The sequence below is a fragment of the Macaca mulatta genome, chromosome 1 (assembly GCF_049350105.2).
Source record: "Macaca mulatta isolate MMU2019108-1 chromosome 1, T2T-MMU8v2.0, whole genome shotgun sequence".
Lineage (NCBI taxonomy): Eukaryota > Metazoa > Chordata > Mammalia > Primates > Cercopithecidae > Macaca > Macaca mulatta.
In genome coordinates this window covers 208,819,162-208,890,539 of record NC_133406.1, presented here as the reverse complement: position 1 = coordinate 208,890,539, position 71,378 = coordinate 208,819,162, and the positions used below count along the sequence as shown (strand labels likewise).

The window sequence follows — 71,378 nt, the reverse complement described above, 5'->3', positions numbered from 1 at the left end:
GCCTCCAGAGTAGCTGGGATTACAGGCAGCCACCACCACACTCGGCAAATTTTGTATTTTTAGTGGAGATGGAGTTTCACTATGTTCGCCAGGCTGGGCTTGAACTCCTGACCTCAGATGATCTGCCCGCCTCGGCCTTCCACAGTGCTGGGATTACAGGCGTGAGCTGCCACACCTGCCCTCCTACTCGTTCTTTAAGGCCCAAATCAATATTCTCCCCTCCAAGATCTGCCATAAGCATTATTTCCTTTTCTTCCTTTATTTATACTACATATTTAGTTGCATAGGGATTTTCCCAAGTTTTTTAAAATTAAAAATTGAAAAAAATTAAAATAATGTAGAACTATGTAAAGTGATTATAAAGCTTTTTATTTTCTTCCCCGTTCTCAAAGGTAACAACTGGGAACACTTTGGTGGGTTTCCCTCCAAATCTTTTTTCTGTTACGCTGGAAATTAATATATTAAGATAGAATATGAAAATAATATTTTTAAAATAATTATGTTTATCGTAGATTTTATGTGCCCAAAATTGGCTATTTTGAGGTCAGGGGAAACTAAAATAAATCCAATATGTGAAATAAATGAAAAAACTTCAAATCTGTTCCATAGCACCTTAATAACTCTGTTAGAGAGTCCTTACCACACTGTGCACCTTATGTACACATCTGTATCCCAGTTGACTTGTATGATAGGCAGCAACTACTGTTAATTTTTATATCCCAAATACCTAATTTGCACATAGTAACTGCTCAATAAATTTATTTTATTTTTACATTAAAAAATTATTTTTTTGACTGGGTACAGTGGCTCACGCCTGTAATCCCAGCACTTTGGGGGACCGAGGCAGGTAGATCACTATGTCAGGAGATCGAGACCAGCTTGACCAACATAGTGAAACCCTGTCTCTACTAAAAATACAAAAATTAGCCTGGTGTAGTGGCATGCACCTGTAGTCCCACCTACTCAGGAGGCTGAGGCAGGAGAATCACTTGAACCTGGGAAGAGAGGGTTGCAGTAAGCCAAGATGGCGCCACCGAACTCCAGCCTGGGCAACAAAAAAATGTTTTGAGGCGGAGTCTCGCTCTGTCACCCAGTGGCATGATCATAGCTCACTGCAACCTTGAACTCTTGCCTCAAGACTACGGAGGCATGACACCATGCTGGGCTACAAGTGATTCTCCTGGCCTCAAGTGATCCTCCCACCTCAATCTCCCAAAGTTCACAGGATCTCATGCTATTGCCCAGGCTCCAGTACAGTGGAACAATCATGGTTCAGCAACCTCCACCTCCTGGGCTCAATCAATCCTCCCACCTCAGCCTCCCTCAATCCCTCTTAATATGTTTTATGACTTTTTAATTTAATTTAATTTAATTTTATTTTATTTTTTTGAGATGGAGTCTTGCTCTGTCGCCCAGGCTGGAGTATAGTGGTCCCATCTCAGCTCACTGCAAACTCTGCCTCCCAGGTTCAAGTGATTCTTCTGCCTCAGCCTCCCGAGTAGCTGGGACTACAGGTGCACACCACGACGCCCGGCTAATTTTTGTATGTTTAGTAGAGATGGGGTTTGACCATGTTGGCCAGGCTGGTCTCGAACTCCTGACCTCAGGTGATCCACCCCGCCCCCAGCCTCCCAAAGTGCTGGGATTACAGGCATGAGCCACCACACCTGGCACAATTAATTTATTTTTAATAATAAACTCAAGTTTATTTCAGTAATTTTGCAATTCACCATTAAATGATTGATCTATCATTCAGGGTCTTAGCAAGAAATTGAACTAAACTCAGAAAATTCAAGAAACTTTAATGAAGGGAATATTCAAGAGATATGGGTAGAGTTATGGGAGCCAAAATGGGAGGTTGAGGCAGCCACAGGCTAGCAATAGCAGGAAGCCACCACGACTGCACTTGCTTAAAAAGGCAAGGGGAGGAAATGCAGTTTCCTTGAACCCAATGGCAAGCCAAGCCATGGAAGAGGGGCCACAGACAGGAGCTATTATGTTGGACAGAAGTAATCATTGCCAGAAAAAATTTAAAATGTGGCTGGGTGTGGTGGCTCATATCTGTAATCCTAGCCTTTGGGAGGCCAAGGAGGGCGGATCACCTGAAGTCAAGAGTTTGAGACCAGCCTGGCCTACATGGCGAAACCCTGTCTCTACTAAAAATATAAAAATTAGCTGGGCGAGGTGGTGCGCACCTGTAGTCCCAGCTACTCAGGAGGCTGAGGCAGAAGAATCACTTGAACCCGGAAGTGGAGGTTGCAGTGAGCTGAGATTGCACCACTGCACTTCAGCCTGGGCAACAGAGCAAGACTCCATCTCAAAAACAAAACAAAACAAAACAAAACAAAAGCATCCACTGTAGCTACAGACCCTGCCACAGTGAGATGGTCATAAGGCTGAGCTGGTCCTCAGAGCTGCCTTCTTCCGCTCTCTAGTCCATGTTCCCCTCACCCTTTGCCAACATGTTGGCCAGAGGAAATTCTTTACTCAGTGGAATGAACCAAACCTTCATTTCCACAGGATTCAAGCCATAAGTGGTCCTGTCTTTATTGCTTTGCTATAGTTTTACATTGATAGTTATTCGGTATGGGAGTACTAAGACCCTAGTGAATCCACTGGGAATAAACACAAGTATTCTTGCCCCTGTTGGTAGCAGCAACCTAATTTCCATGCAGGATTAATCACCCTAGCCAATAGTATAAACTCCTTATCTGCCACTGGTTCAGTAGTATGAAGAGTCCAAAATGACCACTGGAAAGTCTCAGCTTCCAAATTAATAGAACCAATGTAATGTCTGTGTTCCCTGGAGGAAGCATTCCTCCCTTGGGAAATAGGACTTGCAAATCTACTGAACCCAGAGTTACAGGAACAAAAAGAAAAAAAAAATAATCTGAGTTATTAAGTAGAAATGTGAGAAAGATCAGTCCCACTCCCACCCTGAATACAGACGGCACTGTATACTGGTGACTTGCTTAACGCATATGCCACATCCTTTGACATCACCTCAAAACTTGTTTTTCTTTTTTGTTTTCTTTTTGTGGAAACAGGGTCTCACTATGTTGCCCAGGCTGTTCTCAAATTCCCAGCCTCCAGCTATCTTCCTGCCTTTGCCTCCCTAAGTGTTGGGATTACAGGTGTGAGCCATCATGCCCAACTGACATCACCTCAACTTTCAGGTTGCTGTCTTCTTGATGGCATTCCCAGGAATCAGCTGGCTGTGACTTCCTAAGCCATTCCTACACTCTCCAGAGTTCTTAAGGTGTGACATCTGAATTGGAAATTTTCGCTGGTGATTTTACCACCTCTCTATGAAAGTGTTCAAGGGATATTCTGGTTATTTGAGAACACTATATTCTCATCACCAAAAACAAAACCAAGAAAACCACAATCACCCTTATTTTGTAATTTTCTTTTTACGTTATACAGGGCAGACCCCTACCTCAGATACTTGGGTTTTGCCATGCAATTGATGCCTAATTATCGCTCATATCCCTGCTCTCATGGCTTCACCCCACACAGAGGACAGTATGTCCACTAGGCCTATTTCAGCATTTTTCACAGAGATGTTTTAAATTTGCTCAATTGCAAATGACAATGTGGTAAGTATTTCTGTGGCATTCATAAACCGTGATATGCTCTGTAACACATCAACAAAGTGTCAAGTAGGTTTTGTGTTGGTCAAGAAAAAAAGATAATAAGGCCAGGTGCAGTGGCTATCGCCTGCGCATTTTGGGAGGCCAAGGTGGGCAGATCACTTGAGGCCAGGAGTTCGAGACCAGCCTAGCCAACACGGAGAAACCCCATCTCTACTAAAAATACAAAAAATTAGCCAGGTGTGGTGGCACATGCCTGTAGACCCAGTGAGGCGTGAGAATCACTTGAACCCGGGAGGCGGAGGTTGCAGAGAGCCAAGTTCACGCCACTGCACTCCAGTCTGGGTGATAGTGACTCTGCCCTGCCCTGCTTCCCTCGACAAAAAAGAAAAGAAAAGAAAAGAAAAAAGGACAATGGCCCCTAATGCTTCCCATTTCATAATTTGATCTGATATCTATGATTAAACTGAGTAGCAGTGTGTGATGAAAGAAAGAGTCTGACTTCATGTTCAAAATTCTGGGAGAAACACCCTCATTATAGTAATCAACCTCATGCATTTAAATAAGTGTTTCGTAGAGCAAATCTCCACAATTATTTGGGAGCTATGAGCTTGGACTTTGAAATCAGACAGCCCTGGATTTCAAGCTTTAGTTCACCACATACGTGACGTGCGCAGGTTATTTAACCTTTCTGAGCCTCAGTTTCTTCTTCTCTATAAAGTGGGTGTAACTATTGTCCTTTCTCCCAGACTTAAAGGCTTACAAAGAGACTGGCATATACTAAATTATTTTAAAAATATTAGCAATTGTGGTTTCTAATAGTTATTACTCACTAGGCATTATAAGTATTGGGTTCTAAGATGAATGAAAGATTTCAGAAGTCTCTGCTTATAAAACGGAAATTTATCAAGAGGAAAAGACTCCAACTTCAGTTTCCTTTAGGCCATTTTTTAGAAGGTTGGATCATTTCCCTTCCCCCATTAAAAAAAAAAAAAAAAACCTGATAAACTTTCAGAAAGAAAACACAATTGTTTAATTTAAATTTTATCATAGATATTTAAAATAAAAATAGTTTTAGAATAAATTTTTCACTTAGGTCAACATGATACAAAGAAATTCTGTTTTAATGAGTTGTAGGTTTATCTTGTAGGACACTGAAACCACTGTATAATCATTGAAGTCAATATAAGTAAACCAAATTTTACAGAACTAGGGGCCAGAATTTGCCAGTTTTAGGGGTTTATGATTAAATGTTTGTCTTTAAATCCCTAAGTAAGTCACACCTATGATATAATGCTTAAAACATTTGGGCTCTCAGCTGGGCACGGTAGCTCACACCTGAAATCCCAGCACTCTGGGAGGCCAAGGCAGGCGGATCACTTGAGATCAGGAGCTCGAGACCAGCCTGGCCAACGTGATGAAACCCTATCTCTACTAAAAATACAAAAATTAGCCGGACATGGTGGTGCACACCTGTAGTCCTAGCTACTCAGTAGGCTGAGGCAGGAGAATTGCTTGAACCTGGGAGGCAGAGGTTGCAGTGAGCCAAGATCATGCTACTGCACTCCAGCTTAAACAACAGAGCGGGACTCCATCTCAAAAAAAAAAAAAAAAAAAAAAAAAAAAAAAAAAAAATTGGGCTCTTGAGTTAGACTACCTGAATTCAAATCTGCAGTAACTTTGCAAGTGACTTAACCTCCTTGTGCTTTTATTTTCTCAGCTGGAAAAAGGGGAATAACAGTATCAGCTTCAGAGGACTGTTGTGAGAATTAAATAACTAAACACATATAGATGTTGGCTATCATTATTTCTTATTCCTGCAATTCCAAGTTCCCAGTAAGTAAATGTAATGTGAAGAGAAGTAGGATCAGCCTATCCTGTCAAAAGAAGTATCTCAATCTGGACACAGTGGCTCCCACCTGTAATCCCAGCACTTCAAGAGGCTGAGGTGGGAGGATCGCTTGAGCCCACGAGTTTGAGACCAGCCTGGGCAATTTGGCAAAACCCGGTCTCTACAAAAAATACAAAACTTAGCTGGGCATGGTGGCAGGTGCCTATAGTTGTAGCTATTCAGAGGGGCTGAGCTGGGAGGATCACTTGAGCCCAGGAGGTCAAGGCTGCCGTGAACCAAGATTGCACTACTGCACTCCAGCCTGGGGGACAGAGTGAGACCCCATCTCAAAAAAAAAGAAAAAAAAAGTATTTTAGGGCCGGGCGCGGTGGCTCAAGCCTGTAATCCCAGCACTTTGGGAGGTCGAGACGGGCGGATCACGAGGTCAGGAGATTGAGACCATCCTGGATAACACGGTGAAACCCCGTCTCTACTAAAAAATACAAAAAACTAGCCGGGCAAGGTGGCAGGCGCCTGTAGTCCCAGATACTCGGGAGGCTGAGGCAGGAGAATGGTGTAAACCCGGGAGGCGGAGCTTGCAGTGAGCTGAGATCCAGCCACTGCACTCCAGCCTGGGCAACAGAGCGAGACTCCGTCTCAAAAAAAAAAAAAGGTATTTTAGAGTAAAAAGTGCCCTAGTGAGCTTGGCACAGATAGTAAACTGCTATCCCAAGAAATGCAGACCAATCATGTTGATAAGGTATCCATTTTATACACATCCCCCCTAGAGCTTAGGGACAAGCCTAGTGAGTCAGCTTATTGGGTCACACAATCAACTGACTGGTCCCAAGCTTTGAAAAATTTGATTTTCCAAAAGTTAATTTAAAAAAACTTAAAGAAAGGCCAGGCTCGGTGGCTCACGCCTGTAACCCCAGCACCTTGGAGGCCGAGGCAGGCGGATCACAAGGTCAGGAGATTGAGACCATCCTGGCTAACACGGTGAAACCCCGTCTCTACTAAAAATACAAAAATTAGCCGGGCATGGTAGCAGGTGCCTGTAGTCCCAGCTCCTCAGGAGGCTGAGCCAGGAGAATGGCGTGAATCTGGGAGGCAGAGCTTGCAGTGAGCTGAGATTGCACCACTGCACTCCAGCCTGGGCAACAGAGCGAGACTCCGTCTCAAAAAAAAAAAAAAAAGTTAAAGTAGGCCTCAAGTCTCTTTACTACACTCTATTCCTGGGCTGTGGCCTCACTGATGATAGCATGTAAGTAGTCTCAGGCAGTTTTCCAGGTAGTCCTGTTCCGATACTCAGAGACTAAAAACATCTTGATTTTTCCCTCGTTTGTTCCTTTTCACCTAGGTAGGAAGTGAGCACGGTGGCTCACACCTGAAATCCCAGCACTCTGGGAGGCCAAGGCAGGTGGATCATTTGAGGTCAGGAGTTTGAGACCAGTCTGGCCAACATGGTGAAACCCCATCTCTACTAAAAATACAAAAATTAGCCAGACATGGTGGTGCACACCTGTAGTCCTAGCTACTCGGTAGGACCAATATGCTCTCCTTTTTTTTTTTTTTTTTTTGAGACGGAGTCTCGCTCTGTCGCCCAGGCTGGAGCGCAAGTGGCCGGATCTCAGCTCACTGCAAGCTCTGCCTCCCGGGTTTACGCCATTCTCCTGCCTCAGCCTCCCGAGTAGCTGGGACTACAGGAGCCCGCCACCTCGCCTGGCTATTTTTTTTTTTTTTTTTTTTTTTTTAAGTAGAGATGGGGTTTCACCATGTTAGCCAGGATGGTCTCGATCTCCTGACCTCGTGATCCGCCCGTCTCAGCCTCCCAAAGTGCTGGGATTACAGGCTTGAGCCAACACGCCCGGCCTCTCGTTTTTATCAACACTGAGGGTAGTATCAGGTTCAAAGTTTCAGCTCAGCAGTTGATTGTTAAGACTAACTTGAGATTAGGGAGAAAGGCAGGTGAGAGTTGGGCAGGCCCAACCATGAACCATGTCATTCCGCTGCTGAGAAACCTTTGAATGCCTTTCCTATGCAAACTTAAGAGGCTTATAAGAATAAAATAGGCCAGGCACAGTGGATGGCCAGGTGCAGTGGCTCACGCCTGTAATCCCAGCATTTTGGGAGGCTGAGGCAGGCAGATCACCTGAGATCAGGAGTCCGAGACCAGCCTGGCCAACATGGCAAAACCCCGTCTCTACTAAAATACAAAACAGCTGGGCGTGGTGGTGGGTGCCTGTAATCTCAGCTATTTGGGAGGCTGAGGCAGGAGAATCACTTGAACCCAGGAGGTGGAGGTTGCAGGGAGCCGAGATCACGCCATTGCACTCCAGCCTGGATGACAAGAGCCAAACTCTGTCTCAAAAAATAAAAAATAATAAAATAAACTTAGACTGATCTCTTTTTTAACAGGATATAAACCTCTAAGATCCAGCCAGGCTGAACTACAGGTAGGTTCTCAAACAACCAAGTTCTCTCTCCCCTCTACACCCTCTCATGTGCCCGGGTTGCACTTCTCCAGTCCTTTACCTGACTAACACCTGAGGTCCATTAAGTTCAGCCTAGATGACACCTCCTCCAGGAAGCATTCCTTAACCTGAGACTGGGTTAGGTGATCCTCCTCTGTACTCCTATAACACCTTGTATTTAATCTTATTCTTATAATTTTACCCACACTGATCTGCAATTGCCAACTTACTTATCTGTGTTCCCCCCTCCCCGTCATCAGCATCCTGAGGATAGGAACCCACATCTTACTCACCATCATATCCTTAGCCTCTAGCATACTTCTGGCACATAGTAAATGCTCAATAAGTAAATACTTGTTGCATATTTACTGTAGTAGTCTCCTAATTGGTCCTCATGCTTTCGTTTTTCTCCCAATTTCTAGACAACAGCCAGAGAAAGCTCAGCACAGCTTACATGGCCATGCAGCATTCTGACCCTACCTACCACACCCACCTCAATTCTACTTGCTTATGCTCACTGACTTCTCCAGCCATATGGCCTTTCTTTTTTTCTTAGAATTCACTCAACCAGTACCTGCCTCAGGGCAGCTGCACTTGCTGCACCTTTTGTCCAGAGAGCTCTTCCCCTAGTACGTGCCATGGCTGGCTTCTTCTCCCCCATCAGGAACCCCTGAGAGAGACCTTCCCAGACCATCCTGCTTAAAGTAGCAACCCCATCCCTTCTCAGTCACGCTACCACAGTATCTTATCGTTTTTTGTTTTTTGTTTGTTTTTTTTTTTGAAATGGAGTCTTGTTCTGTCTCCCAAGCTGGAGTGCAGTGGCTCGATCTCAGCTCACTGCAACCTCGCCTCCCGGGTTCAAGCAATTCTCCTGTCTCAGCCTCCTGAGGAGCCGGGATTATAGGCACACACCACCGCGCCCGGCTAAATTTTGTATTTGTAGTAGAGATGGGGTTTCACCATGTTGGCCAGGCTGGTCTCGAACTCCTGACCTTGGGTGATCTGCCTGCCTCGGTCTCCCAAAGTGCTGGGATTATAGGTATGGGCCACTCTGCCCGGCCATTTTATCATCTTTCTAGAAATTATTTCTACCCTGTGTACTTGGTGTTTATCTGTCTCCCCTATGCAGAAAGCAGCACAAAAGCAGGAACCCTGTCTATCTTATTTACTGCTTACCCCACACCCAGTACAATGGCTGGCAACTATTAGGTAGATATATAATAAATATTCATTGGATGAATGAATGCATGCATGCCTCATGAATGGAACAAATGCTGCCCTTGAAATAGTCACATTGGGCGCTGTGTCTATCCTTGCTCTGACAGTGCCATATTGCTCAAAGGTATTTTGGGACCTCATCTTTTAGAACTGACTTCAGGATCACTTCAAAAGTTACACAAGCTCTTAGACAAGATGGCATGAAGAAAAAAAGTTACAGAAAAAAATCAGATTCACAGCTGGGAATGGTGGCTCACATCTGTAATCCCAGTACTTTGGGAGGCTGAGGCAGAGGGTCGCTTGAGCCCAGGAGTTAAAGATTAGCCTGGTCACGGCAGTGAAACCCCATCTCTACAAAAGAAACAAATTTAAATTAACTGGGCATGATGGTACGTGCCTGTTGTCCCAGCTACTGGGGAGGCTGAAGCAGGAGGATTGCTTGAGCTCAGGAGTTTGGGGCTGTGAGCCATGATTGTGCCACTGTACTCCAGCCCGGGCAACAGAGTGAGACCTTGTCTCAAAAATAAAAAATAAATAAAATGTGTCACCTGTGTCAATATTCTGAAGAATACATTTTAGGCTCTATAGGGAATTTGCAAAGAGAAATTCAGGCACCTCTCATTCCGATGTGTAAGTTCTCCAGTGTTATGTTACTTCTAAAAGATCATCTTGTTTTACAGTGAAACTTTTTTATTTTTTTTCTGAGACAGTCTCACTCTGTTGCCCAGGCTGGAGTGTAGTGGTGTGATCTTGGCTCACTGCAACTGCCACCTCCTGGGCTTAATTGATTCCCCTGCCCTGGCCTCCCTAGTTGCTGGGATTACAGGTGCACGCCACCATGCCCAACTAATTTTTGTATTTTTAGTAGAGACGGGCTTTCACCATGTTGTTCAGGCTGGTCTCGAACTCTTGACCTTGGGTGATCTGCCTGCCTTGGCTTCCCAAAGTGCTGGGATTACAGGCGTGAGCCACCATGCCTGGCCCACAGTGAAACTTTATACACTAAGAACAGTGTTTTCACTTTTGGACTGCTTTCTCATTTTAGTGATTTTTGAAACAGTTCCATTGTGAATAATTCAATGTGTAGGAAAAAAAACAACACAATGGTATTTAGGTTAGAAGGCATGTCAGGGTCTAAATAATTGCTTCCTTCTCTCCTACAAGAATCACTCCAGCCTGACAACTTTGCTATTCCTCAAGCATCTCACAGATTCTCACCAGTTTGTGCCCCTCTTTCTGTTCTTTCCTCTGACAGAATAGACCTTCTATCCTTTACCCCAGTCCCTAGCAAAATTGTATTCTTCCTTCTAGGCCCTGCTCAAATATTTGCCTTCCAGAATTCCCACCCCATGTAAACTTCCTTCAGAATTAATTCCCTTATTTGCTGGGCATGGTGGCTCACGCCTGTAATTCCAACACTTTGAGAGGCCAAAGCGGGTGGATCACTTGAGGTCAGGAGTTCAAGACCAGCCTGGCCAACATGGCAAAACCTTGTCTCTCCTAAAAATACAAAACTTAGCCAGGCGTGGTGGCACACGCCTGTAATCCCAGCTACTTGGGTGACTGAGGTATGATAATCACCTGAACCTGGGAAGTTAAGGTTGCGGTGAGCTGAGATCATACCACTGCACTCCAGCCTGGGCAACAGAGAGAGACTGTCTCAAAAAAAAAAGAAAAAAAAAAGAATTAATTCCATCATCCCCTTACTTCCCACACCACCTAGTATAAGCACCATGAGGCCATGAGGGCAGGTGCAATGTCTGTCTTCTTCATGACTATGTCCCCAGGACTGAGCACAGTGTCTGGCATATGGTACATGTTCAAAATATATTTGTCGAATGAATGAATGCTTCTCCATTCTATTATCTTGCATATATTATTTAGGTGTTTTTTTTTTTTTTTTTTTTTTTGAGACAGAGTCTCACTCTGTCACCCAGGCTGGAGTGCAGTGGTATGATCTCAGCTCACTGCAACCTCCAGGTCCCAGGTTCAAGCAATTCTCCTGTCTCAGCCTCCTGAGTAGCTGGGCATACAGTGCCTGCCACCATGCCCAGCTAATTTTTTTTTTTTTTTTTTTTTTTTTTTTTTTTTTGAGACGGAGTCTCGCTCTGTCGCCCGGGCTGGAGTGCAGTGGCCGGATCTCAGCTCACTGCAAGCTACGCCTCCCAGGTTTACGCCATTCTCCTGCCTCAGCCTCTGGAGTAGCTGGGACTACAGGCGCCTGCCACCTCGCCTGGCTAGTTTTTTGTATTTTTTAGTAGAGACAGGGTTTCACGGTGTTCGCCAGGATGGTCTCGATCTCCTGACCTCGTGATCCGCCCGTCTCGGCCTCCCAAAGTGCTGGGATTACAGGCTTGAGCCACCGCGCCCGGCCCATGCCCAGCTAATTTTTGTATTTTTAGTAGAGACGGGGTTTCACCATATTGGTCAGGCTGGTCTCAAACTCCTGACCTCAGGTGATCCACCCACCTCGGCCTCCCAAAGTGCTAGGATTACAGGTGTGAACCACCGCACCCAGCCTATTATTTAGTTCTTTAAATGTCTTCCTTTCCCTCAAGACTGCCAATTTCTTCTATAGTGAGGTCCACAGCTTTATTCATCTTTTATCTCTCTGAGTCATAAAGAAGACAGAGGTGAGCCTGGGCCCAGAAGGTGGCATTTATTTTGCTAAAATTCCAAAGCTTGCTCTCAGCTCAACTAGCATCACAGCAAATTCCTTTGCTTTTATATTATCTTTGACCCCAAACTAAGCTTCTGACATGAAAGGGTGGCCCTAAGTTCTGAATATTATCCGCCTCCCCGACCCCAGGCCTGAGCCTAACTGAGCCCAAATGTAGTGCCCCTTGGGTTTACATATCTCCAAATTGAGGGTGAACTCCCTTCTCTCCCTGGGCTCCTCTGACTGCCCTTGCAGTCTCGTCTCCCATTCCACCACCGGAATGATCTAGGACAGGATCACTATCTCAATCAAACGCTTAAAGAGGCAGGCTGGTAGCATAAACACCTGGGAAGTTAGAGGTAGTGCCATCTAAAGGCAGAAGCTAGTTATTGCTTGGAGGAATATGAGCCCAGAGCTCCTGTACGTCCCTAGAACATCTGATGTTTCAAGAAAAACTAGAAATCCAGAGCTTTAAAAAAATGTGAAATCTCCCCATGTTTAAGTATTGGCAACTAATTCAATTTTTTCAATTAGGTAGGCCTAATTTTATTTTATTTTTTGAGACAGAGTCTCACTGTGTCACCCAGGCTGGAGTACAATTGCACAATCTTGGCTCACTGCAACCTCTGCCTCCCAGGTTCAAGAAATTCTCTGCCTCAGCCTCCCAATTAGCTGGCATTACAGGTGCCTGCCACCACGCCCGGCTAATTTTTGGATTTTTTTATTAGAGATGGGGTTTCACCATCTTGGCCAGGCTGGTCTTGAACTCCTGACCTTGTGATCTACCCACCTCGGCCTCCCAAAGTGCTGGATTACAGGCGTGAGCCACTGCACCCAGCCTAGATAGGCCTAATTTTAAAACATATGCACAGGCTAAATCTAACCTGTGAGCTGTGGTGTTCTTCACTCCTTTCAGCCTCTGATCACGTTATCTCACTGTTCTCCACTGGCACTCTATTTCCTTATCTAAGCATCAAGATTCAGACTACCTTTTGGCCTTATCTCCTGCCATCTTCCATGAGCCCCTCCCGACTCACCCAAATCTAGATCATATACTGCAACTTGCCATTCCAGGGACCCACACCAAATTTTGTAATGTTTTGTTGTCTTTGCACGTGCTGTTCCTATTGATATTCATTGAGTCAACAAATATTTACTGATTAGCCAATCCAGCCCAGCACTGTGCTGGGGACATAACCTGAAACACCAGAAACAAAGTTCCTGCTCTCATAGAGCTTACATTTGAGTTGTAGAGATGGAGGTTACTCAAATAATCACAAAGAGGTAAATTCTTGTTGGGTTTTTTTTTTTTTTTTTTTTTTTTTTTTTGAGACGGGGTCTCACTCTGTCACCCAGGATGGAGTACAATAGCATGATCTCGGCTCACTGCAACCTCTACCTCCTGGGCTCAAGCAATCCTCCCACCTCAGCAAGTAGCTGGTACCACAGGCTCACATCACTACCCCCAGAGAATTTTTTTGTTTGTTTTGTTTTGGTAGAGACAGGGTTTCGCCATGTTGCCCAGGCTGGTCTCAAACTCCTGAGCTCAAGTGATCCACCCACTTTGGCCTCCCAAAATGCTGGGATTACAGGCATGAGCCACCACATCCAGTCCCAAAGAGGTAAATTTAAAAGGTGCTGTTTTAGGAAAGAGCCATGAAAGCAGGTAACAAAGGGAACTAAGCCGACCTGCACTAGGGTGCCTGGACACCTTCCCTGAAGAAGTGGCAATTGACTACATCTGAAGAATATATAGGAATTACAGTAGCTAAAGAAAAGAGGAGGAGCTAAAGAAAGAAAAGACGAGGGACTAGACTGGAGTAAGGGGGACAGTGATTGGAGTTTTAGGCTAAGGAACCAGAATGGGTGTGGTCGAGAGGAAGCAGGAGTCTGGCTTATTTGAGGAATTGAAAAAGGCCAGGGCTGCTAAGCACAGGAACCAGGCAGGAGAATGGCATGAGATGAGGTAAGAAAGCCAGGTGTAGCTGGGCACAGTGGCACCTGTAGTCTCAGCTACTTGGGATGCTGAGGAAGGAGGATCATTTGAGGCCAGGAGTTGGAGACGGCAGTGAGCTATGATGGCGCCACTGCATTCCAGCCTGGGCAACACAGTGAGACTCGATCTCTATTAAAAAAAAAAAAAAAAAAAAAAAAAAGAAAAGAGGCCGGGCGTGGTGGCTTACACCTGTAATCCCAGCACTTTGGGAGGCTGAGATGGACGGATCACCTGAGGTCAGGAGTTCGAGACCAGCCTGACCAATATGGAGAAACCCTGTCTTTACTAAAAATACAAAATTGGCCGGGCATGGTGGCACATGTCTATAATCCCAGCTACTAGGGAGGCTGAGGCAGGAGAATCGCTTGAATCTGGGAGGCAGAGGTTGCGGTGAGCCGAGATTGTGCCATTGCACTCCAGCCTGGGCAACAAGAGTGAAACTCCATCTCAAAAAAAGAAAAGAGAAAAGAAAAGAAAAAAAAGAAGAGTCAGGCATGCAGGTAGGGGCAGGTCAAACATGTTAACAGGACTCAGGTCTTGATCCTAAAGGCAATAGGAAAAATATTATTCTGGCTTCTGGGTTGAAAATAGAAAAGGAGAAAAGGAGTGGAAGTAGGGGACCAGGTCAGAGGTGGCAGAAGTTCAAGACAGGCATTATGGCACTTCAGATGGAGGCAGAGGCAGGGGAGACAGAGAAATGTGGATGGGATTTTCAGTATTTATGAGGTAAGCAACAAAGGACTTAAGAATGGTTTGTATGTGGTGGGGGTAGAGCGATGAGGCAGAGGAGGGAAGTCAGAACAAGTCTCAGATATCCAGCGTGTGTAGTGAGTTAGGGATGCTGTTCCCTAAGATACAGACACTGAGAAGGAGCAGGTCAGTGGCGAAGGCAAAGGGTAGAGTGTGAATTTGTTTATTTATTTATGTATTTTGAGACGGTCTTTCTCTGTCGCCCAAGCTGGAGTGCAGTGGCGCTATTTCGGCTCACTGCAACCTCCACCTCCCAGGTTCAAGCGATTCTCCTGCCTCAGCATCCTGAGTAGCTGGGATTAAAGGCAGGTGCCACTACACCTGGCTAATTTTTGTATTTTTAGTAGAGACGGGGTTTTGCGATGTTGGCCAGGCTCGACTCAAATTTCTGACCTCAGCTGATCCACCCGCCTCAGCCCCCCCCAAAGTGCTGAGATCACAGGCATGAGCCACTGTGCCCAGCCTATTTACTTATTTATTTTTGAAATAGAGTTTTGTTCTTGTTGCCCAGGCTGGAGGGCAATGACACGATCTTGGCTCACTGCAACCTCCACCTCCCAGGTTCAAGCAATTCTCCTGCCTCAGCCTCCCAAATAGCTGGGATTACAGGTGCCCGCCACCATGCCTGGGTAATTTTTATTTATTATTATTATTTATTATTTATTATTATTATTTTAAATGGAGTCTCATTCTGTTGCCCAGGCTGGAGTGCAATGATGCAATCTCGGCTCACTGCAACCTCCACCTCTTGGGTTCAAGCGATTCTCCTGCCTTAGCCTCCCGAGTAACTGGGACTACTGGCACCCACCACCACACCTGGCTAATTTTTGTATTTTTGGTAGATATGGGGTTTCAATATGTTGGCCAGGCTGGTCTAAAAACTCCTGACCTCAGGTGATCTGCTTGCCTTGGCCTTCCAAAGTGCTGGGATTGCAGACGTGACCCACTGCACCTGGCAAGCAGCTCACTTTCTGGTTAGCAGGACAGGCAGAAAAAAAAAAAAAAAGACGATTATAATCCAAACATCACACAAGCCTCAGCAGTCTGTGGATTCAAACAAAGCTACATGAATGCTAATCATCCCAAGTTCCTGTTCTTGCCCCAGCAAAGTCTCCTCCAAGTATTTCTGGGATTTCTCTAGGGACTTTTCACACAAGGCTGTCACTGGTCACATCAGCCTTGCTCTGATCCCTTCTACCTCTACCAAAGGTGCCTACTGTGGGAAAGCCTGATGACCCTGTGGGCAGGACTCAGACTATTATGAGGCTGGCAAAGGGCAAGCCTCAAAGTGAACGACTCCTTCAATTCTGCTGGCCCTGTGTTCTCTCTCTCTCTGTGCTGGAGCAGGCTGGAGAGAGGAAAAGTTCGATGAAAGAGCTGGGTCCAGAGCAGCACTGCTAATGCCTGCAGTTTGGGTTCTACTGGGGACATGTCGAGTTTGAGGAGCCTCTGAGATATCCAAATGAGGATGTTAGGGATGCAATTGGCTTTCTGGATTTGGAATTCAGAAGTTTGAGTTAGAGATCTGAATTCCAGAGCTGTAAACATGGAGGAGGGAGTACCAGCACAGGACCAAGCTTTGCTGAATTCCCAACATTTAAATGCCCTGGCCCTCTCTCCACCTGGCCACTTCCCAAATACCCAGCTTTCCTACCTCATCTGGGCAGTTGGTCAGTCACTCCCTCCTGTGCATGCCCATGTGTGTCTGCAGCCTTCTGTTACAACACCTTTCATTCTACATGGCAACTTGATTTACATATTTGTCTCCTTGAGAGTAGGGACTTTCTCTTAATGTTGAATTTTGGTCTCCCCATCTCCTTCCCCTTCCCTCCACATATGTGGTGCCAAGTGGTGTTTAAAACTGAACAAATGAACTACACTTTTTTTTTTTTGAGACAGAGTATTGCTGTGTCACCCAGGCTGGAACGCAACGGTGTGATCTCGGCTCACTGCAATCTCCACCTCGTGTGTTCAAGCAATTCTCTGCCTCAGCCTCCTGAGTAGCTGGGATTACAGACACCCGTCACCACGCCTGACTAATATTTTGTATTTTTAGTAGAGACAGGGTTTTACCATCTTGGCTAGCCTGCTCTTGAACTCCTGACCTTGTGATCCACCCACCTCAGCCTCCCAAAGTGCTGGGATCACAGGCGTGAGCCACCGTGCCGCCTGAACTACACTCTTGGAAGAGAAACTCTCCTGCCCAGGGCTGGGGACTTTTGTCTCCTGGGAACTGGCTGTGATGCAGGAGAGGTAGATGGGGCCTGCAGATCTCCCACCTGCTGAGATCACACAGTTCAGGAGCTCTAGGCAAATTTCAATCCTTTCAGTCATTCCCTTAGTGAGTCAAGTGAAAGTCTGCAGTAGGGTACTCAATAAATGTGTGTGGTGATCATAACAATGACCAATATTGCTTATGAAGTACCTACTAATTGCCAGCCTCTGTGCTAAGTGCTTTATAGACACTATCACCATTAACCCTAACAGCCCTGGGGCAGACATTGTTATCTCCACTGTTTTTGTTTGTTTGTTTTGAGATAGAGTCTTGCTCTGTCATCCAGACTGGAGTGCAGTGGTGAGATCTCGGCTCACTGCAACCTCCGCCTCCGCCTCCAATTCTCCTGCCTCAGGCTCCCCAGTAGCTGGGATTACAGGTGCGTGCCACCATGCCCGGCTAATTTTTTTACTTCTAGTAGAGATGGGGTTTCACCATGTTGGCCAAGCTGGTCTCGAACTCCTGACCTCGTGATCCACCTGCCTTGGCCTCCCAAAGTGATGGGATTACAGATGTGAGCCACCGTGCCCAGCCATCTCTGTTTCATCAAGGAGAGGGAAAAGGAGTCTGAGCTAGTGTGATAGTTAATTTAGGTGTCAACTTCACTGGATTAAGGTATACCTAGAGAACTGATAAAGCATGATTTCTGGGTGTGTCTGTGAGTGTGTTCCCAGAGGAGAGTGGCCTGTGAGTGGACTGAGTGGTACAGATCCACCCTCCATGTGGGCGGGCACCAGCTAATTGGCTAGGGCCCAGAATGAACACAAAAGGCAAAGAAGGGATTTCCTGTCTCTCTTCCTGGAGCTAGGACACTCTTCTTCTCCCGTCCCTGGACATTAGTTCTCCATGCTCTTCAGCCCTTGGACTCCAGGACTTACACCAGCAGCCCCTGGGTTCTCAGGCCTTCACCCTCTGAGAATCGCACCACTGGCTTCCTTGGTTCTGAGGATCTCAGATTTGGACCGAGCCACATGACCGGCCTTCCAGGGTCTCCAGCTTGCAGAAAGCCTCCAATGGGACTTTTCAGCCTTCATAATCATGTGAACCAATTGTCCTCACAAGTCCCCTCTCAAATGTCTATATCTATCTATATACCGTGTTTATTCTCTCTAAAGAATCCTGACTAATGTAGCAAAGCAAAACACTGTGCACAATCACCCAGTAGGTAAGAGGCAGAGCTACCAACCTCCATCTGAACCATTATGCACTGCTGCTGTACCCTATACCATAGTAACTGGATTAAGGGTAGAAGAAACTTTCTCTTTTTGGAACCTCCTCCTCCCCCGAAAACAAGCCTAGCTATACTCAGTGAAAATGATACAGATCAGAAAGTAGGACTTTCAGATCCACAGCCAACATAAAGCACCCACAGATCTTCATCAGGCACTAAAGGGCATAATAATGATTACTTCTGCTTATAAGCCTTACCATCAGGAGGTTTACACTGGTATTTGTTAATATTCATAACAAGCCTTCAAGGTAGATGTCATTAGCCCACTTTATAAAAGAGGAAACTAAGTTTCAGAGGTCTTCCGAATGATACACAGTGAGGACAAGGCATTGCCGGGTTCTTTGAATTTGCCCCACTCCAACCTCAGTCTTTTCACATGGCTGCTACCTTTCAGGTGGACCTAGGGCAGCATACTGTGGTCAACACAAAATAAACTCCAGACTTCTAGGCTTTCAGGGCAGAGGTTACTCTTCCCAATGCCCCGAGAAGGACCCCAAAATAGAAGGCTGCTGCATCACTTAGTGGGTACATACACTGCAACCTCAACCACTCAGGGCCTGAGATTACCTTTAGGGTTCTCACCTGGAAGAAGAGCCCATCTCTCCCGCTCAGCCTACTCTCAGGGAAAGCAACTAAAGATGTGGCAAGCACCCAGAAAGACTGAGGGTTATTTTTTTGTTCTGTTTCCAGTGTTTTTAAAATTGTATATAGTTATGGCTACAACATGTTTTGCTATGCATATGCAGTAACTGTTTATTCTAGTCTAGAAAGGCCATAGATACCACTACTCAGCTCCTTCTCAGACATACCTTTATCAAAGTTTTATTAGACTCAGCCCAAGGGATCTCTATTTGGGCATCTCATTACAGGGCAAGGACGCTTCAGCCATTTGTACCACCACCACTCAAGCAGGATCTTCAAGGGTGGCAGTGGAAATGAGCTGCAAGGGAACTATAAATTCTCCTTGCCCCTTCCCCACTCTTCACGCAGTTGCTCTCTCAATCCACCTATTCCTTCAAGTCTGACACTGGATTACTCCCATTCCCTGAACACATTTCCCACATTCTCATCTCTGCTCATTTATTCCACTTCTCTTCGCCTGGAACTTATTCTCCCTTGGCCAAAATCTATCTTCTGCATTGAACTCCAACAGCACTTAATTTTTTCGCTTCTTTTTTTCTTTTTGACACTGAGTCACTCTGTTGCCCAGGCTGGAGTGCAATGTGGCACGATCTCGGCTCACTGCAACCTTCACCTCCCAGGTTCAAGTGATTCTCCTGCCTCACCCTCCCAAGTAGCTGGGATTACAGGCGCATGCCACTGCGTTCGGCTTTTTTGTGTTTTTAGTAGAAATGGGGTTTCACTGTATTGACTAAGCTGGTCTTGAACTCCTGACCTCAGGTGATCCACACACTTCGGCCTCCCAAAGTGCTGGGATTACAGGAGTGGGCCACTGCACTGGCCCTTTTTTTTTTTTTTTTTTTTTTTTTTTGAGACAAGGTCTCACTCTGTCATCCAGGCTGAGTGCAGTGGCACGATCTCGGCTCGCTGCAGCCTCAATCTCCCAGGCTCAAGCAGCAATCTTCCCACCTCAGTCTCTCAAGTAGCTGGGACAACGGGTGCATGCCACCACACCCAGCTAATTTATTTATTATTTGTAAAGATGAGGTCTCACTATGTTGCCCAGCCTGGTCTCGAACCCCTGGATGCAAGAGATCCTCCTGCCTTGGGATTACAGGCATGAGCCACTGCACCTGGCCTGCACTTAATTTTCAACTATCTTTTTGACATTCATCACATTTCATTCATTACAAGCACTCAAAAATATTTTTTTTCCTACTTGACTGAGGACAAGAGTCACTTCTTGGAACCTCAAAGTAAATGTATATATACTTTTTTTTTTTTTTTTTTTTTTTGTGAGGAGGAGTCTCCCTCTGTCACCCAGGCTGGAGTGCAGTAGTGTGATCTCGGCTCACTGCAGCCTCCGCCTCCCGGGTTCAAGCGATTCTCCTGCCTCAGCCTCCCGAGTAGCTGGGATTACAGGCGCCCGCCACCACCCCGGGCTAGTTTCTGCATTTTTAGTAGAGGCAGGGTTTTGCCATGTTGGTCACGCTGGTCTCGAACTCCTCACTTCAGGTGATCCGCCCACCTCAGCCTCCCAAAGTGCTTGGATTACAGACATGAGCCACCGCAGCCGGCCTATATTTTATATTACATATATATAATTTATGTGGATATGTGTGTTTTGTTTTCATTTCTGTGGGTGACTTGGTAAATCCTCTCCCTTAACCCAAGAAGGCCTTTAGGTTCTCTAGTTAAAGGGTTCTAAGTTTCACATCCAAAAATCAACAGTTTCCAGGCACTCAGAAGACAATTTCCGAAGAAACTATTTTTCCTTGTTTTTTTTGTTTGTTTTTTGGTTTTGTGAACGGAGTCTCGCTCTGTTGCCCAGGTTGGAGTGCAGTGGCGCGATCTCGGCTCACTGCTGCCTCCGCCTCCCTGGTTCGAGCAATTCTCCTGCCTCAGCCTCCCAAGTAACTGGGATTACAGGCACGCACCATCACACCCCGTTAATTTTTATATTTTTAGTAGAGACGGGGTTTCACCATGTTGGTCAGGCTGGTCTCCACCTGGCCTCAGGTGATTCGCCCACCTCGGCCTCCCAAAGTGCTGAGATCACAGGCGTGAGCCACCGAACCCCGTGGAAACTTTTTTATTGTTAGAGATGAGGTCTCATTACATTGTCCAGACTGCTCTCGAACTCCTAGCCTCAAGTAATCCTCCCATCTAGGCCTCCCAAAGTGCTGGGATTACAGGCATAAGCCACCGCACGAGGCCCCAAAGACTTTTGAAAAGTGTGGGCTCATTAGGAGAACTGATCCAGAAGAAAAAGAGATGGGAGTGAGTGCTTTAAATGGAAGAAGAAAAAAATCTGTGGAGGGAACGAAAAGTTAGAGACAGCACTAAGCTTTTGATGGTTTATGGGACAAGTAGGGACCTAACGCTCCACCTGCATATAGCACTCCAGGATGTGGAGAACGCCGTGGGAGACTGGCCATCTGGCCTTTGAGAGTAGTGGCAAGGGTCTCTTTGAGCAAGTCTGGAGTGGTAGAAGGAGCCACCCTAATGATGCAAGCAACGTGGATTAAGGATCTGGTCTCTACTCCACTTTTTGGCAGAAGAATCACTTAATTGGCAATGACAACGGCAAAACAAAACACAATTCAGAGAAAGCAGTAAAATATATAAAAAGAGCTAAAATGCTGCTTAAGATTTCCCTGACCAACAACGGCAACCGTTTTAGAACCGACTGGAAGAGATCTAATACTGGAAATACATACACTGGAAACGACTTCTTGTGTTCCCTATGTCTGGGGCCCTTTTCTTTGCTAGACTTCAGATCTCTGATCCGAGCCATCCCTCTTAGCTCATGTCCTCCAGTAGCCTTCAGAGTTTCCACCGAGCCGTCCTTTCTCAATTTCTCCCTCCAGGTTTCCCTTCCCCAACTTCCCCTCCTGCATCGGACTCTCCCTTAGCCTTCCTTTCTCCCTCCTGTCTTCCTCCCCCGGCGGTCTCAATTCTCTCTCCCTCCCCTTTCCGTGTCCCTCACGGCAGTCTCCTTTTATTTCCTTACTTCGGTGACCGCCCCCCACCCCACTTCCATCCCCACCCCACTCCCCACCCTACTCCCCACCCCACTCCCCACCCCACTCCCCACAGCCTCCCTCCGCTGCTCAGCCGTTGGAGAGGGCGTGGCCCCGCGAGTAACAGGTCTCCCGCCCCACACTCCGCGGGCCCGCGCGCAGACAAAGACATTCCACAGCTCCCGCCCCCTCCACGCACTAGGCCAGAAGAGGGAGGAGACACGTGTCCCGCTAGCGCCGAGTCACGTGGAAAAGGAAACGAACGGAGCCTGCGGCCTCCCGCGCATGCGCGTCAAGCTCTGGCCTGGCGGGCGCGGAGGGAAAGCCAGAGTCAGGAGGCGACTTCTTCGGACGCCGCGGCGGTGCGCAGGCGCCGTGGCCGGACTGGGGACTTTGTTCTCCGCGGAGAAACCCAAGGGCGGTGCCGGTGACTGGCTGCGCACGCGCGCCGTCTCATTTCCGGTGCTCTCTCTCGCTGGGTCGCTCGGGTCGGCTTCGGTCGCTACTGCTCCCGCTCTCCCACCCCCGCCAACCGCCGCTTGGGCCTCGGTGGCTGCCGCGTCGCTCTCTCGCTCCTTGGTTTCGCACATCCTCCCCGATGCAGCGCCGGGACGACCCCGCCGGGCGCATGAGCCGGTCCTCGGGCCGCAGCGGCTCCATGGACCCCTCCGGTGCCCACCCCTCGGTGCGTCAGACGCCGTCTCGGCAGCCGCCGCTGCCTCACCGGTCCCGGGGAGGCGGAGGGGGGTCCCGCGGGGGCGCCCGGGCCTCGCCCGCTACGCAGCCGCCACCGCTGCTGCCGCCCTCGGCCACGGGTCCCGACGCGACAGTGGGCGGGCCAGCGCCGACCCCGCTGCTGCCCCCCTCGGCCACAGCCTCGGTGAAGATGGAGCCGGAGAACAAGTACCTGCCAGAACTCATGGCCGAGAAGGACTCGCTCGACCCGTCCTTCACTCACGCCATGCAGCTGCTGACGGCAGGTAAGGGGGCCTCCTGGGTCCCTCGGCCATCCTGGGGCATGAGTGGCCCTGGCTTTGTTCCTCTCGCTTCCCGCCCCCTCGGGACCGAGGCAGTCGGGAGCTCCGGTGTCATCCTCATCTTTGGGAGCCTGGATTCCACATTCCCACCTCAACCCGGAGTGCGTGGGAGAATTTCTAGGCTGCAGTGGAGGCCCAAAGGCGACTTTGCGATCTCCTAGCGCTAACGTCTTGATGGATGGTGCTGAGCTCCCCGCCCCTTTCCCGACTCTTCCCTCCTCCCTCCTCTTGCGGCTGCCGGGCGCACAGATTCTTCCAGAAATTAACCTGTATTTCCCCCTTTCCCGAAGGGAAACCCTTTTTGATCGCGGGTGGCGATGAGCGCCTCGTCCGAGGTGTAGGAAGTGAAGACAGCCGGAGCGGGGAGGGACCGTGGGAGGAAGGGCCGAGGTGAGGTGGGGTGAGGCTGGAATACCCTGTCCAGCGCCTCGCTGTCGCTGGGGCCGAGCCGGACTTAGCGGTAACCGCAGCTTAAGTTGCTGGGAGGAAGGAGCGATTTATGGGATCGGAACTTGAGGTTTCCGAATCAGATTTCCGACTAAGGCTGATAAAGTAAGAATTGCTACTGAGCCTGAAGGTTGTCCTCTTTCATTTTACACCGTGTGTTCACTATCATGGAAGAAGGAGTGAAATAACCCTAGAGACAGTGAAATGGGACGATAGGGTCTCCCGCGTAGTTCACATAACGTTTCCCAACGAGATGGACAGAAATTGAGAGAAGTGGCATGATGCTTGTACTGAAAGACTTAGTCTTTTTGTTGCTGTTTTTTTACATTTTTGATTCAGTAGTGAAATAAATTAGAAATGAGAGTCTTTGTTCTGTAGATTAGCGCTCTTTTCTTGATCAGCACTAGCCAATCACCTAATCGCTCTGATTTTTCCCTAAAGCTGTGTGACCTTCGCTTCAAGTTAAAACATTATTTTAATAAATATTTCTTATGATACCTAAATTTTAGTAAGCAAGTAAAAATTCACATCCTTCAACACTGAATGAGTAGTTGGACTCTTTGGGAAGGTTAATATAATGGGCAGTTCATTATGAAAATATTATCTCCCTCTCTTTGTTCTCTGTCTCCCAACACTGTAAGGTAAGAGATCTTTACCAGTGTGGTGTTCATCTTTTATTTGCTTTCTTAAGATAACTGTCAAAAACTATTGATCCTTAAAAGTTACTTAGAATTTTCAGCCTTCCCTCACTGCTTAACTAAGAGAGGAGTGCTCTTTATTTTTAACCTGGGCTTTCTGGATGTATTTTTTTTTTAAACCCAACTGAAATTGGAGAAGTGTGGTTGAGGTAATGTTGGTTTGGGATGTATGAATTCTTTCTAGCATGGGTAAGTGTTAGTATATGTTGAGCCTGGCTTTTAAGGTATTTCTGAATTATCTTGCGAGGGGATTGCAGTGAAGTCGCAACCCATTGTGAGGAAGTGAGACTTTGAGAAGATAGAATAGTAGTATTTAAGCTCTGGTAAGATCACATGGAAGGGGCGGGCGCGGTGGCTCATGCCTGTAATCCCAGCACTTTGGGAGGCCCAGACGGGCGGATCACGAGGCCAGGAGTTCGAGACCAGCCTGACCAACATGGTGAAACCCCCGTCTGTACTAAAAATACAAAATTAGCCTGGCGCATGCCTGTAATCCCAGCTACTTTGGAGGCTGAGGCAGGAGAATCGCTTGAACCTGGGAATCGAAGGTTGCAGGGAGCCCAGATTGTGCCATTGCACTCCAGTCTGGACAACAAGAGCTAAACTCCATCGCAAAAAAGGAGAGGAAAAAAGAACACATGGAAGAAAAATATAGCTAAGACTTCATGTTTGAGGTCTGAGCACTTTACATTAAATATTTAACCTATGAAATGAGAACTTTTATTATCCTCATTTTTACAGATGAGGAAACCAAGGCACCCAGAGATTAATAATTTGCCTAAGGTAACAAAATTAGTAAGCAGTATAACCAGGGTTTTTAGTCAGTCTACACACCTTCCCCGTTCCCTCACTGTAGTGCCTGCTGCAAATTGTACTTTAAAAGTAAGCTATAATTGGACAAAATATTAAAATCTAGCTGGGGTGATAGGTGACCCAAAAAAAAAGTGTATTTAAAAGTATAAAAAAAAAAAAGACAAAACTTTGAGGGATGTAGATTTTGAATATAGACTTCTGTATTAAGCAGATTGATATTCAGCAGCGAGGACAGTCGAATGTATTTGCAGACATAAAGATTCAGTCATCCATCTTTGTTTTCTGGAAGAGAAATAATTTACCTTATTGTGTTAATGTATTTATATACTAAGTAAAATGCTGTTATATATGTCAGTGTTCTTTTTCTTTTCTTTTTTTTTTTTTTTGAGATGGAGTTTCGCTCTTGTTGCCCAGGCTGGAGTGCAGTGGCGCAATCTCGGCTCACCGCAACCTCTGCCTCCCAGGTTCAAGCGATTCTCCTACCTCAGCCTCCCTAGTAGCTGGGATTACAGGCATGTGCCACCACACCCGGCTAATTTTGTATTTTTAGCAGAGACGGGGTTTCTCCATGTTGGTCAGGCTGGTCTCAAACTCCCGACTTCAGGTGATCCGCCCATCTGGGCCTCCCAAAGTGCTGGGATTACAGACATGAGCCACTGCGCCCGGCCTCTTTTTCTACTTTCTACAACTAGTAAAATATAAATTAGTATAAGTGACTCAAGAATAAACATTTTGAATAGATTAGCAATCTTCAAAAGATCTTGGAGGGATAATCAAAAATCCATCCTTCAGAAGGATGGAAAAAGTGGAAAACATTTTACAAAGTCTGTTGAAACTTCAAAATAGTTAATTCCTTTATTTACAATATTCTCTAGAAATACATTAAGACCTTCCCAGTTCATTCCACAGGGCTAGCAAAACCTGCTGTTAAAACTGGAAAATAAGGGCCGGGCCAGTGGCTCACGCCTGTAATCCCAGCACTTTGGGAGGCTGAGGTGGGCAAATCACGAGGTCAGGAGTTCAAGACCAGCCTGGTCAACTTGGTGAAACCCCTTCTCTACTAAAAATACAAAAAATTTCCCCGGGCGTGGTAGTGGGTGCCTGTAATCCTAGCTACTTCGGAGGCTGAGGCAGGAGAATCATTTGAACTCAGTAGGCAGAGGTTGCAGTGAGCCCAGATCGCACCACTGCACTCCAGCCTGGGCAAAAGAGCGAGACTCTGTCTGAAAAAAAAAAACAAAACCGAGAACACCTTTCCTAGGAATGTGCTCAAAGAAACTTATACATGAGTACTTGATTCATAAAATGGTGTGCCTTGTTCACAAAATGTTGCAACTTGTGTCACCATTCATTGGCTAATGTGATAGATTTACAACAGAAAATATTTGGCTGGGCACAGTTTCTCATGCCTGTAATCCCAGCATTTTGGGAGGCCTAGGCGGGTGGATTACCTGAGGTCAGGAGTTCGAGACCAGCCTGACCAACATGGTGAAACCCTGTCTTTACAAAAAATACAAAAATTAGCTGGGTGTGGTGGCAGGTGCCTGTAATCCTGGCTACTTGGGAGGCTGAGGCAGGAGAATCGCTGGAGGCACAGGTTGCAGTGAGCTGAGATATAGCCAACAAGTGAAACTCAATCTCAAAAAAAAAAAAAGAGAGAAAAGAAAAAGAAAATAAAGTATTTGTACAGCAGTGAAAATGGATGAACTACAGGCAACAACATGGAGAAATCTCCAAAATCTAATGTTATATGAAGAAAGTACATCCCATAAGGCTACATATGGTATAATACTATTTCTGTAAAACAAAGCCTAGTAAGATTAAGCAGAATGTCATTAAGTACACATTTGTCTGTGATAATGCAGTTTTGTTTTTGTTTTTGAGACGGAGTCTTGCTCTGTCACGCAGACTGGAGTGCAGTGGCGCGATCTCGGCTCACTGCAACCTCCACCTTTCGGTTTCAAACAATTCTGCCTCAGCCTCCCGAGTAGCTGGGATTACAGGCGCCCGCCACCATGCCCGGCTGCTTTTTGTATTTTTAGTAGAGATGGGGTTTCACCATGTTGGCCAAGCTGGTCTCGAATTCCTGACCTGGTGATCCTCCCGCTTTGGCCTCCCACTGTACTAACACTCAGACTACCCGTGTTACAGGTGTGAGCCACCACGCCCAGACCAATGCAGGTTTTGTTTGTTTGTTTGTTTGTTTGTCTTTAACGAAACTAAATGTGCTTATTGGCTGGGTCTGGTGGCTCATGCCTGTAATCCCAGGACTTTGGGAGGCCAAGGTGAGAGGATTGCTTGAGTCCCAGTGAGAGCTTGTCTCTACAGAAAATTTAAAAATTAGCTGAGAATGGCGGCACACACCCGTAGTCCCAGCTATTCGGTAGTCTGAGGCAGAAGGATCGCTTGAACCCAGGAGATTGGTCTTAGACTGAGGTGGAAGAATTGCTTGAACCCAGGAGGTCGAGGCTGCCTTGAGCTGAGATCGTGCCACTGCACTACAGCCTGGGCAACAGTGAGACCCTGTGTCAAAAATAAATAAATAAATGTGCTTACCATATAGTTCAACAGTTGCATTCTTGGGTATTTATTTCAGGGAAATTAAAACTCAGGTTAACACAAAACCTGTACATGAATGTTCACAGCAGCTTTATTTGTAGTAGCCAAAAACTGGAAACAAACCAAATGCCTCCAGTAGGTAAATAAACTGGCATACCATGGAATGGTGCTCTGCAGTTTAAGAAAAAAAAAAAAAGGAACTATTAATAAATGTAGCAACTTGATTGATCACAAGAGAATTAAGCTGAGTAAAGAAAGCCAGTCTCAAAAGGTTATGTACTATATGATTTCATGAATATAACATTCTTGAAGAAATGAAATAGTGGAGATGAAGACTAGATTAGTGGTAGCCAATGGTGAGAGATGAGGGAAGACGGTGACTGGCTATCAAAGGGTAAGGATCCTCACGATGGAACTGTTCTGTATCTTGACTGTGGTGGTGGTCACATGAATCTGATTAAATTGCATAGAACTAAGCAAACAAATAAGTGCATGTAAAGTTGGTGAAATCCTAATAAAGTCAATTAATTCTTAATTTATTTTGTTTGTTTTTAATGAAACCTGTACAACAAATTTTCTTATTTTAATGTTAATTTTCTGATTGTGATACAGGTATGCAAAATGTTAGGGGGAAAACTGAAGTATACAGGATCACTGTTATTTCTTACAACTGCACATAAATCTACAGTTGCCTTAAAATTTAAAAAAAAAAAAACTTTTTTCAAAGATGCGAAGCTCTAAGCTCTAAATTGTGCACTAAGGAAAAGATTTGGGAGACCATAGTCGGTATGGCAGAGTATTCTACTGTCCTGGAATGTAAACATTGAGCCCCTATGAAAGGGCTCTTAACAGGCCTTTGGGGGATTTTTTTTCTTAAACCAATACCCAAGCTTTCTATACCCATAGCCAATATTGTATATAATATATTGTAAATTTGTATTTTTTTCTGGGTTGCTAATCAGTAGCTTCCATCAAATTCTCAAAGGGACCCATGATTCCAAAAAAGGTAAAGAGCCTGTTGGCCTTGTGCTCTTGCTCGAAACAGTAATTTGTTAAATAGAACGAATGAAGTTGTTTCGTAATAGTAAGCTTACCGGACTTCTGATTCTAAAAGATGATACCAACAGAAACGGTGAGAATTACAAATTTGGGGATGATAAAGTTATGTGAGTTGTTTAAGGGAAGTTGAGGGTGTTAACAGTACTTCTTTTTTTTTTTTTTTTTTTGAGACAGGTTCTTACTCTGTCACTCAGACTGGACTGCAGTAATGCAATCTTGGCTCACTGCAACCTCTGCCTCCCGGATTCAAGCGATTCTTCTGTCTCAGCCTCCTGAGTAGCTGGGACGACAGGCAAACGCTGGCACACGCCAGCACGCCCAATTTTTACATTTAGCTAGAGTAAATCTTTAAATCTTTAAAGGGTTTAACTAAACCCCAACAGGGTTTCACCATGTTGGCCACAATGGTCTCGATCTCCTGACCTCGTGATCTACCCACCTTGGCCTCCCAAAGTGCTGGGATTACAGGTGTGAGCCACCACGCCCCAGCCAGTACATTTCTTTAATTTGGTTAATGGTTATAGATCCCTATTGTGTATCAAGCATTGTTCTGTACTAAGAATTATAGATACTCAGCAATGGAAGGAATCCAGAGATTGTTGAACAACAGGCAAAGGAGAAGTGCTGTGTTTAGAAGTGTAGAACCAAGTATATTGGGTGGTCTAGAGGTGGGTATGAAATGAACCCTGACCTTTTAGATCAATTCTGCTGAGAATCTTGCTGTCCTAGAAACACTTGCTCTGGACACCTTAGAAAATCTTGACCATTATCTTATTCCTTATGTAAGCCATATCAAACGTTTAGTTGGCCGGGCGCGGTGGCTCACGCTTGTAATCCCAGCCCTTTGGGGGGCCAAGGCGGATTGATCACAAGGTCAGGAGATCGAGACCATCCTAGCTAACGTGGTGAAACCCTGCCTCTACTAAAAATAGAAAAATTAGCCGGATGTGGTGGCACGTGCCTGTAGTCACCAGCTACTTGGGAGGCTGAGACAGGAGAATCACTTGAACCCAGGAGGCAGAGGTTGCAGTGAGCTGAAATTGCGCCACTGCACTCAAGCGTGCACTGCACTCAAGTGTGGGCGACAGAGCAAGACCCTGTCTCAAAAAAAAAAAAAGTTCAGTTAATGATATATTTGTAGTAATTTGTTTTTAGTTAACCCAGCCTAGTTGATAAAGTTTGTATGTAATTTTCCCAAACTTCTCTAGTATTAACATTTTTTAATACATTACATCTCTCTCTCGCCCTCTCTCTTTTTTTCTTACTGTTTTTCTTATTAACATTCTCTTTTAAAGTCATACACCAAGCATGTAGGAGAGCTGGGAATCAAACCCGTTTTGTCTAGCTTCAAAACCTGTGTTCTTTCCTCGGAGACGTATTAAGCAACATGGAAGCTTGCAGTCTGGTTGGGAAAAAAAAAAAAAAAAAGTAGGGGGTGGGAAAGGTTAAGTTATAGTAAAAGATGAAGGAAATGTCAAAAGGTTAATTGAATTTACTCTCTTTGGTATAAGAAGTGACTTGGGTTTAAGTGTCTGCTATGTCACTAATTAGTTTTGAGATCTTGGACAAGTTATATAACTTTTCTGAGCCTGAGTTTCTTCATCTGTCAAATGAAGATAATACTGGTTACAAAGACGAAGTGAGATAATAAATACAAAATTCCTGACACATAGAAGGCAGTGGATAAGATATGATTATTCTAAGTGGCCAGGAAACAAATGGGTCACCTCTTGTGTAGTTTACACCTCAGCTTTGTTTTCTGTGGCTCTTGGGACATCCAAGATCTCCAGAGACCCAAGCAGAGATTACTTAAAGGAGTCAGTTCCAAAAGGGTTATCTAGAAAGTACTTTTGCCTGAGGTTGAACCATTTTTAGGAAACTCCTCCTCGATTTTTTTTCTTCCCGTTTCAGTCTACCCTAGCTCTCCGGGGAAAGCAAGGACAAGGAGAGACATACAGAGTTGAAAAAGAAAAGAGAAAGACCATCAGACCACTGAACATCTGAGACACCCATAAAGCCTCTTTATTACCTTTAGGCTACATACCAGTGTCTGAGGGTATAAATTGTACTTCCCAAAATTTTATAAAAATCAGCTCTTCCTTGCTTAAATAAAGTGTGCCCCCACAAACACACACTCATCAAGAGACAATAGGAAAAGCATGAAATTAGAAGAGGCCCAGTGTGGTGGCTGACGCCTGTAATCCCAGCACTTTGGGAGGCCAAGGGGGGCGGATCACCTGAGATCAGGAGTTGAAGACCAGCCTGACCAACATGGTGAACCCTTGTTTCTACTAAAAATACAAAATTTAGCTGGGCATGGTGGCAGACGCCTGTAATCCCAGCTACTCGGGAGGCTGAGGCAGGGAGAATTGCTTGAACCCAGGAAGCAGAGGTGGCAGTGAGCCAAGATTGCGCCACTTCACTCCAGCCTGGGCGACAGAGTGAGACTTCGTTTCAAAAAAAAAAAAAAAAAAAAGGAGAGAGAAGGCCTGAGTTTTGGGGGTTTTCTAAAGTTTTTTGTTAAATTTTTTTTAGAGACAGGGTCTTGCTCTGTCACCCAAGCTGGAATGCAGTAGCGCCATTATAGCTCACTGCAGCCTCCAACTCCTGGTCTCAAGTGATCATCCTGCCTCAGCCTCTCTAGTAATTGGGACAACAGATACACACCACCACACCGAGCTAATTTAATTTAATTTTTTTTTTTTTTTTTTACATTTTAGTAAAGATGGGGTCTCACTCTGTTGCCCAGGCAGGTCTCAAGTTCCTGGGCTTAAGCAGTCCTCACACCTCAGCCTCCCAAAGTTCTGGGATTATAGATGTGAGCCCCTGTGCCCAGCCAGGCCTGGGTTTTTAATTCTTAATCTGTTACTTTAACAATTTTATGACCTAGAGATAGTTATTTAACCTCTTCGAGTTTTGATTTCCTTAGATGTAAGTAACTCAGTTCACTGAGTTATTTAACCTCTTTGAGTTTTTGTTTCCTCAGATGTAGGTAACTCAGTTCACTGAGTTATTTTTGAGGATTAGTGAGGTAATAGTTCTATGATATTTGATACATAGTAGGCATCAAATAAATATTCAGCCCCAGTTGGGTCAGGTAGCATGTACCTTTAGTCCTAGCTACTGGGGAGACTGAGGTGGGAGGATCCCTTGAGCTCAGGAGTTCGAGGCTGCAGTGAACTATGATGGTGTCACTGTACTTCAGCCTGGGCAGTAGAGAACCCATCTTTTTTTAAAAAAAAAAAAAAAAAAAAAAGTGGGCACAGTAGGTCACGCCTATAATCCCAGCACTTTGGGAGGCCGAAGTGGAAGGATCATTTGAGTCCACAAGTTCAAGACCAGCCTGGGCAAAATAGGGAGACCCCGTCTCTATTAAAAAAAAAAAAAAAAATTAGGCATGGTGGCACACGCCTATGGTTGCAGCTACTGGGGGTGCTGAGGTGGGAGGATCGCCTGAACCCAGGAGGTTGAGGCTACAGTGAGCCATGATTGTGCCACTCATTCCAGCCTGGGTGATAAAGTGAGACCCTGTCTTAAAAAAAGAGAACAATGAAGTGCCCCCCCCCCCCGTTTTTTTTTCTTTCTGTGAGACGGAGTCTTGCTCTGTCACCCAGCCTGGAGTGCAGTGGCGCAGTCTCGGCTTACTGTGACCTCCGCCTCCCGGGTTCAAGCAATTCTCTCAGCCTCCCAAGCAGTTGGGACTACAGGAGCATACCAACTCGCCCAGCTCGTTTTTATACTTTTAGTAGAGATGGGGTTTCACCATATTGGTCAGGCTGGTCTTGAACTCCTGACCTCAGGTGATCCACCCGCCTCAACCTCCCAAAGTGCTGGGATTACAGGCGTGAGCCACAGCACCTGGCCCCCTCCACCTGTCTTGAAAGCTCAAGTAGCTTCTTAGTCTTCTGCTTGCTTCCTTTTCTTCCCTCTCCCTCTCTCCCTTCATCCCCTCCCTGCCCACTCCCTCGTTCCCCCTCTCTTCCCTTCTTCTTTCCTTTCTCCCTCCTTTCCTCCCTTTCTCCCTTCCTCCCCTCTCCCCTCCCCTCTCCTTCCCTTCTCCTCTCCTGTCTCCCTTCCTCACCCAAACTGGAGTGCAGTTGCACAGTCATCATAGTTCACTGCAGCCTTGAACTCTTGGGCTCAAGCGATCTTCCCCCCACAGCCTCCTGAGTATCTGGGATTATAGGCATGTACCACTACACCCAGCTAATTAAAAAATATTTATTTATTTATATATTTATTTTTGGTAGTGACAGAGTCTCGCTGTGTTGCCCAGGCTGATCTCAAGCTCTTGGGCCCAAAGCAGTCATCCTGCCTCAGCCTCCAAAAGCACTGGGATTACAATCGCACGTGCTACTGTGCCCAACCAGTGTTTTGCTTTGTAGGTTAAAATTCGGATTCTCTTTTCAACCCTCTGTTTTATTTAAATGATCCTCCTCTGAATTCTCTAAAAATGCTTTGCTTTGCTCTTTTTGAGATAAGGCCTTACTCTTTCACCCAGGCTGGAGAGCAGTGGCATGATCTTGGCTCACTACAGCCTCCAACTCCTTATCCTCCTGTCTCAGCCTCCCAAATAGCTGGGACCACAGGCACATACCACCATGCCTGACTAATTTGTTATTTTTTTGTAGAGAAGGGGTCTCACTATGTTACCTGCCGTGGTCCCAAACTCCTGGGCTCCAGTGATCCTTCTGCCTCAGCTTCCCCGAATGCTGAGATTACAGGTGTGAGCTACCATGCCTGGCCACTGCTGTTCTTTAAAAAGTTGTGAAATCATATGACAGAAGGATTCTAAGATCTGACTAGTTCAAAAATAGAAGAATCCATGCTATAGAAAGGTCTTATATTATCACAGTGGTCTTTAAGAAATGAAAAAATGAAAGGCCTTAAATTCACAGAGTGTATTACATTGCATATAAACACACCTTCCTGTAGGAGTATAACAGATTAACAGACTTTGAGTTGTCTTGCACTGACCAAGATTTCTGGAAAGTGGTATAAAATATAGCCAAAAGTTCTAACTCAATGGTAGCCCTAGGAAGCACAAAGCGACATAGATAAAATGAAGTATCTAGTTTGTTCCACATTTCTTTTGTTGTTGTTGTGGTGGAGTATCGCGCTGTTGCCCAGGCTGGAGTGCAGTGGCATGATTTCAGCTTGCTGCAACCTCTGCCTCCTGGGTTCGAGAAATTCTCATGCCCTCAGCCTCTCAGGTAGCTGGGATTACAGGTGTGAGCCACCACCATGCCTGGTTATTGATGGGTGTGTGTATATATGTACACATATGTACATATATATACACACATATATATACACACACACACATATATATATATTTTTTTGAGACGGAGTCTCGTTCTGTCGCCCAGGCTGGAGTGCAGTGGTGCGATGTTTGCTCACACTCACTGCAAGCTCTGCCACTTCCTGGGTTCACGCCATTCTCCTGCCTCAGCCTCCCAAGAAACTGGGACAACAGGCGCCCGCCACCACGCCCGGCTAATTTTTTTGTATTTTTAGTAGAGACGGGGTTTCACCGTGTTCGCCAGGATGGTCTCCATCTCCTGACCTCATAATCCGCCCGCCTCGGCCTCCCAAAGTGCTGGGATTACAGGCGTGAGCCACTGCGCCCGGCCTATATATAATTTTTTGAGATGGAGTCTCGCCCTCTCGCCCAAGCTAGAGTACAATGGCACAATCTCGGCTCACTGCAGCCTCTGCCTCCCGGGTTCCAGCAATTCTCCTCCCTCAGCCTCCTGGGTAGCTGGGATTACAGGCGCATGCCACCACGCCTGGCTAATTTTTGTATTTTTAGCAGAGATAGGGTTTCACCATGTTGACCAGGCTGATCTCGAATTTTTGGCTTCAAGTGATCCGCCTACCTCAGCTTCCCAAAGTGCTGGGATTACAGGCGTGAGCCACCGCGCCTGGCCTATATATATATATATATATATATATTTTATAAATATATATATATATAAATATATATATATATATATATATATTTTTTTTTTTTTTTTTTTTTTTTAAGTAGAGACGGGGTTTCACTACGTTGGCCAGGCTGTTCTTGAACTCCTGACCTCAGGTGATCTGCCCACCTTGGCCTCCCAAAGTGCTGGGATTATGCGCGTGAGCTACCACTCCCGGCCTGTTCCACGTTGTTAAAAACTCCTTGGCGATGTTCTCAGATCAGAATTATGGCATCTTTGTTCTTCTAGGACTTCGAGGATTGAGTACCTAAGTTTTCCAGTCTGAGAACTTAGAAAGTGGTGTAGTCAAGTACAGTAGGCTCAAAAAGATTGATCAGAAAAAGTTTATATTCACAGCAGGAGAAAAGAGGTAGAGGTCAGGATCTGCCACCAAACAGTAAGGGTTAGGGTTAGGATTACCCTCGCAAGTAAAGTGTTGAATGAAGCATTACTCTATTAATTGTAAGGTCAAATTTGTTTTCTATTCCAGGCAGTGAAACATAAGATTGTGAAGAGTACTGTCATTTACAGTTCTTCTTGTAGGATTAAAGGTTTTAATTAAGGATATTTACAGTTCGTCAGCAATTTTAATTGTCAGGAAACCAGAGAGTTATGTGCTCTATTAGTTCATGGTATAGTATAGCATCTGAAATTAGGCTTTTTAACAAACAAGACTTCAGTCTGAAATTCTAAATTCTATATAGCATGTCTGAGTCCATTACTTTGCTTCATCTATATATTTCAGAGCTGCAGCTCTCTCAACATTTATTTTAAAAACTCCCAGTGCGGTGGCTCACACCTGTAATCCCAGCACTTTGGGAGGCTGTGGTGGGTGGATCACTTGAAGTCACACCAGCCCAGCCAACATGGTGAAACCCCATCTCTACTAAAAATACAAAAAAAAAAGTTAGCCGGGCATAGTGGTGCATGCCTGTAGTTCCAGCTACTTGGAAGGCTGAGGCAGGAGAGTCGCTTGAACCCGGGAAGCAGAGGTTCCAGTGAGCAGAGATTGTGCCACTGCACTCCAGTCTGGGTGACAGAGCGAGACTGTGTCTCAAAAAATAATAATAATTAGTAAATAAATAAAAACTGTTAAGGGTATATACATTTGCAGAACGTGTTTGAGGTAGGGTATGTTTATACTTTAAGCCAATGATTTTCAAAGTATGGTCCCTGCACCAGCAGTATCAGAATTACCTGGGAACTTGTTGGAATTGCAAATTCCTAACACAAATCCCAGACTGGGTTTGAGGCCCAGCAGTCTAGTTTAATAAGCCCTCTTCTAGGTGATTCTGATGCATGAAGAAGTTTGGGAACCCTAGTCTTAAAATTCTAGAACATGGGAATATTATGTGATATTCTATTACAGAGTATTTTCTGATATTTAGAATGTTCCACTGATTTTAGGGAGTATATGTATTTTAACTATTCTCAGTGAATCATATAAGCTTTCAGTTGCTGCTCATTCCTTGGGCACTTTTCCCTCATCTCTGTTAGAACTCCTGTTATAGCACTTAACTATACTTCATTGCCACCCCTATAGTCTGGGAACTCCAGTATATAAACAGTGAAGACAGAGACCAGTCTGACTCGCTCTGTTGTATCTCCTGTGCTTTGCAAGACAGATGCCTGGCTCTTAGTAAGTCCTCCATAGTGATTAATGATTGTACCTATTATAGCTCTCCCTTCATCTGCCTCTCCATACCGTAGGAAGCACTCAAACACTTGCAGTCACTCAATGAATGAAGTTCCTTAATGGTAGGAAATCTTTTTTTTTTGTTTTTGTTTTGTTTTTTGTTTGTTTGAGACGGAGTCTTGCTCTGTCACCCAGGCTGGAGTGCTGTGGCCGGATCTCAGCTCACTGCAAGCTCCGCCTCCCGGGTTCCCGCCATTCTCCTGCCTCAGCCTCCCGAGTAGCTGGGACTACAGGCGCCCGCCACCTCGCCCGGCTAGTTTTTTGTATTTTTTAGTAGAGACGGGGTTTCACCGTGTTAGTCAGGATGGTCTCCATCTCCTGACCTTGTGATCCGCCCGTCTCAGCCTCCCAAAGTGCTGGGATTACAGGCTTGAGCCACCGCGCCCGGCCAGTAGGAAATCTTTTTGTATGCCAAGTTTCTATCTAATGAAACTGTCTTAACCTGTGAATTGAAAGTACTTTTGGGTGATGATGGATATGTCTGTGGCCATAATGGTGGTGATAGTTTCATGGGTGTATACTTATCTCCAAACTCATCATGAATTGTATACATTAATTATGTATGGGTTTTTACATATCAGTTATACTTCAATAAAATGTTTTTTTAGAAAGTACCTTGTGGCTGGGCCGGGCGCGGTGGCTCATGCCTGTAATCCCAGCACTTTGGGAGGCTGAGGCAGGTGGATCACCTGAGGTCGGGAGTTCAAGACCAGCCTGACCAACATGGAGAAACCCCGTCTCTACTAAAAATACAAAATTAGCTGGGCATGGTGGCACATGCCTGTAATCCCTGCTACTTGGAAGGCTGAGGCAGGAGAATCGCTTGAACCCAGGAGGCAGAGGTTACGGTGAGCCAAGATTGCACCATTGCACTCCAGCCTGGGCAACAGGAGTGAAACTCCGTCTCAAAAAAGTACCTGGTGCATTTTGTATCGTTTAGACATTGGCTGAATTTGGGCTAGATAATGGTGACAATATATTAAGTACTTTATGAAAAATTGCCTTTAATTAGGCATATCTACATATTTTATTAACTTCTCTTACGTCACACAACTAGTGAGTAGCAGAGTAAGAACAAGGTCTTTCAGACTCTTAAGGACTAGTATCTAGAGTACTAATGTCACTGTGGAACTTTAATGGAACTATCCATTGTATATTTAGATTATTGATTTTTGCTTTTTTCAAGGTAAGATTATATTTTGTCTTGATGCAGATTTTAATTTTTTGTTTGTTTCTTTATTCTCCTTTCCCCATCTCACCCAATTAATTTTGTTAAATCGATTTAAGAAACATTTAAATGTCTCTATTCTCACGTGAGGCTTCAGGTGAGGTTAGAAGAGCACACTACTTTTATTAGAAGCAGGCTTTGGGCTTTCTAATCAACTTCATATAACTTTAGTACTTTCAGCTAGTTTATTTCTGAAATTGGCACATTCATGTGTACTATTTGGTCTCACTATATGGTACTTCATGTTATTGCTTTAAGCAGACTTCAAAATTTGCTTTTATTTACCAGAGCAAAAATTTAAATTGTTTTTCCTGTTCAGAAATTGAGAAGATTCAGAAAGGAGACTCAAAAAAGGACGATGAAGAGAATTACTTGGATTTATTTTCTCATAAGAACATGAAACTGAAAGAGCGAGTGCTGATACCTGTCAAGCAGTATCCCAAGGTAAGGCAAAAAGTGCCTTGCATCTTTGAGTTATCTTTATAGTTACGAGAGAGTCATGGACTCCTGGGGATTGTGATGCTTTAGAAACTTAAGCCTGTGAAGCTTCTCTTTCATGCTTGCAGTACCTGTTTCTGGCAATTGAAATATCTAAGTTCTTAACTAAACATAGTTATAGCCAGGAAGGAAATGTAATAATCTTTTTATTATCAAAAAGTTTCTTTCTCTAATGACTGCTCAGGCTACAAGTTCAAAGAAAAAAAAAAAATAAAACCTGAAGAGTTGCTCTCTGTCAAAAGACTAACCTGAAATCTAAATAAAAGGAAATATAATACAAATCCTCAATTGGATGAAGTTAATTTTATTTTCTTACTAAAAGTTTACTTTTAAGTAAATGCTTTTTTTCTTCCTTTTTTTTTTTTTCTTTTTTTAGGAAAGCAATTAGTTACATTTAGTTTATCCAGCGTGCTATCAAAGGGTGCTATATAGTCTCTTCTGCTCTGAGGTCACTGCGTTAACAATGTTTATGTATGTTAAGGCATGCATAAACAGGCACAGTGGCTCATGCCTGTAATGCCAGCACTTTGGGAGGCCAATGCAGGCAGATTACTTGAGCCCAGGAATTCAAGACCAGCCTAAGCAACATAGCAAAACCGTATCTCTACAAAAAATACAAAAATTAGCCTGATATGGTGATGTGCACCTATAGTCCCGGCTACTCCAGAGGCTGAGGCGGGAGGATCACTTGAGCCCAGGAAGTCGAGGCTGCGGTGAGCCATGATCATGTCACTACACTTTGGCCTGGGCAACAAAGTGAGAGCCTGTCTCAAAATAAAGTAAAAAATAAAATAGTAAAGGTCTTAGTGTATTATGGAAGATGGCCAGAATACATCAGAAAAGCCAAATTCAGGTCTAGGAACTGCCACTTTCTAGTTTCATAATCTTAAACTAATCACTTTATTAATATGGCTTCAGCGTCCTTCAGTAAAACGGGAATGGTAATACTCTACCTTTGCAGGGTTGTTTAAAATCAAATGAGGTAATTTATGTGGAGATGTTTTTATATAGTAGCATGTATATTTAGAAATCCTTTATTTTCTGTCAGTTCAATTTTGTGGGGAAGATTCTTGGACCACAAGGGAATACAATCAAAAGACTGCAGGAAGAGACTGGTGCAAAGATCTCTGTGTTGGGAAAGGGCTCAATGAGAGACAAAGCCAAGGTAAGCTCACATTAGTGAGGCAAGAGGACATCCTAATGCCTTCTACTTGCCCAGAATGCAGTATAGATGCCTTATAGAGGCAAGAATATTGTGTATGTACAGAATGTGGCTCCTTTAAGTGTGCATTGGGTGCAAGAGATTATACACCAAGTTAATTTACTTGCTTGGCAACCCTGGAAGAGCCTAGGTGTGCCCTGGTGATAGTTTTCTTTTGGACTTTTGACTGCATAGTAATGGACAGAGCAGTAGCATCTTGTGCATTGGTAGGATTGTCTGGGAAAACTTGAAAGGGGAGCTGGATATACTAAAACTTAGTCTAAAGCAGACAAAAGACACTAAAAGGCAAACAGCACACCCCCTTTTTTGTAACCTGGAAAAGTGAGAACAATAGTGTTGTGAGAGCAGAAGAGTTTGAGGATTAGTTGGTTTGTTTTATAGCCGGCTGGAATGTGAGGCTTACTAAAAGAATGTATTCCAAAAGGAGCCATGAGTAATCCTGACTACAGAATCTAATGAGTCTTTTCCCATGCCATAGCCGCATATACTGTGTACTCTGTGACAAGAAACTTCTCACCAAAACAGAATGGTCTTAGCCTTCTGGGGTCACTTTATTTGATGAGATATGCCTGCTACAGTCCGAAAACCTATTCTTTCAATCCTCCTTTTATGTAGCCTAATGGACACGTGTTTGTTTTCTCAGGTCATTTCTTACTAGACGCATATAGTTAGGGCTGAAGTGTGTTGTTCTAGCTAATGAGATTTACATGAGCTTTTCTTCTCTCTGTCCTGACTTCTTTCTTCCCCTAGCACTCCCTAGACCATATAAGCAGATAAGCAGAGCTCGTGGTGATTAACAGCTCTACCTGAGATTTAAAAACAAATGCTTGGCACACAGCTATTATCTGAATAGAGACTAGAATTAAGTTTTTCTTCTTTATGCTTTTAGTAAGAGCTCCAGTGGATATCTCAGGGATTTAAGATGACAATTAACTGTTAGCAGCAGACCATGTGCAAGTTTAGCAGGCTGTGCAAATTACTGTTCTTCAGAGCTTGTTTCACTTTTTTTTTTTTCTTGAGACGGAGCCTTGCTCTTGCCCAGGCTGGAGTGCAGTGGCGCAACCTCCAACTCCCGGGTTCAAGCGATTCTCCTGCCTCAGCCTCCTGAGTAGCTGGGATTACAGGCAAGCACCACCATGCCCGGCTAATTTTTGTATTTTTAGTAGAGGTGAGGCTTCATCACGTTGGTCAGGCTGGTCTGGAACTCCTGACCTAGTGATCCGCCCACCTCGGCCTCCCAAAGTGCTGGGATTACAGGCATGAGCCACCATGCCTGGCTGCTTGTTTTACTTTCTTAAACTTTACTGTTTTTCTTTCTTTCTTTTTTTTTTTTTTAAATTCTTCTCAGCTCATACCAATTAAACTTTACTGTTAGTTTAATTAGACATTGGGGATATTTCTTGCTGTTCCTTTGGCTTAGAGGTAAAGGTGTTGTTTTCTCCCTAGTCCATGTGGTGTGACGTTTCTCTGCATTTTTCCATAGGAGGAAGAGCTGCGCAAAGGTGGAGACCCCAAATATGCCCACTTGAATATGGATCTGCATGTCTTCATTGAAGTCTTTGGACCCCCATGTGAGGCTTATGCTCTTATGGCCCATGCCATGGAGGAAGTCAAGAAATTTCTAGTACCGGTAAGGAAATCCATATCCTGTGTCTTCTGAGCAAAAGAGAACTGGGATCTTATGCTGTTGTGAAGGTAGGGTTTCTTAACTAAGGTCTCTGCATAACCTGTATGTATACCAAATTCTGCATTTATGTTCATTTTCCTGCGGTAGTTCATTGCTTGTACCTAGTTCTCCAAGCATTATGCTCCAAGGCCACTCTGTCCCTCCTTGTCTAATGTGGTAGTCATTGTGTATCGGTATCTGTTGTCAGTATCTCGGGTCCACAATGTGCCTGCATTCTGATACTTGGTTAACTACGGTTTAACAGGGTCTTCACCTAGCTGAGTATTTTGGTAGTAGTGTGGAACAAGGAGATTGTATTAAGAAGGTGACTAAGGTGCGTCCCTGCACTCAAGAAGTTTATGCTGTAGAGAGTAGAGGCTAACAGCAAGAAGCTTATAACATCTAGTGTTACTGAGTTAAATTCTGAGCACACTCAGGGATTTCTTTCCTGGAGGAGTTTGCTGAGGATGAGTTTGGTTTGGAAGAGGTTGACTGTTGATGTTTCACAGATTGGTGAGCAGCTTTTTTCAGACTATAACTGAGGACTAGATAGAGATAGGACAGGCCAGTTTATCTATCTTGCTTATTACTATCTTTAAATACTTGGTTGGAACGTTACTTTGAATAAATAGGAAATGGTACTGTTTTTGCCTTTTAGCAAGGCCAGGTGGTTGTCAGAGTTAACATACTACTGTTGAATATTTAATAACAAGGATGAATCTGGAAGCTTATGAAGGATTTGGAATATTATTCAACTAGAATTGAGTAAGTGTCATGTGTTCATCAGAAAACTGAGAGGTGGTAAGATACAGTCCTTGGTTTTCTTGAATGTTAAATGAGGGAGTTGGAACTAAATGTAGTGTCAGAGGATGTGAAAATTGATAGAGCAAAAATTTATAGGCAGTGTGGGCCGGACACGGTGGGTAACGCCTATAATCCCAACAATTTGGGAGGCCGAGGTGGGCAGATCACCTGAGGTCGAGAGTTCGAGACCAGCCTGACCAACGTGGTGAAACCCCGTCTCTACTAAAAATTAGTTGGGCGTGGTAGCGCCCAGCTACTCAGGAGGCTGAAGCAGGAGAATCGCTTGAACCCAGGAGGCAGAGGTTGCGGTAAGCCAAGATTGTGCCATTGGACTCCAGCCTGGGCAACAAGAGTAAAACTCCTTTTCCAAAGAAAATAAAAATTTCAGGCATTTTGTACCCGTAATGCTGAACTCCAAGGATGCCAACAGTCTCAAATGTCTTCGCAGCTGCTTTGCTTTCAAGTACCTCATCTTCATTAGAATGTTCGACGTGAAACAGACCATTTGACATATCCTAGAGAAAAACACAGCTGGTTAATCTTACTCAAGGGAATTCTTTTTACTCTTTTTGGGGTGTTCTATTGATCACCCAAGCATTCAATTTCCAAAGGACTGCAGAGGGAATACCCATCTTCTCTCTTTATTGTTAGTCTCCCTCATATTCCTCAGAAGGCTTAGGTTTATGAGGCTTCCATGTAAGTGAATCTTTTGAAAAAGATGCCTGCCGGGGAGATGGGGGTTTCCTCAGTGTTGCTGTGGTAGTTGGAGGAGTCTGAGGAATGGTCTGGCATTAGTTACTTGATTCTCCAATGTGTGAGTCTCAAGCAGCAGTAATGTGTAAGGTAGGAGGAGCCGGACAATTGAGGGGGGCATCAAAGACTAGCATCATCTATGGAAACTGTATACATCTGGGATGTGTAAAAATGCATGAAGTATTAAGACTGAATGGCTCTCAACAGGAAGTGTGAAAAGATTTGCAAATGGCATTTGGCTTGATTTTTCCCTCTTGTGGAGGAAAAAAAAGTGAGATTATTTTTGCATCTGTGACCAGAGCCCTCCATTTTCCCCTTAAAATAATTAATTATACCAGTAATGCCTCACAGTGCAGTAGAAAGAGCACTGGACCATGTATATCTGTCTCTGTATGTCTTCCTGGACAGGTTATCATTTCATTTTTCTGAACTTCAGGTTTTTCATCCAAACATTTCTTAAATATCTGTCAGATGTCTGATACTATGCTTCGGTGTAAAGTTACAAAAATGGCTCCTGAAGAGCTTACAGTTTAGTGACAGACAATTCTAAAATGATGTGGTAAGTGCTTGCATGTAGGGAATTATGTGGTACTTTGAGAAAAGAGGAGTTGTAGGAATGGCATCAAGAGAAGGTTTTTCAAGAGACACTTATTTAGACAAGTCTTACAAGGATGAGTTAAGAATCCCTCAGGTGGACAAAAAAGACAGTATAAGGACAAAAAAGCCTGTTGATCCAACACCTAGATTTTGAGACAGGTAATTCTGAATTCACATCTAGAGTCTGCCATTTATTAGCTCTATGTTCTTAAGCTGGTTGATGTATACTCTTTGAGTCTGTTTTCTTAACTGTAAAATGTGGAGATCTGCCTACTTCAGGGACATTTTGAAGATAAAACTGAAAAGTCTATATAAAGTTTATTATATGGAGCCAAGTGCATACAGCTCCATTAATGGTAGTGGCTTTTATTATTCCAGGAAGAGGAAACTATTTGCAAAGAATGGATGTGTAAGAGTATGCCAGGCTCTGAACTACAAGTTGTTCAGTGTGGCTTGTGGGGAGGTTTTATATATATAGAACGAATGGAAGTGATCCAGAGAGCTAGGCAGGGAGCACATTATGAATAATGAGGAGTCTGCCGTCAAGACTTTTCTCGGCTGGGCACGGTGGCTCAAGCCTGTAATCCCAGCACTTTGGGAGGCCGAGACGGGCGGATCACGAGGTCAGGAGATCGAGACCATCCTGGCTAACACGGTGAAACCCCGTCTCTACTAAAAATACAAAAAAAAATAAGCCGGGCGAGGTGGCGGGCGCCTGTAGTCCCAGCTGCTCGGGAGGCTGAGGCAGGAGAATTGTGCGAACCCGGGAGGCGGAGCTTGCAGTGAGCGGAGATCTGGCCACTGCACTCCAGCCTGGGCGACAGAGCCAGACTCCGTCTCAAAAAAAAAAAAAAAAAAAAGACTTTTCTCAAAGAGGTGACAGGTAGGGTGCCATTTGACTTCAGAGAATGAATGATGTGAGACCTCATCTGGGCTCTCAAAGCTGTTCTTAGAATTCAAGGCTCCCATGGGCCGGATGGTTTCTCAGTAGAAACTGTAGATATTACACAATACTCGTATCTTTCATTCCCAGGACATGATGGATGATATCTGCCAGGAGCAATTTCTAGAGCTGTCCTACTTGAATGGAGTACCTGAACCCTCTCGTGGACGTGGGGTGCCAGTGAGAGGCCGAGGAGCTGCACCACCTCCACCACCTGTTCCCAGGTAAAAATAATGGAGACACCCAGAAATAAGATGTAAATTTGACTACTAGTATCATCTCTTTTAGTGGTGCTCTTATGTCTCACTTAGGAAGGTTCTCAGGATTTGTACTTTGCATCGAGAATAGAATTCTACAACCAGACATGATGGCTCACGCCTGTAATCCCAGCATTTTGGGAGGCTAAGGCAGGCAGATCACCTGACATTAGGAGTTTGAGACCGGCCTGGTCAATGTGGCGAAACCCAGTCTCTACTAAAAATACAAAAATTAGCCGGGTGTGGTGCTATACACCTGTAATCCCAGCTACTCAGGAGGCTGGGGCAAGAGAATTGCTTGAACCCAGGAGACAGAGGTTGCAGTGAGCCAAGATCATGCCACTGCGCTCCAGCCTGGGTGATAGAGCAAGACTCCATTTCAAAAAAAAAAAAAAGAGTTCTAGCTCTTGGGCACTTGGACGATAGCCAAGTGCTGCAGTCTAGCTGAAACTTTTGGTCTTCTAATTTTGGACAATCCTAGCATTTTTTAATGGTCTGACTTTAAAATTCTACCTTTTGTGACTGACCTTTATGGAGTATTCAGACTCTCCAGACCTACCCAAGGCAGTGCAGTGATGACCTGGTCCACTGTAGGACCTGGGGGATCTTGCAGTGTGGGTCCTTTACCCTGTACATTCCTCCGTGCTTTAATAATAGTTAACGCTTCATGAAATCTGCTTAACTCCAGAATTTATAAACAAATCAGAACATAAAAGTCTGTTTATAAAAAGCTCCATTTAAAATAAACTTTCATTTTGTAGGGGCCGTGGTGTTGGACCACCTCGGGGGGCTTTGGTACGTGGTACACCAGTAAGGGGAGCCATCACCAGAGGTGCCACTGTGACTCGAGGCGTGCCACCCCCACCTACTGTGAGGGGTGCTCCAGCACCAAGAGCACGGACAGCGGGCATCCAGAGGATACCTTTGCCTCCACCTCCTGCACCAGAAACATATGAAGAATATGTAAGAAATTTGAACAATGTGCCCTTTCCCAATACCTAGAAGGCTGCCAAAGGAAATTGAATGACAGGGCCTCGGTCCTTTATGTGGGTGTCATGGGCTGCCTATAAGATTTGCAATCTGCCCTCTTCTCTTGCAGTGAATGTTGAACTATTAGAAGATTTTTCCATTTTAGGCATGGTTTTACTATAGGCCTGTAGATTAAACAAGAAATAAGATGTACCTTAATGTAGTGTTTTATAATGAATTTCTTACTACTAGTACTGATAATACTAAAGTTCGATTTTGTACTTCCTGCCCACACTTGTTCTATGGCATATCGTATTTGTTTGGGTTTTCTTTGTTTAGTAACCCTTTCTCTTTTGGCTATCCTACAGTTAGGCATTAACATTTTGGAGGGAAATGTCATGTCCTTTTAATTCAGAAGCCTACCTACTCCCATGGGATGTAATTACCTTTCCTACTCTATGATTTTGATCTTTTATTTCTTTTTTTTTTTTTTTTTTTTTGGTTGGTGTTGTTCTAGGGATATGATGATACATATGCAGAACAAAGTTACGAAGGCTACGAAGGCTATTACAGCCAGAGTCAAGGGTGAGTCAGTCAGTATAAGCACTGTTTTGTGTCCTAAGGATGGATGGAGGGAGTTGGAGGAACAGAGAGATTTAGACAGCACAACCCTGAGGAGCAGAATGGTTCACCTTTTGAGGATATCTCCTGTGCAACCCCCACAACTCTGACTGGTCTTGAACTTGAGTTCAAGCAGTCCTGCCACTTTAGCCTCCCTAGTAGCTGGGGTTACAGGTGCATGCCACCATGCAGTGCTTTCCTCTGCTTTTGACATCTGTGAAGCACACACTTGGATTTGTAAATTTGGATAACTGAACCTTAAATTTTAATTTAGAACCTGAGAGTAACAGATGAAAAATTTCCAAGCTGTGACTACATGGAAACAAGGAGAAATGCCTTTACATTATTTTGATTTATTATTTTAAAATATCAAAACCACATTAAAGTTGATAGAATTTTACAAGAAACTTGAATTCCATTACCATAACTTAGGTTCTTTTCTGCATTTCTCTTTAAGACTATTTCCTTGTGTGTCCATATATATAGCTTACCTGTGAATTGATTGAAAAAGAGTCCCAGAATTCTACGGCAGTGATAAGACAGTTCTTTTTTCCTTCTGGTGAGCCCTATGAGTACATGTATATGTATGCTATATTAAAAGGGTCGATTTAGGATTGTGCTTTTTCACTTTATATTCTGTGGTATCCATTTTTCTTTGCAGTAGTTGTCATAATTATTTTATAAGTACATAGTATATACATATATTAGAAATATTTTGTGGTTTAGGGATGGGGCAGAATAAGTATTTTCCTGTATTAATACACATAGTAAAATGACTGAAATGTGGAAGTATTTGAGAGAAAGGTGAAACTAAAACATAGTTACTCTGTAGCTTCCTAACACTCTGTCTTTGGCTTTCAGGGACTCAGAATATTATGACTATGGACATGGGGAGGTTCAGGATTCTTATGAAGCTTATGGTATGTCTTTATCTCTGTGGTGGGGCAGAATGTACAAGTAAGTGCCTGGGAGAATGCTGGTGACTAAAGTATTGAGAGTCAGGCAAACACACCTAAGGATAAACCTTTAGAAGGCCAAGATTTTGCTAGATGTGACAGTGAGAGTTCCACGGTACTTCAATTTTGCAGTACATGGTAAAAAGAGGGACTGCTAAAGTGAGGTGGGGTATCGCTATTCTTGGAAGGGTAGTGTGTGTCTTAAACGAGGGCTCAAGACCAGCTTGGTCTGATTGGAGCAGCAGACTTATAAGCTAATGTTGATTTTTTTCTACTTTAGGCAGGGAAATAGCTAGACCTGGGTTGTATTTCTGGGCCTTTGCTGCCAATATCTAGGCCACTTTGGTAGATAACAAGAACTTAATCATACACAACTGTACTCATCTACCCCATTTCATTAAAAAAATAAATTTAGATCTAATTGAAAAGAATGTCATTGTAAAGGAGATGTCAGCTGAAAGGGACCTAGATGGCAAGCAGCTAGCCAGACCAGGTTTGGGGGGCAAGAATAGTATTAGGGCCAGGCGTGGTGGCTCATGCCTGTAATCCCAACACTTTGGGAGGCTGAGGTGGGTGGATCACCTGAGGTGAGGAGTTCGAGACCAGCCTGGCCAAGATGGTGAAACCCTGTCTTTACTAAAAATAGCAAAAAATTAGCCGGGCGTGGTGGCAGGCACCTATAATCCCAGCTACTCGGGAGGCTGAGGCATGAGAATCACTTGAAGCTGGGTAGCGGAGGTTGCAGTGAGCTGAGACCGCACCATTGCACTCCTGCCTGGGCAACAAGAACAAAACTCCATCTCAAAAAAAAGAAATAGTGCCTATTGGAATCAGATTAGAGGCTGTAGGGGCAAGAGCCAATTCAGGACAGTACTGGCACCAAGCTCCTTGTTGGCTTGAAGACATCTCAACACAGTCCTTGATCCCAAAAGACCTATGGAGGCTGCAGCAGCATCAGGACAAGGGTGCGTTCCCTGAGGTTTGGTTAAAAACACATTGCTCATGTGTGTCCTCAAGAGCCAGTTATGGACCTGTGTTAATAGGCCTCATTGGGAATACTGTGTGGCAGTGGATGCAGCTAGAGCTACCTTTTTAGTGTGAGGTGTTTTCAGCATACCTGAGGGACTTCCAGAGAGTCTTTGGCAGGGGCTCATCAATTGACAATTCACACTAAGATACTGGTTGACAATCTCCCCTTATCCCTAGCTGAAAAAGAGGAGCCCCTTAGGGCCTCCCAGAGACAGACAAGCTGAGCCCAACTCAGCACAGTATGAAGTAGCCAATCAGCTGCTTGCCCAAGGAAACTGTTTTTACCAGTTTTAGCGAAATAGCACTGGACAGTTGCCAATCACTAAGACAGCTTTGCTCTGCTCATATACCACTATTTAGAAGGGCAGTGTGATTGCACCCAAGTATTTCCCACCATCAGTGAGGCAGTACAGTGGGGCCTCTGTATGTGTTTGACTAAATTGCATTTCTGTTTTGCTGGAGAAAAGACCAAACTGAAGAGGCAGGCTTTTATTTGTGCTCCTGATAAGATGTTGCCACAGTTAATCTGTTCTGATCTCTGCTTTGATTAACAGAATTAGAAAAATAAACTGTCCAGGATGATCTGTATATGTCAGGAAAAAAAAAGAAACTGTCTTGTTGATACCCAGAAGCCACTTGGAAAGTGATGGACATATGTGTTACACTAGGGGTATAATTAGGGTTCTGTGTGACTTTAGATCTATATAGGAGTTTGAGGCCTATAAAGATGGAGGCAGATACTTGTGAATACAGGCAGCTGGAAAAATACTTCAGGATGAACTAGAGTGTGTAAGGTGTGGGAAGAATAAGCTTAAATGCAATTTATTTTCGTAAGAGGTCACCTCTAGAAATATGTGATCATATTCCTCAGGCTTTTCCCTGTCACAAAGGAGAAACATTTGAGGATGTGAACCACATTGTCTGGCTTCTCTCAACTGTCAACTTAATAAAGGAGATAAGGAATTACCTTTTTTTTTTTTTTTTTTTTTTTTTTTTGAGATGGAGTCAGGCTCTATCGCCCAGGCTGGAGTGGAGTGGCATAATCTCAGCTGACTGCAACCTCTGCCTCCCAGGTTCCAGCGATTCTCCTGCCTCAGCCTCCTGAGTAGCTGGGATTTCAGGCACGCGCTACCATGCCTGGCTAATTTTTGTATTTTTAATAGAGATGGGGTTTCACCCTGTTGGTCAGGCTGGTCTCGGACCCCTGACCTCGTGATCTGCCTGCCTTGGCCTCCCAAAGTGCTGGGATTACAGGTGTGAGCCATCGTGCCCAGCCTTGGAATTATCTTAAACAGTGCTGTCAGTGCAGCACTTGATTGCACATCCCTCTACCAGAGCGAGCAGTATCAGCTCTGCTGGTGGAGGGCCCCATGGAAAGTGGCCCTTGCTTGCTTTTCCCAGAGAGCTAGAGGACACTTCTCCATAAGGAAACATGACTTACTGTTGCGTGGAAGTGGGGCTGGCTGCCTGCTTCCAATCTGAAAGACTTCGAGAAGTTTTCCCGCCTTACCTGAGCTGCCTGCCAAATTGTTTTCGGAACAGGAAAGGCCGTTGCAGACTCATAAAATTGACTTTCTCACTATCTCAAGCTCAAGCAAGGTGTGTTGGGTATCTCCAGGTTTGGGGACTGGAGTATAGATCACGTTTGTCTATGAAGAACCTCGTTGTGGGAGATTACTCCAGAGTCAATGGCAGCCTTTTTGAATTTGTTCCCTTCTGTCCTTCCACTCAAAACTGAAAAATTGCCCAGACTGCCCAATAGGGCCAAGCCAAGTAGAAAGCAAGGAACACCAGGGGAAGTGTCAAGACATTAGAAGAAACACAGTGTTTTTGGTGATGTTTACTATGTGACCTATCCCTGTTCATCCCTAAGTGCCACATGGTTTATAAACTGTCTTTGTTTTCCCCACAGGCCAGGACGACTGGAATGGGACCAGGCCGTCGCTGAAGGCCCCTCCTGCTAGGCCAGTGAAGGGAGCATACAGAGAGCACCCATATGGACGTTATTAAAAACAAACATGAGGGGAAAATATCAGTTATGAGCAAAGTTGTTACTGATTTCTTGTATCTCCCAGGATTCCTGTTGCTTTACCCACAACAGACAAGTAATTGTCTAAGTGTTTTTCTTCGTGGTCCCCTTCTTCTCCCCACCTTATTCCATTCTTAACTCTGCATTCTGGCTTCTGTACGTAGTATTTTAAAATGAGTTAAAATAGATTTAGGAATATTGAATTAATTTTTTAAGTGTGTAGATGCTTTTTTCTTTGTTGTTTAAATATAAACAGAAGTGTACCTTTTATAATAAAAAAAGAAGTTGAGTAAAAAAAAAAAAACACAAACCTGTTAGTTTCAAAAGTGACTTTGCTTGCTTAAAGGTTCTGAAGTAAAGGCTTGTTAACTTTATCTTAGTTTTGATTTGAGGCATCCCGTAAAGTTGTAGTTGCAGAATCCCAAACTAGGCTACATTTCAAAATTCAGGGCTGTTTAAGATTTAAAATCACAAACGTTAACGGCAGTAGGCACCACCATGTAAAAGTGAGCTCAGACGTCTCTAAAAAATGTTTCCTTTATAAAAGCACATGGCGGTTGAATCTTAAGGTTAAATTTTAATACGAAAGATCCTCATGAATTAAATAGTTGATGCAATTTTTAACGTTAATTGATATAAAACAACAACAAAATTAGGCTTGTAAAACTGACTTTTTCATTACGTGGGTTTTGAAATCTAGCCCCAGACATACTGTGTTGAGAGATACTTAGGGGGATGGAGTAGGTTTTGAAGAGGTTGATGGTGGTGGGGAGGGAAGGCCTCCTGAATTGAGTTTGATGCAGAGCTTTTTAGCCATGAAGAATCTTTCAGTCATAGGATTAATAATTAAATTTTCAGTATTTAAAAAGACAAAATATTTTGTCCATTTGAGATTCTGCACTCCATAAAAGGCTCACTTGGACGCTGGGGCCAAAAGCTGATGATTTTCTTAAGTTGACGGTTGTCAATATCGAACTGTTCCCAAGTTAGTCAAGTATGTCTCAACACTAGCATGATATAAAAAGGGACACTGCAGCTGAATGAAAAAGGAATCAAAATCCACTTTGTACATAAGTTAAAGTCCTAATTGGATTTGTACCGTCCTCCCATTTTGTTCTCGGAAGGTTAAATGCTACATGTGTAAGTCTGCCTAAATAGGTAGCTTAAACTTATGTCAAAATGTCTGCAGCAGTTTGTCAATAAAGTTTAGTCCTTTTTTAATCAAAGTAAATGTGATGAATTGTCATTTTTTTGGGTGGACCATAAAATAGTTTTCTCTTTCAAATAAACTTAAATTAACTCTAAAGTTAATGGGCTTGTTAAAAGTTGGAAACATTCTTAAAAGTGGTGGGGGGGATTTTATTTTAAGTTTACCAAAAAAAAAGTTGATGGAGTTGTTAAGTTTTAGTTTAAAAATAACCAAAGTTTTTTCACCCCCTGGAAGTTGTTGGAAGCAGTTGTATCCAATCCTATCAAAAATTATAATTTATGGAGAGTTTTCAACTCAGCTGAGCTGTAACTTGGATTGGTTTCCATACATAGGTCTCAGTATTTAAAAGTGCGAGCCAGCCTGGTTTGCACCTTCTGTAGAGCCCCTAGGTGGCTCTAAAGTGTGACACCAAATAATTTGTATGAGCTCAGAAGGGGACAGCACCTGTCTTTAGACATGACAGTTCAGCCAACTCTGGGTGCCCTTGAGGGTTTCTCTTTGAATCCCAGAAATGCTGATAACTCAGCTGGGCTGGGGCAGGATTTGGCATGATAGGCTGGCTCTGAACCCCCTCGTAAGAGACCAAGAGAGGAAATGATGGAATTGGTTGGTCCCTCTTCTACTCTATGCTGATTCTCAGGGTTCTCATGGCTTCCCTAAGAGAGCCACCTAAACTGCTCGGGGGTGAAAAATCCTCTTGTATTGAAGTGCCAAGCTGCCTGCAGCAGTGCATGATGGACATTTTTTTTCTTTTTAAAACACACCAACAAAAAAATGTATTTGTAGATTGTGATAAAATGTAAATAACTGAATTTTCAACCATGGTTTGAAGTCAGCTTTCAGGGCATTATGTCTTGTTTTGATGAAAAGAGATCACTCTATACCCCCCTTTTTAAAGGAAAATTATCGCAAGAGAATCAGGATGTGTAAAGCTAACATGCATCGCAAAAAACCAAAGGTAACCTAAATGTCTGATTTTAATAGCACATATTTCTCTTTTACATAAACTGTGACAGCAACTTGCATAAACAATTCTTTAGCTGTTAATTTTAATGTTAAAACTTTGCAAAACTTGTTTAATAAAAATAGCTGTAAAAAGAAAAACCATATGTTGCCGCATAAATTAGCCATAACTCTTAATAATCCTGCCCATCACAAGTGAACTGTAATGTAACCTGGGCACAAAGTCTGACATCTTAAATGACACATTGTAAAATTTCAATGACTGTAGATTAGACCTCCTGCTGCACCCCAAAAGCTTTCTGCTCAGCTATTTAAAACTGTGTAAGGATGAGTCCCTGTAGGTCCCCATATTGATGTTCACAATGAAACTTTACTTAAAATTTCTTAAAAGTTGCATGTTTCTCCTGTAATGTGTAAACTGCATGCAGGATCTCTTTATCTTTTATTTTGTATGTCTTTAAAAAAACTTCCTCTTCAAAAGACTGATCTGTTATTTCTCCATTTTCAGGTGATTGAAAACTCCTGAGGCATTACCTGGACTAGAATGGGTAGTGAAGACCCATGTCAGGTATGTTAAGGTGGCTTTCTATTAAGGACCATGTAACTGTATCATAACTGTAAAACAGTTATGCTAGGAGGTGGACTATAAGGTGGTCAATGGGTTAATCTTTCTTGTGGTCATTTGTACCTTATTTACAACATGACCACACTTACATGTCCATACTGAATTTACATCTAATGGTTGATAAGGCCAGACAATATCAACTTGGATCTGTTGAATCCCACTCTGTTTATCCTGTTAATAACCCGATGAGGCGGTATTCCACTTGGAGTTCATTGGTTGCAAGCAACGAAGTGGCTAATGTAAATAAAAGAGACTTTATTAGAAAGGTGTTAGGGGCTCAACGTTTAGTGTGAAGGCTAAAAAATCTGGTGTGGGAACTGTAGTGGCTACAGGGAACTGGGACAACAATGGTAGACCAAAGGAACGATCTTGAAACAAAAACTGGCTCCTTGGGCACAGCTGAAACTATGTCGGGTCTCTTTCTGCCTCAAGAGTCAGGTTTTAGAGAAGGAATATCAGACTGGATTAGCTGAGTCACATGTGTAAGAAAAAACCAATTCCTCAGAAGGCAGTTGGGGAGTTATTAGGAAAGGGAAATGGATGCTGGGCAGACCAGAAACAATTGTCCAGTAATACCCGTATTTTACAGAAGTAACTTAGACCTAATGAAGTTAAGTAACTTCCCAGGGTCACATAATTAGTATGGCTAGTACTCAAGCCCAAGATTTGTGTTGCCAAAACCTGTCATCTTAACCCTGTACTATACTGTCCTTAGTCTAGGGAGACTATACTGTCCTTAGTCTCCTTATTAGGAGATCCTTCATAGGGATAATTGCGGTATAGAAGAGAGGACATGGAGCCTACAGAACACTTTTCCTAAAGTTTAACTCCCTGGTTTGTATAGTTGGGGGCTGTGACAACAGTAAGCTTTCCTGTTAATTGAAGCCATTAAGCAACTAACTGGCTGATTTTTCTCTCTGCTCTGAGTGAGGTGTTAGGATTAGGATGACACTGAGGAGGAAGGCCTAACTAGGTAAGCCAAAGGCACATAGAACCTTTCACAGTGAAATTTGACTTCTTGGAATTTATTTTTCTTCCAAACCTGCCTCTCAGCCTCTGAGAGATCTGGAAGCTTTAAGGAGGGGTATGTGTGCTGAACAAGTTTCTGGGCACCTGGCAAGTCCTAAGTTTGATGTTGGTCACATGAATGGCTAGGAAATTTAGCAGGGGGGAATCCCTGAATGTAGAGAATTTAGTCTCCACTCTTCCTAGGGTAGTCTGAAGAAGAAAAATGGATTAGAAGTTTGGGGAAACCTTTCATCTGGACTGTGCTTGGAAAGGCGGATTCTGTTGTTTGTGGACCCAGGCCTGCTGGTGTTCTGCCTGTTCTGGACGTTTAGCTTCGCCCATTGACCCAAGTATTTTCTGTAAAATTCTGTCACTCACTACCTGTGAACTTTATTTATTTATTTATTTTAAGGTGGAGTCTCAACTCTATTGCCCAGGCTGGAGTACAGTGGTGTGATTTCAGCTTACTGCAACCTCTGCCTCCCGGGTTCAAGCGATTCCCCTGCCTCAGCCTCCCGAGTAGCTGGGATTATAGGCACATACCACAACGCCTGGATAATTTTTATATTTTTAGTAGAGATGGGGTTTCACCATGTTGGCCAGGCTAATCTTGAACTCCTGGCTTCAAGTAATCCACCCACCTCAGCCTCCCAAAGTGCTAGGATCATAGGTGTGAGCCACTGCACCCAGCCAACCTGTAAATTTTTATTATAATTCTGTAAGCTTTAGAGACAGGCAAGATCAAGGTTGGGTATCTATCCTGGCTCCGCTTCATGTGAGCCTTTGTCACCTTAGAAACAAAACCCTTTCAGTGCCTCATTTATCATCAAATGAAGTTGATAATACCTGACATTTATCACTGTGTGCATCATAATATCCTAACAGAGTTAATAAGTATCTCATTTGGTCCCTTTCTACCTTTGTTTCTGTTTTGAGGAAAAATTCACATAGCATACAATTTACAATTTTGAAGTGTACAATGCAGTAGTTTTAAGTTTATTTGTACTGTGCAACCATTTCCACTATTTAATTCCAGAATATTTTCATCACTCTAAAAAGAAATCTTGTATCTGCTAATAGTCACTCCCAACTCCCCTCTCTCCCCAGCTGTTGGCAGCCACTAATCTTTCTGTGGGTTTGCCTATTCTGACCATTCCATATAAATGGAATCATACAATACATGCTTTTTGGAATTGGCTTCTTTGACTTTGCATAGTGTTTGGTTCATCCAGTTGATAGCATGTAACATAGTACTTCATACTAGTCATAGGAAACATTACTTCCAAAAGCAGCCCGTTTCATTAGAGACGGCTCTTAAGTATTTTATCTCTCATTTTGAATGAGACCTGTACTCAGTAATTTAAACTGAATCTGATTTGGACCCCTGAAGCAATATCCTTTCAGGTATTTGAAGATCGTTTTCATTGCTGTGTCTTTCCCATCTCTAAAAATTTTCTTGGCTTGGCTGCGCACGGCAGCTCATGCCTGTAATCCCAACACCTGGGGAGGCTGAGGTGGGAGGATCACTTGAGGCCAGGAATTCAAGACCAGCCTGGACAACATAGCAGACTCTGTCTCTACAAAAAGTAAAAAAATTAGCTGGGCATGATGGCTTGCACCTGTAATCCTAGCTACTCAGGAGGCAGGAGCAGGAAGATCACTTGAGTCTAGGAGTTCGAGATTACAGTATACTATGATCACATCACTGTACTCTAGCCTGGGTAGAAAGTTTTTAAAATACTATTGGTCCCAATAAAATACATTTCCTGCATGCCAAATGTGGCCTTTAGCCTACCAGTTTGCAACCTCTGGTTAGCTTCTGTTAGTATAAATTAAAGGTCATGTTAGCTTTTTTTTTTTTTTTTTTTTTTTTTTTGAGACAGAGTCTCGCTCTGTCGCCCAGGCTGGAGTGCAGTGGCGCGATCTCCGCTCACTGCAAGCTCCGCTGCCTCCCGGGTTCACGCCATTCTCCTGCCTCAGCCTCCCGAGAAGCTGGGACTACAGGCGCCCGCCACCACGCCCGGCTAATTTTTTTGCGTTTTTAGTAGAGACGGGGTTTCACCGTGTTAGCCAGGATGGTCTCGATCTCCTGACCTCGTGATCCGCCCGCCTCGGCCTCCCAAAGTGCTGGGATTACAGGCGTGAGCCACCGTGCCCGGCCATGTTAGCATTTTTTTTTTTTTTTGAGACGGAGTCTTGCTCTGTCACCCAGGCTGGAGTGCAGTGGCGTGATCTCGGCTCACTACAAGCTCCGCCTCCTGGGTTCGCGCCATTCTCCTGCCTCAGCCTCCCGAGTAGCTGGGACTACAGGCGCCCGCTACCACGCCCAGCTAATTTTTTTTTGTATTTTTAGTAGAGACGGGGTTTCACCGTGTTAGCCAGGATGGTCTTGATCTCCTGACCTTGTGATCCGCCCATCTCGGCCTCCCAAAGTGCTGGGATTACAGGCTTGAGCCACCGCGCCCGGCCCATGTTAGCATTTTTAAGTGATTCTTTTTGGACAGACATAACTGTCCTAGTGGCAAAGAAGTTTAGAGTTTTGGGGGAGTTTTAAAATAACTTTATTGAGATAGAATTCATATACCATACTGTTCTCTCACTTAAAGTGTACAATTCAGTGGTTTTTAGTATATGCAGAGTCATTCAGTCATCACTATGGTCCGTTTGAAATGTCTTTATCATCCCAAAAAGAAACACCATGCCTTTTGTCTGTCTCCCACCAATTTATCCCTCCAGCCATAGGCTACTACTCTGCTTTCTGTCTCTATAGACTTGCCTGCTGTGGACATGCACTAAAAATGACAAGGGTTTAGCCTCCAGAAGGCTAAGACCAAGGGTTCAACCAGTCACAGAAGACCACTTTCTGTATGATTTCATGCAAATGAAATTTCATACAAATGAAATCGTACAATAAGTGGTCTTTTGTGACTGGCTTCCTTTTTTTTTTTTATTTTTTTTTTGAGACGGAGTCTTGCTCTGTCACTCAGGCTGGAGTGCAGTGGCATGATCTCAGTTCACTGCAACCTCCGCTTCCCAGGTTCAAGCAATTCTCCTGCCTCAGCCTCCTGAGTAGCTGGGATTATAGGCACATGCCTCCATGCCCGGCTAATTTTTGTATTTTTGGTAGAAGTGGGGTTTCACTGTGTCGGCCAGGCTGGTCTGGAACTCGTGACCTCAGGTGATCCACCTACCTTGGCCTCCAAAGTTTGAGATTACAGATGTGAGCCATCATGCTCAGCCGACTGGGTTTCCTTTCACTTAGGATGTTTTCAAGGTTCATCCATGTTGTAGCATGTATCAGTACTTTGTTCTTTTTTTGTTCTTTTTTTTAATTTTTTTTAATTTTTTTTTTTTTTTTTTTTTTTTGAGACGGAGTCTTGCTCTGTCCCCCAGGCTGGAGTGCAGTGGCCGGATCTCAGCTCACTGCAAGCTCCTTCTCTCGGGTTCACGCCATTCTCCTGCCTCAGCCTCCCGAGTAGCTGGGACTACAGGCACCCGCCACTTCGCCCGGCTAGTTTTTTGTATTTTTTAGTAGAGACGGGGTTTCACCGTGTTAGCCAGGATGGTCTCGATCTCCTGACCTCATGATCCGCCCGTCTCGGCCTCCCAAAGTGCTGGGATTACAGGCTTGAGCCACCGCGCCCGGCCTTTCTTTTTTTTAGTGTTAAATGCGATTTCACTGTGTGCATATACTATGTTTCATTTATTCATTCATCCATTGACAGGCATTTGGATTGTTTCTACTTTTTGGCTATTACGAATAATACTGCTTTGAATATTTGTATATAAGTTTTTGTGTGGACATGTTTTCAGTTTATTGGGTATATACCTAGAAGAATATCTGGGTTCTGGGTCATACTGGGACTCTGTTTAATTTCTTTCTTTTTTTTTTGGGGGGGGGAGACAGAGTCTTACTCTGTCGCCCAGGCTGGAGTGCAGTGGTGCGATCTCAGCTCACTGCAACCTCTGCCTCCTGGGTTCAGGTGATTCTCCTGCCTCAGCCTCCCAAGCAGCTGGGACTACAGGCACGTGCCACCACACCTGGCTAATTTTTTGTATTTTTAGTAGAGACGGGGTTTCACCGTGTTAGCCAGGATGGTCTCAATCTCCTGACCTCATGATCCACCTGCCTCAGCCTCCCAAAGTGCTGGGATTACAGGTGTGAGCCACCATGCCCGGCCTGTTTAAATTTTTTAGGAACTGTCAAATTGTTTTCTGCAGAGCCTGTACCATTCGTACCAGCAATGTATGAGGGTTCCAAATGCTGCATAGCCTCACCAGCATTTACTTTATTATAGCTATCTTTAGTGGGTGTGAAGTGGTACCTCACTGTGGTTTTGATTTGCATTTCCCTAATGACTAATGTCATTGAGCATATTTTCATGTGCTTGTTAGCCAATTATATATCTTCTGTGGAAAAATGTCTATCTAAATACTTTGCCCACCTTTAAATGGGATAATTTGTCTTTTTATTAGTGAGTTGTAAGTTCTTTCTTTCTTTATTTTTTTGAGATGGAGTCTTGCTGTGTCGCCCAGGCTGTAGTACAGTGGCTGGATCTCAGCTCACTGCAAGCTCCGCCTCCCAGGTTCACGCCGTTCTCCTGCCTCACCCTCCCGAGTAGCTGGGACTACAGGCGCCCGCCACCACACCTAGCTAGTTTTTTGTATTTTTTAGTAAAGACGGGGTTTCACCATGTTAGCCAGGATGGTCTCGATCTCATGACCTCGTGATCTGCCCGTGTCAGCCTCCCAAAGTGCTGGGATTACAGGCTTGAGCCACCGCACCCGGCCAAGTTCTTTATATATTCTGGACGCTAAACCCTTGCCAGATATATGATTTGCAAATATTTTTCCCATTCAGTGGTCTTTTTACTTTCTTTAAATTACCAAAATGTTCCATTTTGATGAAGTCCAGTTTATGTTTTTCTTTTTTGTCATAAATAATAAGAAACTATTGTCTCATTCAAGGTCAGGATTGTACCTGTTTGTGTTTTTCTCCATTTTTTAGTTTTGGTTATTTTTATTTGTTTGTTTTTTGGAGACAGAGTCTCACTCTGTCCCTCAGGCTGGAGTGCGGTGGTATGATCTCAGTTCACTGCAACCTCAAACTCCCAGGTTCAGGCAGTTCTCATGCTTCACCCTCCCAAGTATCTGCTACTACAGGTGCGTGCCACCATGCCTGGCGAATTTTCTGTATTTTTTAGTAGAGGTGGGGTTTCACCATGTTGGCCAGGCCAGGCTGGTCTTGAACCCGAGCTCAGGCCATCCACCCACCTTGGCCTCCCAAAGTGCTAAGATTACAGGTGTGAGCCACCATGCCGAGCTTTAATTCTTGCGTTTAGGTCTATGATTCATTTTATGTTAACTTTTGTGCATGGTCTGGGGTGGGGGTTCAAATTCATTCTTTTTTTTTTTTTTTTTTTTTTTTTTTTTGGAGACAGAGTCTCACTGTGTCACCCAGGCTGAAGTACAGTGGCTCAATCTCAGCTCATTGCAACCTCTCCCTCCCAGGTTCAAGCAATTCTCCCTGCCTCAGCCTCCCGAGTAGCTGGGATTACAGGCGCCCGCCATCACGCCCAGCTAATTTTTGTATTTTTAGTAGAGACAGGGTTTTGCCATGTTGGCCAGGCTGGTCTGGAACTCCTAACCTCAGGTGATCTGCCTGCCTCAGCCTCCCAAAGTGCTGGGATTACAGGCGTGAGCCACCGTGCTTGGCCCAAATTCATTCTTTTACATATGGATATCCCATTGTACCATTTGTTGAAAAGACTACTCTTTCTTCATTGAATGGTCTTGTCGCCCTTACCAAAAATCAGTTAACCACAGATGTTATGTAGGTCTACTGCCTTTTGAAGTAGTTATTACCTAAAGTGGTAATACAATTTCTGGCAGTTGCTGTTCAATAATAAATAATAGCCGATCAGATTATTTTTACATCACTGAGAGTTTGTAAGTGATAGAGCTAGGATTTGATCCCAAGTATGGGTGACTACAAAGCATGCCTTTATTTTCTGTATTATACTGCAGGCTGCTAAAATGGGAATGAGGCTGTTCTAGCTGCCATGCCTGGTCATAGGTGGTTTTCCAGAGGCTCAGAGGCTGTGCTCCAGCATGCCCATCTCCCTCCATCAACTTCCTCCCTTCCTAGCCCTCTCTTCCCCCACCACTGTCCATAGTCTCCAGGGTGGACACTTGGCAATGACAGTTACTACTGAGGGAATACTCTGACCCTTCTTTACCTACAGTATAGATACAGGCTTAGGGTTTGTCCCGCCTTTATACTGTCTTCCACCAAATCTCATCTCCTGTCCCAGGCTAAGAATGAAGTTAGAGATGCATTAACACCTGATAGGACTTTGTGGCCACCAAAGATAAGGGTGTGTTAGGCAACACATGGGCTCACTGTCTTCTTGATATGTTTCTGTACTTTGTATGACCCTACAGAGGCTGCTGTTTGCTGGCGGTACTACTAGTAAGTAGTCATTTTCATTTTTTTCCCTCATTTTGTTCTCAGTTTATGCCATCACTGATCTTTTTTTTTTTTTTTTTTTTTTTTTTTGAGACGGAGTCTCGCTCTGTCACCCAGGCTGGAGTGCAGTGGCCGGATCTCAGCTCACTGCAAGCTCCGCCTCCCGGGTTCACGCCATTCTCCGGCCTCAGCCTCCTGAGTAGCTGGGACTACAGGCGCCCGCCACCTCGCCCGGCTAGTTTTTTTTTTTTTTTGTATTTCTTAATAGAGACGGGGTTTCACCGTGTTAGCCAGGATGGTCTCGATCTCCTGACCTCGTGATCCGCCCGTCTCGGCCTCCCAAAGTGCTGGGATTACAGGCTTGAGCCACCGCGCCTGGCCGCCATCACTGATCTTGACCACATTTAAAAGAAGAGGAAAGTGAGGTAGGGAAAATAGGCAGCTTTGCTTGGCTAAGGGAGAAGAGCCCAATTTGAATGCCTACTGTGTGTCCCTATTTTTATAGATTAGGCAACTGATACTGGAAGAGGTGAGGTAATTTACCCCATGGTTGCATAGCACGTTAGGACAGGGTGCATATCAACATTTTTGTACAGCAAAGTCCATTCTCTGTGCTGAAAGCTTGCTGCTTCTGTAATTCCAAATTTCATTGACCCCAAGAGACTGCTTATTGTAAGTTGTGTCTTTAAGTGCTGGAAAGAAAAAGAGAGACAGAGAGACAGACAGAGGAGAGAGGGGAGAGGGGAGGAGGGGGAGGGAGGGAGGGAAGGAAAAAGACTGCCAATTAAGCTGACATAGTGGTTTCTTTTCACATCAAATACAAGATGCATCCTGAAAAAAAAAAATTATATTATTACCGTATTTTGTGAATTCAGACATGTATTGACTATTTACTCTGTGCCATGTAGTTTTCTCTACTAGTGAGGTAAATGTTATTATCCCATTTTTACACATGATGAAACTGAGACCAGAAAATTTTAAATAGGCCAGGCCTGGTGGCTCACCCTGTAACCCCAAGGCAGGAGTATCACTTGAGTCCAGGAGTTCGGCACTAGCCTGGGCAACATAGTGAGACTCCCATCTCTACCAAAAAAAAAAAAAGGTAGATGTGGTGGTGCACGCCTGTAGTCCCAGCTACTTGAAAGGCTGAGTCAGGAAGATTGCTTGAGCCCAGGAGGAGGTCAAGGCTGCAGAGAGTCATGATCATGACACTATACTCCAGCCTGGGTGACAGCGAGACTCTGTCTCAAAAAATACTAATATATCTATAAAATAAATTTAAAAATATAATAGTAGTGTATCATCATGTTCTCTTGCAGAACTGAATACCAGGGAGCCTGGAGGAGCTGCCTGAGAAAGGCTTAGGGAGGGCCAGAGAAAGGGGATCGCATTTAAGTTGCATCTTAAAGGATAACCAAAATTTGCCAGGCAGACAAATGGATAGTTTAGCATAATAACACTTTATTATAGCTTTAAGCTGACTAATTTAATGAATTAATTAGAGGTGGGGTCTTGCTTTGCCACCCAGGCTGGAGTGCAGTGGTGTGATCATAGCCCACTGCAGCCTTGAACTCCTGGGCTCAAGCTGTCCTCCTGCCTCAGCCTCCCAAGTAGTTGGGACTACAGGCATGGGCCACCATGCCCACTTGACTTTTTTTTTTTTTTTTTTATAGAAACAGGTCTCTATGTTGCCCAAGCTGGACTCAAACTCCTGGCCTCAAGCACCTTCCCAGAGTGGTAAGGATTACAGGTATGAGCCATCATACCCTGCCTAAGCAGACTACTTTCAAATTCTGCCTCAGTTTCAAGTCTCAATTTCATCATTTGTAAAATGGGGATAATACATACTTCACAACATCGTTGGGAAGATCGAGTGAGCTAATGCATATAAAATATTCAACAGGCCAGGCACAGTGGCTCACGTGTGTAATCCCAGCACTTTGGGAGGCCGAGGTGGGTGGATCACCTGAGATCAGGAGTTCGAGACCAGCCTGACCAACGTGGAGAAACCCCGTCTCTACTAAAAACACAAAAAATTAGACAGGCATGGTGGCGCATGCCTGTAATCCCAGCTACTCTGGAGGCTGAGGCAGGAGAATCGCTTGAACCTGGGAGGCAGAGGTTGCAGTGAGCCAAGATTGCACCATTGCACATAACAAAAGCGAAACTCCATCTCAAAAAAAAAAATGCATTCAACGTGACACGTAGTAAGCACTCAAATATTAGCTATAAATAGAGATTGGAAGAATAAGTTGGTGCTGATTTTGGAAGCTACATATTAGTCAAAGAGTTTGAACTTTATTCTAAAGTTTGAGCTATTTAATGCCTTAAGCATGAGAGTGACTTACATCACATCTGTTTACCAGTGTGCCGGCAAGGTAGGGAAAATAAGGGAAGGAAACTTTCTGTAAAGTGGCGCTACTTCTTTGTGGGAGAGTGAAGGAGATATTCTCCCCTTGTTGTCCTCCCGCCTTCCCTTCTGCCTGAAGGCCTTTTAATTCCTGCCTTTTTCAGAAAGGAGACTCATCTCTCCTGTCTGGTACTTGGGTTGTTTGAGGATGAGATGTCTGGACTGCCCGATGTTACGGGAATCTCTTCATGTCGTATTCCTTTCACCCACCCTGTGAAATGGAAACCAAAACTCCTGAGTGTCTACTAATAGAAACTTTGCTCTTAACAGATTGTTAAAAGTCCTAAATGGATAAGGTCCCTGCCTCCATTTTAAGCTCTTAATTATGTGCTAATTCTGTGCTGGGAGTCTCATATACAGCAAGCTTGTCCAACCTGTGGCCCAGGACAGCTTTGAATGCAGCCTAACACACATTCATAAACTTTCTTGAAACATGATTAGATTTGTCTGCAATTTTTTTCTTAAGCTCATCGGCTGTCGTTAGTGTATTTTATGTGTGCCCCAAGACAGTTACTCCAATGTGGCCCAGGGAAGCCAAAAGATTGGACACCTCTGAATTATACAGTATCTCATTTAACTCTCACAAACAACCCTGTGAAGCAATGATTATCCGTGGCATACAGAGTGAGAAATGTATGTCTAGAAGTTGAGATAACCAGAGTCCAAGAGATGGAGATTAGACTGAAGTCTTTATGCTCCTCCTCAGCTGCTGGTCTTCTCTGTACCTAGGGTGGCCACATGATCAGCTTACACCGAAGTAGTTCCTGGCTTTGGTGTATAGGACTGGTACCCCTGGCTTGGTTTCCAGATTCCTGAAGTTAAAAAACTTGGATTCTGGGCCGGGTGCGGGGGCCCACACCTGTAATCCCAGCACTTTGGGAGGTCAAGGATCATGAGGTCAGGAGTTTGAGACCACCCTGGCCAACATGGTGAAACCCCACCTCTACTAAAAATACAAAAATTAGTTGGACGTGGTGTTGCACATCTGTAATCCCAGCTCCTTGGGAGGCGGAGGCAGGGGAATTGCTTGAACCTGGGAGGCGGAGGTTATGGTGAGCCGCAGTCGCACCATTGCACTCCAGCCTAGGCGACAAGAACAAGACTCCATCTCAAAAAAAAAAAAAAAAGACTTGGATCCTTATGAGCCCTCCCCTCTTCTCTTCAGACCCACATGTACCTCCTGCTCCCTGGATTAATAGTCGTTGCATGTTTAAAGCTAGCAACATCTGATGAATATTTAATAGCATCAAGCAGACAGGCTGCAAACAGCTGTCTGAGACAGCAGCTGCTTAGGGGGAGGGGAGGAAGTGCACAGCACTGCCTTAACTACCCGTTCTTTTGTTCCCTGGCCTAGAAAATAGACCTGGCTTTTCAAGGCCCCTTAGGAGCATAAGCCTATGGGGGCACTGCACCCTAGTCCTATTGTAGCCTGATTGCTGCCCTCGGCTCCTAAGGAGGCTGCCTTCAAGCAGGAGACTCAACCCTTTTTGGGAGGTAATGGGGAAGAATGTTCACTGACCTCTAGAATCCATTTTCCAGTCCCAGGGCTGGAGGTCTTCTACTCTATTGTCTATTCTGGCTCTGAAGCTGAGGATGCAGTCTCATCTAGTGTTCTGCAAACTGCAGCTCACACTCTCTGGTTTTTTTTTGTTTGTTTATTTTGAATGTAATTTCTGCTTTCGTGTACAGCTCTCTCTCCTTTTAGGAGAGAGACGTGTATCTGAAAGGGATGTGAATTTCATAGCTGTGCTGCTGAGGTTTAGCTTCTTGGTATACCGTGATCACAGATTCCCTAGCCTCTCACCAGTGACCATACTTCTCATTCCTAGCCGGTACTGTGGTGATTGTATTTGCATCTCAGGCAGGGAATGGGCTGATAGGAGTTCTCATGTACACAAGCTAACCCCATCCTTAGACCTTGGGGAGCTTCTTGCTTCAAGGAGGCCTTGTCACTTTCAGGGCAAATTGGGGGTGGAGGGGGGTCGTCCAGGGACTCATTAAAAAAGACAGCTTAGTTGAGATGTTTCTAGATAGAGTGTGAGGCACAGCCAGTCTATCAGCCCAGATTAATCAGCTAAAAAGGGCACCTTGCCAGAAATTTGGGTACTATTTCTGATCTTAATATTGCATTAAGATGCCTGAATTGACTGTTCCCTTGTCAAACTCAGGGTAGCCAGTCTCTTTCTTCTAGGCACCGTGATGTGTGTGAAAACTTGAGATAGAAGAGTTTGGGTTCAGATACAGGGCTAATTATTCCCAGGGGTCTTCTAACTCCAGCAGCCTTCATGGTTCCTATTCATGGCCTAGCTTTAGGTATAAGATGGTTGCTCCTCAGGTCTCAGGCTCTGGGGTTGGAATGTAGCAAACACATTCTGCATCTGCCTTTGAGAAAGAGAAATATCTTATTCTCTGATGTGATTATTTTTAAGCTTCTCTCCAGAAATCAGTACAAATGTCTCCTTTCATTCTTTTTAAAAATACATTCACTATTATACATTAAACACCTACTATGTGCTAGACACTGGGGATCCAGTGGCTGGTGAACAATATAAAATGGTCCCTGGCTTCGTGGAGTTTATAGTCTATTTGTGGAAATAGACATTAAACAAATAATCTCATAAATAACAAATAATTTCAATTGTGTAAAGTTCTACAAAGAAAAGAACGGTGCGATGAGGGTACTGTGGTTTTCCTTGAGGAAATGATGTTTAAGCCAACATCTGAAAGAAGACTTAGCTAGGCAGAGGGCTTGGGGAAAGGACACAGAGCAGCACTTTATAGGCAGAGGATAGGACTGAAGCAAGTTGAAGCCAAGGTAAGAATCTGGACCTTTTTTATTTTTATTTTTGAGACAGGTCTTGTTCTGTCATCCAGGCTGGAGCACAGTATCAAGATGATGGCTCATTACACCCTCGACTTCCCAGGCTCAAGTGATCCTCCACCTCAGCCTCCCAAGTAACTGGGACTAAAGGCAGGTGGCTGATTTTTTCTATTTATTGTAGAGGCAAGATCTCAATATGTTGCCCAGGCTGGTTTCGAACTCCTAGGCAAAATTGATCCTCCTATGTTAACCTCCCAAAGTGTTGCGATTATAGGTGTAAAGTCCACCTAGCTGGACCTTATTCTTTTTTTTTTTTTTTTTTTTTTTTAAGAGATGGGGTCTCAGGGGCCAGGTGCGATGGCTCACACCTGTAATTCCAGCACTTTGGGAGGCTGAGGCGAGTGGCTCACCTGAGGTCAGGAGTTCAAGACCAGCCTGGCCAACATGGTGAAACCCTGTCTCAACTAAAAATTCAAAAAATTAGCTGGGCGTGGTGGCGGGTGCCTGTAATCCCAGCTCCTCAGGAGTCTGAGGCAGGAGAATTGCTTGAACCCGGGAGGTGGAGGTAGCAGTGAGCCAAGATTGCACCACTATACTCCAGCCTGGGCAATAAGAGCAAAACTCCGTCTCAAAAGAAAAAAAAACAGATGGGGTCTCACTGCAGTGAACATAGCTCACTGCAGCGATCATAGCTCACTGCAGCTTCTACCTCCTGGGCTCAAGCCATCCTCTCACCTCAGCCTCCAGAGTAGCTGGGACTGTAGGCATGGGCCCAGCTTATTTTTTAATTTTTTGTAGAGATAAAGTATCACTATGTTGCCCAGGCTTGTCTTGAACTTCTGGCCTCAAGCGGTCCTCCCACCTCAGCATCCCAAAGTGCTAGGATTACAGGTGTGAGCCACTGCACTTGGCTGACTTTAAAAAAGCAAAGTTTCATAGAGTTTTGGTTTCCAATTCACAGGGTGGGTGAAAGGAATAGGATATGAGAAGAGTCCCTTAACACATGGCAGTCCTAACATCCCACTGAAGACAACTAAATGGGAGGAGGGGGGTGTGGAAAATGAAATTATTCAATGTGCTGATGAGTGGAGAATGGTTATGGGGACCTATTAAGAAACTTGCTAGTCTAGGCAAGAAATAAGAAAGGTCTAGCCGGGCATGGTAGTATGTGGCTGTAATCCCAGCTACTCAGGAGGTGGAGGCAGGAGGATCTCTTGAACCCAGGAAGTAGAGGTTGCAGTGAATTGAGATCGTGCCACTGCACTGCAGCCTGAGTGACAGAGTGAGACTGTCTTACCAATAACAAAAAAGGGCTATAGTAGAGTAATATTGCAAATGTAGAGAAGGTAAATGAATTCAAGAACTTTTGCCAGGCACAGTGGCTCATGCCTGTAATCCTAGCACTATGGGAGGCCAAGGCGGGTGGATCACCTGAGGTAAGGAGTTTTGAGACCAACCTGGCCAACATGGTGAAACCCCATCTCTACTAAAAATACAGAAATTAGCTGAGCGTGGTGACGCATGCCTATGATCCCAGCTACTTGGAAGCCTGAGCGAGGAGAATCACTGGAACCCAGAAGGCAGAGGCTGCAGTACTGGAGCTGAGATTGTGCCACTACACTCCAGCCTGAGCAAAAGAGCAAGACTGTCTCCAAAAAAAAAAAAAAATACATATATATATATATCTTTTAGGAGATAGAATGAACATAGTGAGGTTCCGGGTTACTGACTGGAACAGCTAGGGAGATGGTAGCGCCATTTAAAAGACAGGAAGCACTGGCCAGGCATGGTGGCTCACACCTGTAATCCCAGCACTTTGGGAGGCCATTAGGAGGATCCCAGGAGTTTGAGAACAGTCTTAGCAACATATGGAGACAAAAATTTAAAAGTTAGCCAAGGATGTTGGTGTGTGTGTGTGTGTGATCGTATTTGGAGGCTGAGGTTGGAGGATCAGTTCAGCCCAGGAGACTAAGGCTGAAGTGAGCCATGATGTTGCCGCTGTACTCCAGCCTGAGTGACAAAGCAAGACTGTCTTTATTTTATTTTATTTTATTTATTTATTTATTTATTTATTTTGGAGACGGAGTCTCGCTCTGTCGCCCAGGCTGGAGTGCAGTGGCCGGATCTCAGCTCACTGCAAGCTCCGCCTCCCGGGTCTACGCCATTCTCCTGCCTCAGCCTCCCGAGTAGCTGGGACTACAGGTGCCCGCCACCTCGCCCGGCTAGTTTTTTGTATTTTTTTAGTAGAGACGGGGTTTCACTGTGTTAGCCAGGATGGTCTCGATCTCCTGACCTCGTGATCCGCCCGTCTCGGCCTCCCAAAGTGCTGGGATTACAGGCTTGAGCCACCGCGCCCGGCCAAAGCAAGACTGTCTTTAAAAAAAGAAGAAGAAGAAGAAGGAGCATTGCTACAGGTTTTAGCATGAGATCAAGCCCCTTCCCTGTGCCCCAGATTTAAGATGTGTCTCCTCTAGTCCACTCTATTTGGTGCTGGGATGAATCCTTCATAACATCCATGGCTCCTTGAGCCTAACATTGAGTTACCAATAATAGTGATAAGAAGATGCCTATTTTCTGATTTCCATTCTTCAACAGACTTTAAAGATTTTTGTTCATCTTTTTCACATCTCTAGGACAGCAGAAAGCATTTTTCCCTTTGTTTATAGAGGCTTCAAAGCTTGGATAGGCCCCCCAAAGGTTTTGTTGATTCTTCCCTGGGTCACTCAGCTGATATATGACCAAGGACAGGAGATACTGAGTGTGAGACTGCATTTTCATTACCTGACAGCAAAAAGAGAATTCATAGGCTGTGGACTTCTGTTTTCTACCCATCTGTGTACCCAAGAAACCTGTGTACTGAATGAAACAACTAGAGTTGTGCTGTGGGATGGGGCAATTGTAAGGGAAGCAGCCTGGTCAGGTGGGAGGCTGGGAAGCCCCCTAATAGGGGAGCTTTCTTAATTTTCTGCCTTGTGTCTTTGCAGCTATCAGAGGACTCGGAAACCTGGAGAGCTACCTGCTGTATAAAGGCTGGCCTGAGGGCATTTGCTGAACACAGAGAAACCCAGGAGAGGAGATCAGCAGTTTTCTTTCACTCTACTTGATCTGTCAGATTTACCCAGAGAAAGCCAGTCAGGATCCCTTAAGAGTCTTTAGGCCCAGAATGGAGTCCTCAGGGCTGCAGGGGACTGTGGTGCTAACAATTAAACTGTTCAAGACTTTAAAGAGTTGAAGGGGACTAATGGGTATCCCTAGCATGGCCTCCTAGATGGGAATGAACTGGCAACTCCGACTGTGCCATTCCCAGTCTATGTGGTTCCCTTTAGCCTCCCAGAGAATTGGCTGAAACACCCTACGACCGTTTTGTTTCCCCACTACCACACCTGCGTTACGGGTATCAGCCTGTGAGTCCTTGAACCCTTCCAGAGGGCTCCCAAACGAGGGTGATCACTGCCCCTCCATTGAAGACTGAGGAAAGCCAAGTGAGAAGATTGTTTATTTGGGCAAGTTATTTAACATCTGAACCTGTTTTTCTCTTCATTGTTTATTATTTACCTTGTCCAAAAAGGTCATAAAGGGTAGTAGGGCTTTTTCTGTTCCACCTCTGTACTATATTTCTCCCCAGCAAGTATCTGCCCCTGAGGAGCTCAATAAAGGTTTGGTCAAGTGATGAATGGCCCCACTCTGGTAGCTTCTATCAACTGTGGGAGAGAGCCAAAGCCCCCGTCTAGCTCTCACTTTCCTTCCAGCTATACTAGGCCAGCTATTTATTCTGACATTTTCTCTTGAAGGATTGGAAAGTCAGCCTTTGATAGGCTTCTGGTTTCCTCTGGCCTATTTCTAGGTTGATTTATACTCAGCTTCCTGAGAGGCTAGGGACCTCTGATACTGCACTCTTCCCTAATGCCTTCTAGTTATTTACCCTAACAAAGGAACAAGGGGAAGAACTGAGTTTAGGGAGAGAATAGAGCTTATCTGCATTTTAGCTGTGCCTGGGGCATTCTAGTGAGCTTGGATTGGTCCTTAGCAGGAACAGAAGTATAATGGAAAGGGATTCCTTAAAGTCAATTGATTTACACTGGGCAAGCTATTTAACCTCTGAGCCTGTTTCTGTCTTCATTGTTGATTACTATAAATAACAGCTAATAATTTACTTATTTCTTAGTATGTACCAGGAAAATGAGAAAAACTGAGACTCAAGGAGAATAAAAAAACTTGCCTATGGTTAGAAAAAGACTTCATGATCTATACTATCAGACTTCATGGCCTATTCTTTTGACCTATTTGTACCTCTCACAGCCACAAGTGCTTTGAAATAGTAAAGCATTTTGTTTGCATAAGGGGTTCGTCTAGGATGACAGATCATCTAGGTTTACCCAAGACAGAGTTTCTGGGATATGGGACTTTAAGTGCTAAAACTGGAAAAGTCACAGGCCAGCCTCGATGAGTTTGTTACCCTGTGTTTACATTGGATGCTCTGAGTCCAGGGCTGACAAGGGAGGAGTTTGGGGTGGGGAATTAGGGAATCAGATGGCATCCTCATCATATAAATGGAGGCACAGAACCTGAGTCACTGGCCGAGGAGCCAGTGTTAGATTCCTAGACAGGTATACCCTTAGTCTGCTAGGATTTCTACTCGGGAGCCACAGAATTTTATAGGAAAGCTTACAGGGCTGAAGCCAAACAGATCTGAATTCAAATCCCAGCTCATCATTTGTATATTTCCAGAGCCTGTTTAAATTTTTTTTTTTTCTTTTTGCTTTAAGAAGAGCTGTAGGGCCTGTTTACTCCATCAAAGTAGGATAAGAATTGCTACCTACTGAATGGGATCTGAGAAGCAAATGATGTGTTTGAAATGCCTGGCACGGGCTCTGGACACAATACTGCTCAATCCTTAAGTTTCCCTCCTCCTTTTTTCCCAGGCTTGTGGGTCTTATGCAGTCCTGTCACCTGTCACAGCCTTCATCCTCCTGTTACCACTTAATGGCCCTTAGGATCTTCCTTTGAGAGCCCTGACTTGTTGGGCTTGGCCCACCCACCCAGCTGCCCTGTATGTCAGTCACTTCCCCTGCAAGCTGAGAAGGGATGACATCAGCCTTTCCCTCTTCCCCCCTCCCAAGCCTCTAGGCTGTTTTGAGCCATAAATATTTTAGTTGGGCCTTTCTCTGGCTGTTGCCAAGGTGATGGGCTCTCAGGGGACTGGGGTGGGAGTGTGGAGGTGGGGCTGGCAGCCTGGGGCCTGGCAGCAGAGCTGGCCTTGGAGGAGCGGGTATGAGGCCTGGCCAAGAGTCAATGCGTGCAGCTCAACAAGCAGGCTGTTGCTCTACCTGCCTGCCTGCCCTTTTCTTGGCCCCTCAGAGCCACTTCTGTTGCCTACAGGCCTACTTCTGCCCTTGGCTGCTGCTGTTCAACCTTAGGTAAACTGTTCAATGTCCCTAGGTTTTCATTTTAACATCCGTAACAAAAATCCAGGAAAGCAAAGTTTTGTAAAAATGCTGTAAGATGCAAGGCTAGTGAATCATGATTGGAGAAGCTAGGTCCCATTGCCCTTTCTGATAGACCTAAAGGCTGAGGTCTTGATGCCATGTGGATGTGGCCCTAAAGACAGCTCTTAGATACGCAACTGTCTCCCCTTCCTCCTTTCCCACAATGCACCGTCTACTGTTTTCTCTAAAGTTCCCAGGTCTAGCTAGATGACCTGGCCTGGCATGGGGTAGCCCAGGAAGGAGTTGGGCATTGTGGCTTATGAGCAAGAGTTGAGAGTCTCTTTTGCTTGAGATACAGAAATTCAGGTCCCCAAACTAGATCTGGCCCTCATCCTTACCCACCTCACCTCCTTCCTGGTGACCTTACATCTGGCTAGCTGCTAAATTCTAGGTTGTGGCAGCATGCCCCACCCCCTCTCCTTGGGATGGATCTAAGAAGGCCCATAGAGGAGGCACTGGGATCCATTCCCTACCCTACCATTGAGAATCGCTGCAGTTGTATCCAGGATTTCACATCTTACGCCCAGCCATGCCCAGCTCAATTTCCCTGTTGTACTTGGAGTTCAGATTCCTTTGCATCAGGCTCTCTCTGGTGGTTAAGATGTGCATTGCAGAAAAATAAGATAAATGAGAGACTGAATTTCAGGCCACCCTGAGAGGTGGGGATAGTTTACACCAAGGAAAAGAATCTGTGTCTCCAACTCCTAATAACTTCCGCTCCATTTGTCACATAGGATATCTCTCCCATGTGTTTGCTTCTCTCCATTAATCCTCACAACATAGTAATTTTCCTAATTTTACAGATGAAACAGGCTTAGAGAATTGAAATCAAGTCCAAATTCTTTACTGTGTGTAACATTCAGGATCA

At 44.5% G+C, this 71,378-nt stretch overlaps 1 protein-coding gene across 7 annotated transcripts; it reads left to right on the top strand.

Annotated features, from left to right (window-relative positions):
- Positions 1-22,126: 22,126 nt before the first annotated feature.
- On the top strand, positions 22,127-69,258 carry KHDRBS1 (KH RNA binding domain containing, signal transduction associated 1). 7 transcript variants are annotated; one of them, XR_013404461.1, is made up of 13 exons: positions 22,127-22,651; positions 37,494-37,618; positions 38,721-38,837; positions 40,378-40,524; positions 43,748-43,881; positions 44,676-44,877; positions 45,401-45,468; positions 46,366-46,424; positions 49,402-49,594; positions 52,200-52,259; positions 61,467-61,543; positions 65,059-65,178; positions 68,009-69,258. XR_013404461.1 is itself a non-coding variant. In XM_015133889.3 (9 exons), the coding sequence occupies exons 1-9, from the start codon at positions 22,270-22,272 to the stop codon at positions 49,497-49,499; spliced, it is 1,332 nt and encodes a 443-aa protein (XP_014989375.2). In that variant the 5' UTR covers positions 22,127-22,269; the 3' UTR covers positions 49,500-50,744. The 7 variants fall into 7 exon arrangements, 1 of the variants encoding a protein (XP_014989375.2); XR_013404460.1 differs by lacking the exon at positions 65,059-65,178 and adding an exon at positions 59,769-59,796; XR_013404458.1 differs by lacking the exon at positions 61,467-61,543 and having other exon boundaries at positions 65,078-65,178.
- Positions 69,259-71,378: the final 2,120 nt, after the last annotated feature.

Excerpts from the sequence above, each read along its gene's own strand:
- KHDRBS1 (XM_015133889.3), top strand. The coding sequence starts at position 22,270 with ATGCAGCGCCGGGACGACCCCGCCGGGCGCATGAGCCGGTCCTCGGGC. Across the intron at positions 40,525-43,747 it reads TCAAGAAATTTCTAGTACCG|GACATGATGGATGATATCTG; the intron begins GTAAGGAAATCC and ends TTTCATTCCCAG. Across the intron at positions 46,425-49,401 it reads GGATTCTTATGAAGCTTATG|GCCAGGACGACTGGAATGGG; the intron begins GTATGTCTTTAT and ends TTTTCCCCACAG.